We start from the raw sequence: 58,338 nt of genomic DNA, 5'->3' as shown, positions 1-58,338 counted from the left end.
CAGTTGTGGTAACTCTTTATGAAAGATTGAATTGGAAAAGTAGAGTTATAATATTACACTGAATCTAATATATTAACCCATCCTAAGAAAGGCCACATCTAATCCAGTTGAATATTTAAAAATTATGAAGAAGCGTGGTTCGCAAATCACACTACAAAGTATGCTTCCTGCAGAAAAATACTGTCATCAGTGTGTTTTTAAATGAGAGATAACAACATGACCTCACCAGCCAAAATCAGTTTTTCTCAGTTTGAGATTTCAGCATCATTGGAACACTCTGAGAATCCTTTTCGAAGGAATGAAGTAGTTCAGCCTGTGCGACAGCTTGTTGCCACCTATACAAATTTTTTGTTACCAGAAGAAAAAATATTGTTTGAGCATTTATTTAATGCAGCTTTTGTGATGAATCTTTTCATGCCCTTTGAACATAACTTCCTTTAGCAGATTGTGCCCTTTTGCTATTAATATTGCTGCCACAAAATTTTGGAAGCCCACACAGTATTGGACAGACGTCAGGACTTGAAGAAAATTTTGATCTGGGTTGGAGGCAAATTGTGCTTTTTGCTGCGAAGGCCCTAATGTCTCTGCCAGCGTGCAGCTAGCTAACTGTGAGCTGACTGAACTGAAACCCACGAACGAACTCCCTTGGAGTATTGTTAACTCCATGTACGTGGGCTGGAAAGGGGAAGCAGTACTGAGAGTTTTCTTTGCCTGTGGAACATTCACATGGTCTGAATCCTTCGGAAGCCAAATACTGATGCGTACATGGTTCCTTTTTATTATGCCTCTCATAGTAGAAATTGGAGGAGAAAGAATAGAAATTTCTTAGAGTTTAAAATATGAATGGCGCAGTTCTCTATTTTGAGTCTCTAGGGCAATCATCTTTATTCTCTCATAAAACTTGAATCAAACGTTTGGGGGGTTTTTTCCCTTCTTCTGCTCATCTGTTATTACAGGTGTGAGTCAGAATCCTTCAACCAACTAAAGGAAGACTACCTCTTCTGATTTCTGCTCAAGATTAATCTCTTCTTCACAGTGAAACTGTTTTTTTCTTACCTGTCGAGTGTTCCAGTAATTGCGATGTCTTTTTCTACCACTTCCAGATTTGCATGGTATTGGATCTGCAGCCTGGAGCCTTAAGCCTTCCTCATGCATGTAGGTTGGAAAATTGGTCATGACAATACTTCGTTCAGGTAGATTTCACTTTCTAGCTGATTAATACTGTTTGGAAGCAGAATGTGCTCTTTTATTCATGGTTTTGTGTAAACCAGGTAAGCGCAAGTACCGTTACCAAAAAACAGTACAACAGGTTACTGGAAATCAAGAGACAAGAGTGTTTTGAAGTTGCTTATGTTTTCCATTCTGTGTTAGGTTTCTAGTCAGGAGACTCTGTTTTCTTTTGAATTGTACGATTTAAGATTTGAATATGCAAAACTTTAAAGCTGCCTGGGTGGAAATGACACAGGTTGGGTTTGGATTTTTTTCCCTAATGTTTTTCTGACGTGTGGAACTCTCTTGGGATCTCTTTGGGAGGGAGGCCTTTCCCTAGGGCTTATGCTCTGGCATGTCAGTCATTCAAATATTTCTCCATACTGCTTCCCTTGTATGTGTATACAAAGAAAAAGTTTGTTTCCTTAACTAGTTAAGATATACATGTATGAATGGATGTTCAGCTTTATGCAAGAAATTGCTGATGCTTTTTATTAGGACGGCATCTAAACTGTCTGCTGTGACCAGTATATTAATATATGAAGTTGCTGTGTTTGAACAGTTAGTACTCTCAGGGGAATACTTGAAGACTGCAAGGTTATTATCACTTCACCAATTGCTGTCATGTTGCTGTCTTTGGAGAGAAATTACAACTGCAGTGCTCCTTGCAAAAAAAGCCCAAACACCTGGGAAGCGCAAACTCTCCATCTAAATGAAGAAAAACCAAAAACAACAACAACAAAAAAGAATTCAGTTAGTTTTACTCTAATTATGTGCGCTGGAATCCATCTTGTGCGGCTAGAATGTGTCAGTAACTCCACTGTCTAAGATGTCTGCTTTAGCAACTGGCTACATATATATATATATGTTTGTCGAGGACAATCTGAAAGTAATCGCTAACATTTTTGTCTGCAAGTCAAAAGTGTAGTTGAGCAAGCGGATTTAGAAAGTGGTTCATCTTGATAAATGTCTGTTAAGGGTGGTTTAAAAGTACATTTTATTTCTCTGGGGATTAGCACAGAAAGGGAACAGAGCTGCAGTTCTTCCCTGCTTCAGAGTGTGAATGGCCTTAAAATATAAAAAACTAAATGTTTGTTGTGACAGGTAGGTAATACAGACAGTGACTTCAATTTGGCACAACACTGTATGTGGACAAGGTATCTTAAGCAGCATTTAAAGTCATCTTTTTTGTCTGTTTTGGTAAGTCTGATGCAGACAGTAAAACTTTTCTTTGACTCTTGCTGATCTAGGTACTAGCCTTTGAACATGTAGCTTCTGTTTTTTGAGAATACTATATTATTGTTTGAATCACAGAAAACACAGCTTTATCAACAAACACCTACACTGTTTTAACTTATTCATCTGTGGATGCTCAGAAGTCTTGTGTAAACAATGAGTATTCACTGCTATTCTTTAAGGTGGTGGTTTTCCATTTCCTTTGAGCTGAAGTTGCCAAATTCTTTTCTTTGAAGAAGGTGTGGGCAGATTAACTTGTCTGATAGCAGATCTCGTTGTATTCTTCAATTAGAGTTGCACAGAAATCAAGATTTTTTAGGTAATGACAACCAGATGGCACTAAAGTTTTGACTTCCTGTTAGGATTATACTGGAGAAAAACAAAAGCTTGAAATAGTTTCTGCTGTAATTAAATTTTTGCAGTTTCATATTGCGTGGTACAGTTTTAAACCATTAACTTCTACTTTGTGAAAGAAAGTGTGACAACTTTTCTATGGAAAAATTTTCCGTGGATTAGCATTGCATTATTGTGTGGTGTATCACTTGCAGCCCACAGTCAAGGTTTTGTGCTCCATTGAACCTACATGCTGCATAAATACCAAACAAGATCTTCTGCCTTAAGGAGAGGCATCAAAATTAAACTCTCTTTTTATATCCTGCTAAAAAGCTTGACAACTGCTGACATCTAATGGAAATGGGATTTAAGTTAATTGTAGCTGCTTTTGAATTGTAGAGTCTTTAAATATATTGTAGCAAGAAATAATTCTTCTGAAGCCTTCCAGGGTTTCTTATTGAATCTTTTGCCTTTTCGTCTTGGAACGAAGAAACATAATACCTAAACCAAAGCACTAAAGATACTTCTGATAGAAGAACCCACTAACTTCACTCTGGCTAAGAAATCTCAGAACTTCAGCTTGATCAGAGATGCTACTGAGAGCTCTCACAAAGAAATGTACTTCAGGCTCTAATGGGAATGGTTTGAACAGGTTTGCACAATGTGTGATATGATTACTGCACATTTTGCAGTAGGTATTTCATCGTTAAGGAGGAATGTGAATACCCTTTTTCAAGGTGTTTACAATCTACATATTCCATTATTAGGAATATGATTGAGATCTCCTTTCCCTTCTCCCAGCAGGCAGAGAGAATCTGCTGTAATGCTGAAGGAATGGCCCTAAAGTAAACTTGAGTATAAACTTCCTCATTTCTACTTAGAAGCCTGTCTGTTATAGCCCCATTGCAGTATATATGTTTCAGATGTTGCTTGAGAAGAATATTCAAATACTCTTTAGGCAATTTGTCTACAAATCTGTTGGGGAGAGACACTAACATGGTGAGTATGTTGCATTGCTAGTAGTATGCTAACAGTGCACAACTGTACCACCTTCTTGATGATGAACTTGGAGCAGCATAAAAATCTGACTAAAAAGCTATATTTAGTAAAACCAGAAGTGACTGTTTGGCTTTGGGTCAGTTTGAGGAACTGATGAAACCTGTGACCTTCAGTGATAAATATTTCTCCATCTCTTCCTTTGTCACTTGCATCCAGGACTGGTTTGTAGAAGATGGTCTCAATCCTGTGGTTTTCCATCCTTCTCTTTTTCCTAAGCTAGACTTACAATGTGCTGCTATGTTGAAGGAAAGGACTATCTAGAAGTTGACTGGCACATTTTATGTTTTGCTAAATGCCAAAGTGCTGGCCATATCATGTTGTCACTTTGCACTCTGCTTTGAGAGTTTCTTGGATTCTGTATTTAAATCATAGTTTTGAATTTCATTTTATAAGCCACGGTTGTCCAGAGAATTCTCAAAGCCTGTTCTCCAGCACATACTGATGCAGCAGCATCCAGTGCAGTCAGAGTTTTGGAGACAAATTCCTCGACAGTGTCTGTTGCAGCTGAGCAATCTCATAGACATTGTCTTTCTCAAGGAGTATTGCAAAATTTTTCTTCACTCAGACATTTCTTCCCTGTGTCTGACCTTTTTGGTGCTAAGTTCTGTAAATAAAAAATACGGAAGCTGTGTTCTTGTTCATGGACAGTTGTTTACCATGGCTAGTGAAACAGAGCTTCAAAACACATTACTTGTAAATCTGCACAAGTGATGTCCGGGGTTGGTGGTGAGGTCACTACATTTTTTGCAGGAGTGTTGTTGATGTATGCTCTTCATCTGGGTGTTTTTATTCACAGAGGGATTGATTTCAAGCGTCATTGCCTTGGAACATACTCTTTCTGCAGCAGTTTCATATCAGTCTCTTATTTAGATGAATGTTTTAAGTTGAGACTTCGGTGTATTGGTTCTTCCAGTTTAGAAGAACCAATAAACTTTGGTTTATTGGTTTTACCTTTCTAAGGTAAAACCTTAGAAATATTTACCTTTCTAAGATAAAGGTGTATAGCTTCTCTCTTGTAGCATGCATTGATTTTCTTTTTTCAGGAATATTGTGGCATTTGCTTTTATCTTGATTTATCCTTGGCTACATGCATCAAGATGAGGGAACTGTCATTAAGAGTGGAAGCTACTTGTTAGCCTTGATGTACAGGAGAAACGAATAATGTACTTCTCCCCTTGTGATAATTAAGCTAACTGGGCATCTTTTCTTCTGCATTTTCTATCTCAGGTCACAAATAAACGTGTAATGCACCTCATATATATATTATATAAAACTTAAATGTGCGATGCTGAAATCAGTTTCCTTTACTTTGAGTTCTCCAGCCGGATTAGTCCAGCCCAGCAGGGATTGAAGACCTGTACATGGCCTCCAGAGCCCTCTGCACTGTGATTTTTCAAGTTGCAGTCTTTGCTGTGATTATTTTTTTTTCTCTGTGTTTGTGTCAAGTTGTATAGACCTGGTGATTACAGAGTTCAGTACAGCAGAAGGCACAGATCAAGTCGGTAAATTGTAGAGAATATTAACCATCTGCAATATGTAGGTTGCTTTTATTTTTTAATATTACTGGTTTCATTGTTCCCTACCTTTGATACACGAGCTGTGGAGAAGGAAAACCTCTGGAAGGAATGGCACTAAAATTGCATTGAGTTTGAGCTCATTAATGTTAGTAAAATATTTTACAAATACACACCTGGTCAGTATCTTCTCTGGCAAACAGGATATAAATTGGCAGCAAAATCAAGACTGGACAGTGTTCTAGGAAATTTTGGAAACTATAAAAGGGTAGAAATGCATATGAAAAAGTAAGAATTGGAATTCAGCGTTCAGTGTCAGATCGATTTATTTTATTTTTTTTTTTTTCTGACTTTCTGTGATAAGACAAAGGTTTTGAAAATGGGATAATATTTAAAATGCTGCTTTTGGTGATCTTGGGAAAAGAATGTTCAGTAGCAATTAGGCACCATTTTTTGTCTTACACTGTTACCAACTGGGGTTTTATTGTTCACCTGGGGTGTTTTCTTGTGATGTCATTGTCACAGAGTTTGGTTTATTTTAAGAGCAGTTTTGCCTTTGGAAGCAGCAGCCTACCTGCAGCAGCATCACTGACATATTACCCTTGAACCTTATGCACACAGGGATTCCGTCCTGCACCCGGGATGCGTCTGAGCCAAGCTCTGAACAGTTAATGTGGAGCAGATAAGCCCTGTCACCAGAGAGGGAATGTCACAAAGATGCATGACTTCAGTGATGTTTCTCAGAAATCACCTTATAACTTCTCATAGACTAATTAACTTAATTTTTATCTAGTTGTTTGCCCTCATGAGTCCGTCCTCTTCCATTTTGCAGGTGGGCTGGGCGAATGCTACACTTAATTTGGGATGGTGGATGAATCGCATGTAATTTTGAACTGCCTATGGTGTAGATTCATGTGCTGGGGCATGGTGAATGTCCAAAGCAATGCTGTGGTCATGTATGCCTTGTGCTAAATCTTAAGAGTGCAGAACTGAGTTGTCATGGCAGGGGATTTTCCCAGTGCTACAGTTCTGTTTAAATGGCTTATGGAGAAAACAGACATTGGAGAGGAGTCTGCGTAAAACCTTCATCCCTATTAATCTCAGTGCTCCTTTATTTATACCAGGATTTAGGGCTGTTGTGTGCAGATCTTTCACAAGTAGGCCCTGATTATATTTTTTTTTGGTAACACCATACCTTACCATTACTTTATGGGTTTCTGTTTTACACCTGCATGGTATGACGTATACCTACAATACTTGCATTTATCTGTCTTCTCCACCCTCGTTTTCCCCCAGCTCTCTTGTTATTTTGTATGTTTGAGAATCCTTTCTCAACTTTAGCTTCCAGTGTGCATTGTTGTGTTTTGGGCCTGGGGCTCTTAACTCTATGGTTTCTATCCAGTGGAAAAAGCCACTGAATGCTTGCAAACACACGGCCATTCAATACTATAGTGAATAAAGACAATCAAACTAGCACCAGAAGGCTTTTAGGAGAAGCACTGTGAGATGGTGAACTGAGTTTTGCAAACTTCTGAGCTAGCAAGATCCTCGGATCACTGGAGCATGCTGCTGGGATGACGCGAGGGCCAGTAAACTTTTCTGAAAGGACTTTTGGGACATTACATGCTGCTTTTGGGCGATGCTAGTGCTGTGCTCCTGAGGAACACCTCCACACTATCCAGCATCGTTTGCAAAGAGAGGAGCTGCTCTGCAAAGGATTGCTGCTGCAATTGCGCTAATTGCCAGAGAACAACTTCTGCAGAAAGAACAGCTGGATGGCTCTGAGGCTGATGGTTGGCTGTGGCTGACATAACAGGCCATACAGTAATACTGAGAGGTGAGATCTTCTAGTGGTAACTGCCAGTCTACTGGCTGACTGAGGCCTTAATATTCATTGTTTGTTAAGAAATAGATGTTGGGAATTGAAGTCAGGGTATTCCCACACACATGTTGGCCTGTGGTTCATGATGCAGTCAAAAGCTAAACTTGCTTTTGCATAACCAGTAAATCTGGGGGCAAATGGTCACAGATGGTGTTGTGGTGATCTGAGTAAATCAATACCATGAGGAGATGGTGGGCTTCACTATGAGTGTGTTGATGCAGACAGACTGTAGGCTGTTGGCCTGAAGGACGGCTACTGGTGTTCCTGAGTGAGTAAAGGAAAGAAATTGCTATCTTTTTGTTTGAAGTACGCAGTGCAGTTGTATGGAAACAAGCTTACAACAACTCAGAAGAAAGGACTTGAGTTTTGTGTCAGCTGCTCAAGAGTTCACAGCAGCAATTTGTTTGGCACCAAACAGATGCTTTGTGCCATTGCAGTCTTCCGCACAGTAGCTGCTCAAAAAACACTGGTCCAAAAATAATTACTTCCAGCATGAGGGGGCCCCTTCTAAAAAACTAAATGCAATCATCTTTATGAGTAAGCCCAACATCTGCAATGATTTTGTTTCCTGCCTTGGCTTGCCTTGGCTCGGCTTGTTACAGCCTTGGGAAGCCATGATCCTGTGCCGTGAATACGGAGACCTTCACTGACTAGACTGTTACAGGGATGGTGTTTCCACCTTCCAGGTGCTTCCAACTTCCAGGTGCTGCCTGTTCCTGCAAAGATTGCTCAGGTCTTTGGGACAACACTGCTCATTCACAATTTGGTCAGAAACAAAGGTGAGATTGCTTTGAAGTTCAGGGGTTAGAAATAGCTGCAGAAAAAACGGTCTGTTTGACGTCACAACATGGTGAAGTAAAACATAGTGAAGAGCTTTACCTGAGCTCTGACAGCAGCGGTGGCTCCGGGCACTGCACAGGGGCTCATGCTCGCCCAGAGGTCACTTGAAGAGTGACTTGTGCTTGCTTGGAAAAGCCATGCTATGGGCACAGCCCTCCACAAAAGAAATTGAGAAATCTCTGGCTTGGCAGCTGTCAGAGCTGAGAAGATACAGCTTTCTGCTGCTTGGCACAGTGCTCACAGCTGCAGCCCAGAGCATTTCTAAACATGGGTAGATGATACTCTGCTTTATAATGAATGCTCCAGAGAGGAGAGCACAGTGGCTTTTAAAAATACTGTTTCTAAGCCTTATGTTTTTGTAACTAGCTACTGTTCCTAAGGTGTGTTATTTGAAAACAGCCTTTGTAATTGTTTTTATTTGACCACAGGTTGCACAGCCAATCATGGAGACTCAATAGATGCAGGGATACGTAGGACTGGCCTAACTTTTCCCTTGAGCGTGGATTCATGGTGTTTTCAAAAGTTGACCTTATTTCTACTGTTTCTTACTCTCAGGCCTGGAAATTAGAAATGGAAAACCATTACTTGAGCTGACGGACATTCAGTGCTCACTCTCTGAGAACCAAATGAGGATGGGTTTTATGTAGAGATGTATCAATATGTATATATACATACATGTTGTCAGGTATTTCGTTTAGAGTTTTTAAAATAATACAAAGTATTTTTTTACAATTTCTGTTCTTTGTGTAAAGTTATGGATGATACATACGTGCTTTGGGAAATCCAGTAAAATATTTTCCTTGAACTTTCAGGTTTTTTCCTCTATCTTGTATTTTCCATACTCCCAGCTTTTCACTTCACCACTTGCTTTTAGCTGCTTATTTTCCATGATTGCCATAAGACAAAAAGACTGATTCTGCTGGGTACAAGCTGGCATTTTTAAGAGCAACCCTTGTTAATCCAGCAGAACAACTAGGGAGAAAACAATAAAACCCTGAGCAATAAACACCTGCAGGGAACCTGCCATGTGCCTTATGCCAATTGAACTTAATGCTGTATCATTAAGAGTTGCTTTGTAGGTAACACTTAGTATAGCCATAGAAAGTGTCTATAGTGCCCATTTTATTGGAATAGCAAAACCAAGAATGGTGCTTGACCCTAATGCACAAAATAAAAATTACCCTAAGAACGTTTAACCAAAAGCTTAGTGCTAAAAAAAATAATTACTAGCTTTGGGAAGCCTATAGATGACCTATATAGTGCAGAGGCTGATGGTAGGTGTAATTGCCTACTGTAAAAATGCTGAAAGTCATCTCAAAAGGACAAAATACAAAATGTCTCAAATTCTGGGTCTTTGTAATGTTTGTATGTTACCAAAAAAAAAAAAATAGAGAAAAGAGTTGCTTGTGATAAGGGACTTAATGAGATGGGCCTTCACTTGCCACTCACCAGCCAGTACAGTTAGCTGAGAAGGCATTAGTGCATAAATATGGACCATATCCTCATGTGTGTTCAGTGTTGACCTAAATCTGCCTGTCCTTGAGATTGACAGCACAGCTTTCACTGCCGTTACTTGAATAGCCATTCTCAAATATTCCAGATCAGACCTGCTTTCAAAAATGGATTTACTTGCTTGGTATTTGCCTATGCACAGACGCATGTGCTTGTTCTCTGGCAGCCTGCTTCCCATCTCCCACCAAAGCTGCCTTCCCTCCAAGATGAGCATTGCCCCCAGCCAAGGTGCTGGGTTTTCGTGGTGGAGGCGAGTCTGCACTCACATTCCAGCAGAGGCTGACTATCCTCTCCCTCCTTTGTGCACCCTTGCTTAGAGTAACTATCTATCTATCTCCCTCAAAAGCCCCTGGCCTACATGATGGTCTCCCTGTAATGGTGCTCACTTGTGCTTACCCTGTCTGGGCATAGCTCCCAGTGAGACATGTCCCTTCTCTCAGCAACGAAGCTGCTCTGGAGCACAAGTCTTATGAGGCTGAGGGAACTGGGGGTGTTTAGTCTGGAGAAGAGAAGGCTCAGGGGGGACCTTATTGCTCTCAACAACTACCTGAAAGGAGGATGGAGCAAGGAGATGGCTGGTCTCTTCTCTCAAGTAACAAGCGATAGGACAAGAGGAGACAGCCTCAAGCTGCGCCAGGGGAGGTTTAGATTGGATGTTAGGAAAAATGTCTTCACAGAGAAGGTGATCAGGCATTGGAACAGGCTGCCCAGGGAAGTGGTGGAATCACTGTCCCTGGACGTGTTAAGAAACCGTGTAGATGAGGCCCTTAGTGACATGGTTTAGTGGTGGACTTGGCAGTGCTGGGGTAATGGTTGGACTTGATCTTAAAGGTCTTTTCCAACCTAGTTGATTCTATGATTCTCCACCCTGCTCATTTCTGCACCCAAGCTTTAGTGGTTGCACCTGAGCTGCTGCGAGCAGGCTGGTCAGCTGGGGCACCCCAGAAGGGAGAATGCAGCCCTGTCTGTGGGGCTCTTTGCCACTGTATCATCAAAACAGAACTTCTTATTGCTGAAGCCAACGGAAGAACAGTTCAACCAGTTGCAGCTTTGAAGCTGGCAGAGCCCCACTCCCCAATTTCCATCTCCTGCTCCATGGATCATGCTTATATGAAATTTCATGGTATGCAAAAAGAAAAAGCTTTTGCTCTGAGCTAGAGCTACCAGTCTGTCCTGGGGGACCCCGCAGGGTGCTTTATCCTTGAGACTGATCTCCACAGTCTCCCCGTGCATCGCTTCACCTTCCCCTGGAGTGGCGCTGTGCCTGCAGCAGGAGTAAAGAAAAACCAGAGATGTTTTATAGCTTGTCAGAGTTTCTCCTCGAGCTATTTTGGCAAAGGGGATGAACACTCACTAGTAACTTCTTCAAGGTCTAATTAGCTGTACACGGGTAATAAGGGCTCTTATGGTAAGTAATAACACAGGTGAGCACATAAGGGTTCTCGGGGCCTCTCCAGCTTAGTCAGTGTGGTCGCATCTCCCTCTTCTGGCTGCTACAGGACACCAGCAGCCTGCAGGCAGCGATTTTTAGTGCTTTGCTGCGGTTCAGCAGCAAAGTGTGGACTGGGTGCATTGCTGTGGATGGGGTATGAATGCGGTTGGAAAGGATAGCCCCGAGGAATTGTTCCCGGGGGAGACAGTTACGGGTGGCTGTGGGCTTTTTGCATGCGTCACAGAAACGTGGATAGAGGGAAGGGAAGGAAAGGATTTTAAAGATGAAGCTGAATCAGCAGTAGGTGAGTGCCTACTCCCATTGCTTCCTCGGGTCATTAGTGGGAAACGGTGAAGCAAGAGCCCACCCAAGCCGGAGGGTCACTGTGCAGGCAGCGGCTCTCTGTTCTCCCTCCCCAAGCAGACACACTTTGTCAGTGAAAATCTCCCTGTGACAGACACTCGTTAGCCTTTGTTTGAAAACCAGCTGCTGTATCGTGGGCACTGCTAGAATGTGAATGGAATTACAACCATACCCTCCGCAGCACAACAAGTGAAACCCTCACTTCTTAAGAATTCACACTCTATTTCCATTACGCTTCAGGCTTTAGAGTAACGCCAGCATTCCCCCCTTCCCAGCAGGTGTGCTGCCTTCTCCATACCAGTGCTTCTATGACCTGGAAGGAGGGAAGGCCATTTGAGTCTCTCCTTCCTTCTCTGCCAGGCTGCTGCTTTCCAAGGCCCTCGCGGCAGTGTGGGGCTGTGATTCAGCTCACCCAGCTGTGACAGGGGTCACATGCAGCTGGGATATGTCCCATGGGCAGGGACACCCTCTACTGGACCAGGTTGCTCAAGGCCTCATCCAGCCTGGCCTGACCAACCTGGTCATGCTGGTTCACATTTCACAAGAGCCAGTGTAAAACAGAGCTCTGCAGTTCCTGCTTCCTTGCAGATTTATGGCAAACACTAGAGCGAAAATATTGCTCCAAATACTGGGTCCAGTCCAGTTCAACATCATTAATGATCAGATTGTGGATTCTCCCTCCTTGGAGATACTCAAAAGCCATCTGGACATGGTCCTGGGCAAGCAGCTCTTCATGGCTCCCCCAGGGTTTTGTTCCAGCAGGATGTCTTTACTAAACCTGTATCTATGTCCCCTAATTGTTTACCTATGGCCAGAAGAATTTGCTAACCCCTTCCCTGTGCCAGGCCACCGTTTCCTTTTCCAGCAGCATCAGTTCTGCCTACCCAATGCATTACGTAAGCTCTGAGGTAGTTATTGCCTTCAGGAACAGCTCCATCCTGTCCTTCATCATGCCACCAGTAGCACTGCTCGGATGCTGTACCTTTGAGTCTGGCACCCGTAGGCTTTGGGATGTGTCTCATCAGCCTCCAACGCCTCCTTCCTGATCCTTCTGACAACGAGGAGCAGACTGGCCCTGAGGCACTGGGGTGAGGTTTAAACCAGAACATTGGTTAGAGGGGGCTGCTCAGCTTCGCAGGGATGCAGCAGGAGGAGTATGCCCTTTTGCTGCAGTGTGATTCTTTTCACAACAAAAGGCAAGAAATTCCTAGGGTAATACTTCAGAGCAGAAGTTATCAGAGGTCTCTAGGGATATAAAGGGGTAACTTTATATGTTTATTTAAAAATGGATCCAGTAAATTTGGTTTTGGGGTTGTAAAATATACAAACCTCCAGAAATTAACACAGTTAGACATCACTGACCTCCCAGAGCCCTCCTGCCATGTGTCTCCCAATACCTCACTGCTCTTCACAGCCTTTCCACCCCATTGCTGCTTCTGCCAGGACAAGAGAACCCTTAACACAAAATGCTCTGTCATGCTCCATCAGGTGGAAAAGGGGCCACCAAGTCCTGGTCACAGGGAAAAGAAACCTCCTTGGGTTTATAGCCCTACTGCAGCGGAGCTGCAGACATCAGGGCCCAGCTCCTCACCAGCTTAAAACCCGCAGGGACTGAGGAGTCCCAAACAATGTGCTCCTCTTTCACCATGGGCAGGTTGCAGAGCTGAGATGTTTGGGGCAGTTTTGCCAGCAGAAGCACAGTGTAAAGGGACGCAGGTGGGTGTTTAACATGACGCTCTCCTCCCAGGCGATGGGCTGATGGGGGCTGGTTGTGCTCACTGCTCTTCTCCAGCATCACAGGTAGTACTGCTTGCCAGCGGTCCCTCCTGGGCTGCTTCCACCAGCACACACTCACCTGCTTGGCCACAGCACGCAGCTGCCTGGGAGGCTCTTGCCAAACAGCACAAGGGAGGCAGGAGAGAGTGTTGTTCATGCTGTCTACAAAAAAACCACCACTGTTTTTATATCTCCCAGACAGGGTCAGCTATCCTCACGGGGTGCTTGAAATGCTGGAATTCACCAGCTGTTTTCTTTGGACACTGGTGTGTTATATCTGGACAGAAACCGAGGCGTGCTGTTGGACTGAGCACATCCACCGGCCTGCTGTGCCAAGAAAACTTTGCCCACTGCTAAGACCTCTGCCTGCTTTGTAAACAGAAAGGCTGTTTGCCCTGACCTGTGGCCCTCTGGAGAAGAGAAGGCAGGCAGCTGGCCCAGGGTCAGGGGCAGGGCTGCGGCAGGGTGATTTCCCAGGCTCCAACCTGATGGCTTCACCTCTATCCCTCCCCTGGGAGGGTCTCTGGCAAGACCCTACCAGTTTTGAGCACAGGAATAAAACACACAGCATAAAATCCCAGCACCTGAGGCAAGTGATACACCTCACCCAGGCCAGAAAGAAAACACTCAGAACAACAGACACTGCACAGAGCACCCTTGAGGTGCTTAGCACACGGTGGCTGCACACAGGACCCAGGGCTGCTTTCACTCAGCTGCGGAGCAGTTCCTGGGAGCATCTGACAGCCTTGAACCCTTCTGGGATGTCGCTGTCCAGTTTGGAAATGATTTTGTAAATGGGTTTCTTCCAGGAGGGGTCAGCGTCCTTGCCCGCCTTGACGGCACTGAAGAATTCCTGCAGCGTCAGGCTGGCCACCTCCAGGAACCGGCCTGGCACCTGCGGCAAGACAGGCATCACCCCACAGCACCACCGGCTCCCCCTCACCCAGCAAACCCCACCACCCTGCCACCCCTTACCCCAGCTCCCCTCCTCACCTCAAAGTCATTCCCCTTGTTATAGTGCATGTTGAGGGCACGGAAAAGCTCCGAGTCCCGGCAGACCCGGAGGGTGCCAGCATCCACAACGCCCTCCAGCAGCGCCTGCCGGGCAAACTTCTCCACCTGGATGTAGTAAAACTCACGGAAGTTGCTGAACCACTTGATGAGCTGGGAGGTGATGCAGCGGCTGAACTGCCAGGGGAAGAGCCGGAGGAAGGACAGGTATTAAGCCAGTTTGGAGCCTCCTGACCCATGAGCCCAGCCACGCACTGCTGGCCTGGGCCCAAACCCAGCCCTGCCCCAGAGGACCATGACATGGGGGTCTCCACAGCGCCTCTCCGCACAGAGATCCAGATCCACTTTACCTGCACATCGAGGAAGTAGGTCTTCAGCAGAGTGGAGCTGGGGTAGCGGGTGAAGAAAAACATCAGCTTGGCCTTCTTCAGGTGGCCGGGAGTCAGTGCCTCCTGCATCTGCCTTGGGGTCAAGGAAAGCCTGCCCACAACAACCTGACTGGCTCAGCGTGTCCCTGAGCGCTGGAAAGCCTGGAGACAGATTGGACAAGGACAGTGCCACTGCCAGCAGTGACCCACGCTGGTCACTGCCTTGTGACCACACACATGCCTTGTGCCCACGATAACCCTCCCCAAGGCCTGGCACACACATGCCTTGTGCCCACGATAACCCTCCCCAAGGCCTGGCAGCAGGATGGAGGGGGTTCATCACTGGATGGGCAGCCACTCTATTTTCCCTTTGGCCTCCCCAGGGCAGCTGCTGCTGCTCCCCACGGCTCTTCCCAGGCTGGTGGGAGCAGAGATTTCCATGAGGCATCTGTTCCTGGCATAGGATGATGAGAGCACCAGGATGGCCCAGGAGCAGGCTTGGGAGCTCCTGACCTCTACCCCCAGCTATGCCAGCCAGCCAGCCCTGAGGAGCAGCAGTGCCCCTCCATGGCTCAGGACCCCTTTCCTGCCCACCCCATTTTAGCCCCCTGTGGAGCAGCAGGGACCCTGGCCCTGGGGAGTCCAGCAGCAGCTGTGCTGAGCTCTGGGTCCAGAGGACATGGGGAGCATGTCCAAGCCCAGGGACCTCTCCAGCTGCCCCCAAAGGATATATGTGTGGAGGTGAAGGGTGCCCTGTCCATCGCAGCCTGCAGCTCTCCGCAGCCATCCCTGCCAGCCGGCAGCAGTGCCAGGCCCATGCCAGCAGGGCTCAGGGGTTGCTGCTGCTGCTGCTGTCTCATGACCGATGACCTCAGTTTGACGGTTCCCCAGTGCAAGTTGAGGGGTTCCAGAGGACCCCTCTCCAGAGAAGAGGGGGTCCCGCAAGAGCTGCTGCCCCAGAGGCTGTGCTGGCTGTAGCCCAGCAGCTGGCTCAGCAGCTGGCTGTCCTGGATGGGGGCAGCCAAACCCAGCGGATAGCTCATGCTGGGGGCCTGAGAGTTTTTTCTGACCCCTTTTGAACTGAAGGAGCCAGCATGAGAGCCTGGGCTCCTTGCTGGAGCTCCTGACAGGGCCTCAGCCTGGGGTGAACCCAGCGAGCCCAGTGTGTTCCTGGGAGATGGCTTTGAAAGTGGCTTTCTGCACTTCCCAGCAGCAAAATGCTCTCTCCTGGCATCTGGCCCTGGCGCTGGGAGTCTGCGGTGCTGCTGCAGGAAGTGGCTGGCTGCCTTCGGCCAGGCAGTCTTCAGAACAGAGTCCACCACCCGGGACATCGCCTCAGCCAGCTCATGCTTCAGTGCCTGCGAGAGGGCCCTCGCTGCCGAGGACAGGCCACCTGTGTCATCTCTGTCCTCCTCCTCCTCTGGCCCTTGCACCTCCAGGATGCTCCTCCAAAGAGGCACTTTGCGTGGGTCACTGCTGGCAGTGGCACTGTCCTTGTCCAATCTGTCTCCAGGCTTTCCAGGCAATGGATGTGCTTTCTCGGAACCTTCCTGGGTTTGGGCAGTGTCCACAGAGTTGCAGACCTGGGAGAACTTCTCCTGAAGCCGTCTCAGCTGCTGCTCCAAGAAGCAGAGCTGCTCCTTCACCTGCCGGCAGCCCTCGGCATGGGGGGTGCCCTCCGAGGGGGCCACCTGCTTGGCTGCCCCTGCGCCCTGCTGGGGCACCCTCGGCTTCCTCTTGCTCTCCCAGGGCATCTCACGACCCCTCTCCCTCTCATGCCCAAAAGCTGCCTCCAGGCTAGTGCCAAATGCCTGAGGGGTTGGTGGGAGGCTCATGCCTTGGATGATGCTCTCCACCCTGGCCCGCTTGGCTTGTAGGTGCTGGTCGGAGAGCTGATCCCATAGGTGCTGGTCAGAGAGCTGGTCCCTGTCGCCAGCACAGGGCACGGGAGCCGGGGCACAGGTCCTGGAGAAAGCCAGGGCTTGTGCTCCTTCTCCAGGAGATGCACCACACTCATATTCCTGAGGCAGGGCCACTGCCTGAGAGGAGGGGAAAAGGACGGTGGGATCCAGGCTCCTGCCAACCACTGGGTGGCTGAGAAGCTGCGATATCAGGGGTGCGCTGGGGGAAGGCAAGAGAGAGTCGCTCTGGAAGCAGGGCTCCAACTTCAGCCGCTGGCCATGTCCTGAAGTGGCACAGTCTCTGTCCTGCTCAGGGCCAGTCCTACTACTCATCGTCTCTTCTTCCTGCCAGGACACCAGAGAGCTGACCCTCGGCTAGTTGAGGATCATTTCCAGTGACAGACTGGCAGCGTCCCCAGGTGTCTGATGTTTCAGCCCACTAGCAGCATGGAGCTGGAGAAAGAGCAAGAAACATCAATGGGCAGGACCTTACATCACAGCTGTCTATGCACATGGCCAGAGATTTTTAGCGCCAGATTTCCAGGGCATCCCTGTTCCCCTGCAAAACCCATTTAACCAGAGAATGACCCAGGTACTGCAAAACCCAGGAGCAGGCTAGCGGGTGATACATGACAGCAGCAACTGTCACAGTTGGCCACTGTCACAGCTGGCCACTGTCACAGCTCCCACCTACCAGCCAGGCAATCCTGGTGCCTGGAGTACATTTCACATGGTTTGTACCCTGGATGTGCCCAGCAGCGTGGACTTCCCACACTGCCACTGCGCCTGCACTGGAGGCACCTGGGGAAACTCCCCTGTGGGCTGTGGACTCAGGTACAAGGGTGGTGAGCACCCGACGGAGCCCTCTGCCACGCACACCTGGGCAAAGGTGGCTTTGGGTGCTCCTTGTACTGACAGAACATAGGGGCAGCAGCAACACCCCTGGTGAGGCACTCATGGCACACAGCAGCTAGGCCAGGGCATGGCTGCTGCCTGCTTCTGCTGGCACCCAGCACCCGCCACGAGGGCCCCAAGGGCATGGTGATGGGCTATGGGTCTGGGGCAGCACAAACAGGCTGGTGGAAAGGGGCACAGCGAGGATGAAAGTGGGATGTGACCTGCTGTGAGCAGGACACACCGGGATGTTCAGTCTAACACAGCAAGGGGCTCCTAGGCACTGTGCAAAACAAGTAAATAAAATAATAATAAACCTGAATAGAAGGGATGGGGATTACCGAGGAAGAGAAAAAACTACTGAGCCAGCATCCCCAGGCTTAAAATTGTCACGCTGACCCTAGGCAGCGATCCACCCCCTCCACGTGTTGGCTCACTCAAACAGCTTTGCACAAGAAGGTGCAAAAGCTCATATCCTGGGCAATTACGGGATAACCGTCCCTGTGGGATGCTTCTTACTCATCCACATTAATTAGCAGTAGCTTTGCATCCCTGAAGGAGGACAGTTTATGTCTTTTCCAGACACTTTTAAAGTGTCTGAGATTCTTTTGCTATACCCAGAAATGTCTGATCATTTTCTACACCGTCAGTATCCTGTCCCTGTGACTGTCTGCTCCACGGCGAGTCCTCCAGACTAACGAGCAGTGTAGGAAATGAGTTTCTTCTCACTGGTTTTTAGCAGGTTGCCTTTCTTTGAACAGCGCAGTATTCTGGGCAGGCATCTGGGAGAGCTCTACCTTTTGCAGAGCTCTAGCCTTGACAAACCAAGTGTTTTCTGGGTTGTCCTACACCACTTGTTGCTCTCCTGTGTTGTCTCCCCACCCTTCCCAACCATTAGGGCTTTATTTTCCTAACAGTCTACCATAGTTTACCTATGGCCAGGGTTAGGTCAGTGTGCCAGCAGCTCTCAGCATCACCCCTGCCCTTGTATAACAAGCGTTACCATTGCCTGCGGCCACCTCTTTGCCTGCGGTCACCTCTTTGCCTGCCAGCTGCTTCCAACAAAGCTGCACGGCAAACGCAATGCAGTCATAGATTTCATCCACCCTTAAGCCTTTCCGCATGGCATGGGCATGAGGCAGCCGGTCCTGCCACCTCACTCGGTTTGTTACAGAAACACCTTCTTTTTGGCACTTGGTCACAATTTCTCACCTCCTCTGTTTTTGACAGCAAGGCCAGACATCTTACCTGTCCCCTGTGCTGAGGATTCCCAGCCCCAAAAACTCTGGGCGATACATCCCTCATAAGCAGATTGGGTCAGAGCTGGCAAGAAGCCCTCCACTTGTCTAAAGCTTCCAGCACCAACATCTTTCTGCCAAACATTGGAGGGAGGGAGCAGAGCCTGTGGTGTCAGGCTGTGGCCTTGGCTCTCTCCCCACCATCCACAGCCTCCCCAGTGCTGCAGGATCAGGAGGTGCTGCCCCAAGCAAACTGCTCCTGCTGATGCAGCCCCTTCCCCACTGAGTTAGCAGATGCATGCTTTGGTTCCTACCCTTACTACTGGCCTGCACCATTATCACCTTCCAAAACACCAAAAAGCAGCTGAGGCTCCTCTTACCTGATGAAAAAGACCGAGGAATGAAATGAAGATGCTCAGAAGAGAAGGTAAGCGTGTCCTCTCCAAAATGGGAGTCATCCCCCCCTGGCTCCCCAGGTGCTCCTTGGTGGGAGAGCTGTGCATGGAGCAGCCTGCCACCCCCCCAGCACTGCAATCCCCCCTGAGCCTTCCCCAGCTGCTGCATCCCTCTGTCTTCAGCAAGTGGTCCCATCCTGAACCGCTCACACCTCCCCACTCCACTCACATCGGCTCCAGGGCTGCAAGGAGCACAGTGCCCCGAGGACAGGCATCTGGGGCTGTGGGATGCACAGAGGCAGCACCTGTGTGTCCTCCCGCTGTGCTCAGGTCCTTTAAAGAGGGAGTGAGGAGGCAAGAGGCAGCCAACTGGCTGGGAATGACTTCTGAATATGCAGATGAATGTCCAGGAGGTCAGGTCCAGTGCCTGCACGCAGCCACCTTCCCTGCTGCTTGGCCATCTCCCAGGCTTATAGCCCCCTGGCTCACAGTCACATGAGCAGAGGGCCAGGCGAGCAATTCCCCCCTACAATTTGGCCTGGAACCCCCATCCAGGAGCCAGTATGGTGAATCAGTGGTGAGATGATGCAAATACACCTGTGCTAGAGGCAACCAGTGCCACAGGCAAGGAAGGAGCTGGCCTGGTGCTGCCCAGCTCCCACAGAAAGCACCCTGGCACTTCCAACATTCCCTGCCATGTGGACATGGAGGCATTTTGGCTGACCTGGAGGTCTGCGGTGCAGGACATGGCCAGCAAATTGAACAACACAGGAAAAGCAGCAACACCAAGCCCTTGCTTATCACAGGGTGCTTTAGAGACACTGTGTTAGCCAGCAGCGCCAGCACCGCTTTCAGCCGAGCACGCCCCGACCCCAGCCTCAGGACAAACCTACCTGCCCCAGGGGCACACGTGGTTGTGAGACGCTTCGTGCAGGAGCTGTGGGGTGGCTGTGTTGTCCCAAAACTAGGGTCCGTCGCCCGATGTGCAATAGCCAAATCCCATGGACAGAGCCAAGGTATTTGTTTATTCCCAGTTTGTGCAAAAAGGGGTGCTGGGTGGCATCCCACAGAGCTAGCACACCCCCCATACAGAATTCACATATTTATACAGTTCAGTTCAGGTTGGTGACTCCCCGTAACCCTCCCACCACATACCGATTGGTCACTTAATTTACATGAGGTTACATCACTGACTTCTCACCACGCATGCTCAGGGAAGGGTCTTTAACCTGGGCAGGGGTCTTTTGACCTCTGGACATGATTTTTAATATTATAATGAGGATAGTTCATCTAAAGGACAGCCTAATCATGTCTTGCTGACACATCGGAGCCATATCTTGCAGATGTCAATGGGTTTTCAGGATGCACCAGTCTTCAAGGATAGCCTTTTCCAGTAAGAGATTCCTTAGCCCCTGAAGGACACTCTAATCATATCCTGCTGACACACTGAAGCCATATCTTGATGATGTCGATGGGTTTTCAGGATGCGCCAGTCTTCAAGGATAGTCTTTCCTGATAAGGGATTCCTTAGCCCTGTTTCTTAATCTGCCTACACGAGGCCTCCTCCTGAGTTATCAATTCTCTTCATTAGTCAGTGTTGTTCCCAGGTCATTCTGACCTTTTAGGAGGCCCTTGTATCTGTCCAGGCTTTTCCATAGTAACAGAAGTTTCCATTTTTAATTATGTGCCTGCGTAAGTTCCCGTTTTTCTTAACTATATGCCTACACCACCACTTGGCCATCTCTCAGGCTCACAGCCCGTGGGCTCAGACAGGCAGGGGCTGGTGCCGAGCCGCTGGCTGCCCAGGTGGGCAGAGGGCCAGGCAAGCAATTCCCCCCTACAACTTGGTGAGATGATGCAAATATACCCACGCTAGGGGCAAGGAAGGAGCCAGCCCAAAGTTCCAGGTGTTGCCTAGCTCCCACAGAAAGCACCCAGGCATTTCCAGCATTCCCTGCCACAGGGATATGGAGGCATTTTGGCTGGTCTGGATGCCTGCGGTGCAGGATATGGCCAGGAAACGGAACAACACAGGAAAAGCAGCAACACTGAGTCCCTTGCTTATCACAAGGTGCTTTAGAGACACTGTCGCAGGAGCTGTGGGGCAGGTGGGCAAAGCCTAGCCACGTGTGCCACTCCTGGGGCCTCATCTGCTTTGCCTCCAGATGCTTACTGAGCATGGTGATGTTTGACATATTCAGTTGGTAGGCAGAAGGCTGTGCTTAAAAGCAGTTGACATCAGGTGGTCTTGTTCCAGGATATTAGCCTTCGAAAGGCAGATCACGGAGAAGTCGCTGGCAGAGGGCCTTGCTGGCATCGTTGCCTTTCATTAAAGCAGTCAGCACATTCCCAAAGCCTCAGTCTATCCCCTGTTGGGTTTTATTCAACTTCTTTTCTTTTCTTTGAAATTGATCCCGAGGATGTTTGTTGTGAATTTGTATTAGGAGGCTATTTTGAAGGTTGCAGTTTACGATTCATGTATTATTAAGCAATGGCTAAATTAAGGACGCGTGCATAACCTGGACTTGGCTCCTTCAGACACATTCGCTGCCAGACAGCCTTTTATGACTATCCCAAGCTGATTCTAAGGTTCTGCAAATGGGCTCCTTGGGTTTTCTTCCAGCAGTGGTTCCCCACAGATAAACAGGCAGAAAATGGAAACTAGCTGGACGATTCTCAAGCAGTTTCAACATACAGACCACACCTGAGCAACGACGTTTGCCTGGGGACCTATTTGCCTGTTTGCCGTGGTGAGATGACCTCCTTGCTCGTTTCTAACCATGCCGCATCCCACCGGCTAACGCTTGCAGCAGCATCGTCCTACACGAGCCCCTTCCCTGTCACGGTGAGCAGGAAAACCGCTGGAACTGCTGCCCCGCAGCAATCCCAACCCGGTTCAATGAAACATGTCATGGAACGGCACCGCCTGGTAGGACATAGCTGAGCCGCCTGCCTGCCGCCAGCCCCGCTCGGGGTCGCGGGAGACACCTGAGGTATGGTTCCACAGGCGGCTCCGGAGGCACCGCAACCTGCCCCTGCCCCTGCCCCTGCCCCTGCCCCGCAGCCCCCCCCCGCCCGCGATAGTGCCGCCCCTCCGGCCCCGCTCCCCCCGCTCCAGAGAGGTTGGTCCAGCCCTGCGCACTTCCGGCTCGCGCCGGGCCTGCTTCCGGTGTCCGCCCTCCGGCCGCTCCCGCCGCCGCGATGCTGCTGCTGTGGCGGTCCCGCTGCCTCGGCCGGGCGCTGGGCCGCTCGCTGCGCGCCCTCCGGCAGGTACTGCCCTCCGCGGGGACCCGCACCGGCCGCGGGGAGGGAGGAAGGAGAGAGGGCGGCGGTTGGGCGGGCGGGGACGGCGGCGCCAAGGACACCGGGACGCGTCCCCCGCTTCCCCCCCCGCCCGCGGGGCACCGCCGCCCCGGGGACACACACACGCACAGAGGGAGGGGCGGCCTGGGCCGGGCGGCGGGGCTGACCCCCGCGGGGGGCCGGGGCGAGCGGCAGTGCCCCTCCCGGGCTCCGCCGGGGTGTGTGCCGCTACCCCTGCCGCCCCGCCCGGGCACGGCCCCGCCGCGAAGGGCGGCGGCTCGCCTGCGGCACCGGGCAGAGCTGACCGGCGGCGGAGCTGCTCAGAACCGCCGCTCTCGGGCTCCGCCGTCACCGCCTGTCGCTGGGCTGAAGGTGTCTGCTTGCTGGTTGAATTCTCTGCTCGGTTTGCGAAGCAGGCGTTGAACCGATGCAAATGGCAGTAACCTGTGCTGGTGGAAGCTTGGGCTTGCAGAGTCTAATGGCCACAGCCTGCTCCTCAAATCAGCACTGGCCTTCCTGCCCTTGCTGATAGTTGGCCACTTCCCTCGAAATACTAAACATACATAGCTCTGTGTACATAGGTATGCAAATGCATGTGTATACATACACCTATCCACATACCTGCAGGAGGAAGAATATTAATTCTCTTCCAGCTGACAGCTGAAGCCTTAGAGCATGAGGTTTCATTTTGCCTATTGTGTAAATGTAGGTGAGCAAGTGTTGACAGCTAATTGTAATGTTGAACATTTAAGTATGTCATGCTATTCATAGAACTGTTCCATGTTAAATGCTTGTCTCTGGGCTCTACAGACAGATTTGTCTTTATAAATGTGTATATATATATAAAACTGCCCTATAAACCATTTTTATAGTTATATTTTGTTATATATATACACATACAAATTTTTTATAGTGCAGTTTAAAGTAAGCTTATTTAAGCATAATTGTAACAATATTTAACTTCATTAGCTCACAGTGGTGCTGTGTAATTATAAAGAATGGGGGGGAAAAAGACAGATGGGGTATTCAAATCTTTTACAAAACTTGTCTGCAAATCGGGAAGTTACAGCTGAGTACTAGGAAAGGGAGATAATTTTTGTTAATCTGTTAGATGTAGTGGAAAAGTTGAGAAGTCAAGATGGTGGTAGTAGTTTGATTTCCATTTGAGTAGGGGTAGGGGATATAAGTTTTGCTGAAGGGGATAATACAGGCTTTCTGGAGAGACAGAAAGAAACACCAGAACTTGGCAAACAAAACGAAAATAAGGGTTGAATGGGAGGATAGTGGAGTCAGCAAGAAACACAAGGGGTAGGGAAGTGTTGGCTGGATTTTTATGATCTTGCAAAAGAGAACAAGGTCCTGGATTCATATATGAAGTAGAAACCATGAATGTGCATCAACAGCCTGCATGAAAGTGTGCAAAACTTGGGGTGGGTGGGGCAGCTGTTGAAGGATAACCCCAAAAATTCCGAAGAACTAGCCTGAAAAGGGATGGTTTGATCAGGAGCTGCACTCAGTGCTTTGCAAATCAAGTCATTCTTTTTATCTGGGAAAGAGTTTGTAAAGAACTTTTTCCTCCCTGCTTGATCCTCCCCACATGCTGGAGGAGTTCTCAGCCTGTTGTCTTAGTAACAGTATCCTTTACCACTCAGCATTGTTATCTCCATCCCATCTTAGCATCTGCCCTGCCAGGCTATATATAATTGCGTTAAAAATCCATGAAGAATGTGCAGTGGGTTTGTGTGTGCAGCAGTGGTTTGTGCTCATCCTTGTTGCTAAAAGCAGGAGCTGCTTTGCTTTGAAGAAGCCTGGGTGGGAGAACCAATTGGTGCTTTGCCTGTCACCAGAGCCGCTCAGCACTGGCCTTCTGGTTCAAATTAACTCCTGTTCTGTTAGTGTCCTTACCTGAAGTGGTTCCTGTTCCCACTGTTGGAGAACAAATCTGTAGGTACACAGGCTGCTGCTTTAGCTGATGTGTTACATAATTTATTTCAGTGTGTAGTGAAGTACTGGAAGGTGACGTCTCCTTGAAAGGTGTGGCCTGGGGTGCTGTGAGCCAGGGTCACTTTGACATCAGTTGTAAAAACAATTCTGAGAAGTCATGTGAAACATGGAGGGAAAGTTAATCACTTGGTACATGAGTCACTAGCTAGTTAGGCCAAGACTTAATTCTCCAAGTGAAGGCTGTCTGTTTAAAGTGACCCAAAGTGCAAATGCCAGCTAGAAAATGTGTCCATTTTCACCGAAGAAGTGCCAAGATCAGGCAGAGGGCAAATTTAGCCAGATGATACCAGGAACAGGTTCAACCACAGCGATTCCTTCAGGGAAACAGGGAACAGGAAACAGCTCTGTCAGCCATCTCCCAGAGCTGCACAGTGCATCTTCAAGGTACGATAGTTAAGACATGGGCACACAGCAGGTCTGCAGAACAGAAGACACAGGAATCTCAGTATCTTTTATTAGTGGCTGCTTCCTCACGTTAGAGCTCTTGCCCTCATTTCTTAACCTAAAAGACAGAAGGGTAGAGTGATAGCAATTTTTTCCTTAATTTTGCAGCAGTTGTGGAACGCAGACTTGGCACCTCTCATGGAACAGAGCTGCAGATGTGTTTTCTCACAATAATTTATTTTGGGACAGGCCTTCTAAACTTTTTTAACCTTACAGTGAACTGGTCCTGAGCAAATAAAATTGTCCATTTCTGCTTCACTTTGAGGCTGATCCTCTTTGTTAACAAGTTATTGTCTGGGATGCTAGGAATACCTTTAACCACTTTTTTATAAAACACCCAGGAAAACATTAATGGGCAAAGAGGAGCTCAGGTCACTTGATGTTTTATCTGTGATTGACTTCATATTATCTGGGGCACTGTGGAAAGTAGGAAGAATTCAATGAATACAGGAACTAACATATGTGCTGAGGATTGTGGTGCTTTAGACACTTGGCCAAGCAGAGTTAAGTTGAAGTTTGTCTTACTGATCCCAGCTCAGGGCTGACTCTACGCAGACCAGACCAGATCAGAGTTAGAAGGGGGCCGGTGCTGCACCAAGATAAAGTGTTTAAGATGACTCTGCAGTGCTCCCTGCTTTCCCTTCCCCAGCCAGACCTGGGGCAGGGGATCCAGTGGGCCCTGCCAGAAGCCAGCTTTTCAGGACTGTCTGTCCAGGATTGTTGGTCCCTGCTGTGCTGGAGCTCCTGAGCTCTGCCAGACCTTGGCTGGTGTAGCAGCAAGTCAGCTTGGCTGCCTGCATCCTGAGCACAGCTGATCATAACCCTGTTGAACTGCTCATCTATCATTGAGTTGACCGTGCATTAAAATTCCAGAAGCCAAATCCATCAGTAAGTTTGGATAATTAAACTGCCAAGGGGTCAATTCCAGGCCTGCCAGTAGTTTTGATGGTATGTGGTGTTCGTTAATGTATTTTTGCATTCTACATGCGCACTGTCTACAGCACTCAGTCCTGTAGACAGTGTGACTAGCTGAAGTGTTGTCTTTGATTCTTGATCTCTGTGTTGTCTTATCACACACAGCTCCACAAATTATTTTGATATTTAAGATCAGTTATATCCCATCCTGCTTGCTCTGGTTAAGCTGAAATCAGGGCTCACATGCAGACTTCCTTCCAGACACTGCAGATACAATGTTTTTACCTCTTCCCTTAGCTACTGGGAAAGGGTGCTTTGAGCTGTTGAGTAGCTGCTGTTCCAAGCTGTTGTTCCAAACTGTCAATTGCATTTTAGTCATGGTTACTGTGATATTTTCCTATAGCTTTTAAAGAGTTCTTGGGTTCTCCAGATCTGCCAGTTCGATGCCAAAGAAATGTACGATAACAATAGGGAAAGTAACTGGAATATCTTGAAATGTCTTTTGAGGAACGTTATGCTTAGCTAGGAGTGCAGTCAATGATCTCATGGGTATGAAGTGAAACATTGCCAGAAGGTGGAATTCCTGGCTCACTGAAAGCAGTATAAATTTTGCCTTTGAGAGCAGTTCTGACCTTCTGGAGTTCAAAGGCTCCATAGCTTTAAAACAAACACGCAAAAAACAGATGCTGCATTTATGACTGTAGGAGCAAACATCATGGCATGTTTTATCATCCTATCCAGTAGCTACCCTTGACCCTCTCATTCATAGCAAATGTTAGTGAATTGGTCTTTAGAAATCTGTTCCTTCTTAAAGAGGAAAATGTGTATGAGAAGGTCAAAACAGCTGGAGCTGCTGAAACAGCTGAAAACCAAGTGCATCAGGTTTAACATCACTCTGCAGGAAAGAATCCTGGAAGGGAGACAAAGCAAAGAGAAGGGTGTAGATTCTCTCACATCTCCCACTCTTACACTCTATGATGTAGTAGCATGTCTGCAGTCTGGAGTATGGGAATGGTGGGACCTGTCTCTCATCCGGGTCTTGTGGGAAAACCAAAGTTGTTCTAGGGTGGGTCTGTCTTTTTCAGCACTGACAGTTCCTCTTCTCTCTGACAGGGGAACTGCACTCTGGCAAGATGCTCTCTGTCTGGTGAGTCTTAACGCTTTTATTTTGTTTCAAACTGCCTGAACTGAGCTGATGATGGAAACTGGTAATAGGTTTGATTAGGGGTTATTTCTGTCCATCATGTAATGAAGAAACGGTGAAATGAGCTGTGTTTCCATGCGAGTGCCTCCCTTGCTGAATGTACATGCTGCCTAATCCGTTCGGCTCTGGTGAAGATTTCACAGCAGCAGCACAGCGTGTTTCAAGCATGGCAGTGCTTGAAACACATACTGGTGCAGAGCCTAGCTCTCAAATAAGCTCCTTTGAAAATGATGGCTGAATGTGAAGTGGCATGTCACATCTAGTATGCCTGTGAACTCCTCTTCAGTGCTTAAACTGGATTTTCCTAGAGCTCTGCTTTTTTTTTCCTAGCTGTACTGTGTTTATATAACATGACATCTCTCACTTCTGATTGCACTTTGAGAAACCAGTTTCATCTGCTTACCTTTTCCGGTTTCTAGAGCTCCAGTATCAGCTTTTTAGCAGGGGAGGGTGTCAAAATTGTGTAGCTTTTTTAAAAAAATCAAGTGGGGAAATGGTTCTTCCTTCTGGCATTGTGCGATTGGGATAATTGTGTTCTCCACTTGCTGTGCTAACTCACTTTAAGGTCAGTCTGGAAAACTGCCCAGTGCCCTGAAAGAGGCGAAGGACAGGAGATCAGTTTGTAATAAAAATTGCAGTGTCAGGGCACGTGAGCAGTGTGGGAAAGGGCAGTGGCATGTGTGAAACCAAGAAGTTATGCCTGCAAGTACCTGCTATGAGTTTTGGAAAAGAAGTTCTTGGGACAGGGGTGGGCAGAGAAGAGGGATGGTGGTGGCTTGCTGCTCTGCCCTAAACCCTGTGTTAATTCTTTTTTCCCTCCTTACTCCTGTCCATGCGACCGTGAGGCTTCCTGAGGGTGCTTCTTAGGTGACTGATGCCTTGTTCCTATTAGGAACCCCTTTGTAACAGTGAGGATTACTCAGCAGCAACTGCGGTTTTACCAGTCCTTTGTAGCTGTTTTCTGGGTTGGTTGGACTGGGGTAGCTGCTGCTTTGTTTGCCCTTTTCAAAGTTATCCTTATTAGCTTTGAGATCAAGATATAACTGGTTTTCCCATCTCTGTAAGTCTAGATGAAGGCAACACTACTGTTCTTGGCAAGCTCCGGGCAGTTTTGAAGGCGCTGAGGTGGCTGTATTGCCCACTTAGTCACAAGCTTCTTTCAGGGTGGACAGTGGTGTTCTCTGCACTGTTGTACCTGATAAGAACACTCGTGGGCTGGATAACATTCCTGTGGGGTAACACCATTTTCATTCACAGGTGTGGCTGGGAGCCAGGGACTGGCTTACACGAACAGCAGGAAGCTTGTGTAAGTATCCCCAGGAAAGCTGCGATGAGGAGAGGCTGGGGCTGCTCTAGCCCTGATAAGATCTGGGGGCTGGGAGGCAGAATATGGTTGGCTTTCATAATATCCCCGTGCACATTATAGGAGCTTGGAGCTAGCCCTAACGAAGTTTAGGGTTTTTCAGGTCAGGATCTCGGTATGCTTAAAGAAAATAATCTTTGTTTGGAACCAGATACTGATGCAAGGAAGGGACAGGAATGAGGAGACTTGTGATAAATGGGTCTTTACCCTTTGGTTATCTGACTAGAAGTTTTGTTTGCTCTATGGTAGCCTCCTGGTAGGATTTCTGTCAGGAGAAGTAGGGTTGTCCAAGGAGCTGTTGTTCGTATGGCAAGGTTTGCATTGCTGAGGTGATCTTGTAAAAATATATTTGGGGAAATAACTTTAAAGCATATCCATAAAAGCTTGAACAGCTGGTCTGTTTGCAACAAGTACCCTGTGTTAGAGGAAATGCTGAAGCACATTTGCTTCAGGTTTCCAAACGTGGTGTCAGTAGGTATAAAAAACATCCTTTGAAACGCTTGGGATTGCCAGCTCCCTGTGAAGGACATGGTGGAAAGAAATAGCTGTCTCTTTGATGTGTTACCATTGGCAGTGTATGGTGCTTTCTCTTTTTTTGGAGCAATCTAGCAACTTCTGTAGAGATGACAGTCCTGATGTGGAGGTAGAAAATTATTATTGTGCTAGTCTTGGGCATAGGGTGGGCTGGCTAGGTCAGTATTTAAACCACATGGGTTCTGTTGAGTTCTCTCCCCTAAATTCAAATTCCATAAATGTCAGTTCTCACAGAGTTTCAGAGAGCACTAGTGACGGTAAGCTGTAACGTTTCCTTTCTTAATGGGATTGTTGCAACTTGAACAATAAGTAGGAGTCCCTTGGAACAAACAGATCAGAACTGCTGAGCAGCCTTTCAGATCAGTTAAGCAAATATAAATTCTGAGCTTGAGCTTGGTGCTGCAGCTTGCAAAGGAGCGTACTTCTGTATTCACATCTTTCTCTTTTTCTGCAGAGTAAACAGCTCCAGTGTCTTCACTGTCCGTTACTTCAGAACCACTGCAGTACGTAGTAAGTAAAAAGTCAGGAGTCAGTGGGATGGCTCTTGTGCTACCTGTTGCTGTCCTGACAACAGCAGAAGCTCTTCCATCCTCGATCTAGGCCCACTGCTGTCCTTCCTTGATGAATGGATGAGGGTTTATGTCCCAGGGCCCTAAAGATTTTTGTCTGGTGTTCCTGTCACAGTGTGCCTTTCAGTTAGATGGGGGTTCTTCTCTTGTGTTTAAATATCATTCAGTGTGGAAGCAAGGAGAAGGTCTCTTGACCTACCCCCTCTGCTAGAGTCCTGATGACAAGAATGAAGCAATGGCATAAGTTTTGAGCTCTGAGTGCGTTCAAGTCTGTCTGTCTCTCTCACAGGGGATGACGTGGTTACGGTGAACACGCCAGCCTTTGCAGAGTCAGTCACAGAAGGAGATGTCAGGTGGGAGAAAGGTAAGCAGTTGCCCCTTCTTTGAAATACTGAGCACTGGTGCTGCTGCACTGGACAGATTGGGTTCACTGGCTGACAGCCTGCTTTGTGCCTTTCAGTCTGTGACAAAAGGGGCAGTTAATTGCAGTTCTCCGAAGGGATAAGGATTGCAGTTACTGCCGTGGTACCTCTCTGTCGTGGGCGATGTTTCATGAAGGGTGATGCCTCAACTGGAATTGGACTCTGTGCAGTCTTGATTGTTTGAGCTAAACTTTTCTTTAGAAGTCATGGGGAACTGGGGTGAGAAAATTCTGGTTTAGTGGAGGAGATAGCTGTGGGTTAAGAGGGGTGGCCAGAGCATGTCTTCCTCCTCACACTGGTCTTCATATCTATCATTCAGCCGTCGGAGACACAGTGGCAGAAGATGAAGTGGTGTGTGAGATTGAAACAGACAAGGTAAGAGTGTTTCACAGAGTCATAGAATGGTTTGGGTTGGAATCTAGTTCTATCTCCCCTCCTATGGGCAGGGACATCTTCCACTAGACCAGGTTGTTCAGAGCTCCAGCTTTTGGACCTAGCCTTTTTATAGATCTATAATGGGTACCTTGAGTAGTTCCTCTCCTGCTAAGAGCTCCTAGAGCCTGCAAGCCCTGGGGGTGTCTCCTGCTCCCTCAATGGAGAAAAGCTTTTCTCGTTTAGTGTGAAAGCTGACTGTGCCTTAAGTGAGAATTCTTTGATAACTCTTCCTTCCTCACACATTTGATTAAGCATCAGTGGTACTGATGTTTGTTGGAGCTGCAGTTCCACTGGTCCTTCCAGTTTTGGTGCTCTAAGCTTCGATACCTGTTTGTGTTTAAACAAAGGAGAAATCTTCAGACATAGGATGTCTTCGCATTGCTGTAAATTTAGCCTTTAAATTTACTCACTCCTTAAAGGAATCTTAAGCTTTGAAGTTCTTGCTGAAACTCCCTGCCAAGTTCTGCTTCCGGTGTTGCTGTCAGGAAGATGCTGACAGCGGGTCAATTCTTGATTTTACCCTGAAGCAGGAAGATCAGGCTGTACATTACACTGCCGCCATCTCCTAAAACTTCTATGTATTGGCACAAAATTCTGGTGGAGGGTGTGAAAACTGGTGCAGACGGTGCAAGACAGAGCCACTGTCTGTGCCACATAAAATGTGCATCTGCACATATTGTCATCTGCTCTTGGGCACTTGTTCTCCATCCAGTGTTTGGGGAAATTTCACTGGTTTTCCTTTTTGCAGACATCAGTGCAAGTTCCAGCCCCAGCAGCTGGTGTGATTGAAGCCCTTCTGGTACCTGATGGTGGCAAAGTAGAAGGGGGGACACCTCTGTTCAAACTCAGGAAAACTGGAGGTAAGTCATGCAAGTTATTGCACAGGTCTTCCTGTTTCCACCAGTCTTTTTCTGAAGATAGAAACAAGGCATTTAGGGGGATCCTGAGAGACATTAAATGTTTTCTCCTTTTGCTTCTGTAGTTGGAAGAAAATACTCCTGTTGTCCATTAGAAAAGCATAATTTTAGTCCTTCTGAGGGAGAACTTTCCTTTTGCTCCCTCTGTAGGAGACTGCAGCTCTAAGCTAAAATTAGTTGAGAATTCCCCTTATATAACTCCCTTCTCCACCCTCTTCTCTTTAGCATCCAGTCTCCTGCACAGTGAGGAGATCTAGGATGTCGATGAGTAAAACACTTTCACCATGGGATCCTCTTGTGTTGGCTCCTATCAATTCAGTAGTGCTGAGAACTTAAAGGCACTCTGCCGGAGGGTTAACTTTTATCAGGTTGGTTGGACTTGGAGGTCCCTGACAGTGGAAGCTGTCCTTGCCCTTACCATGGTTCTTCGTTGTCTTTCAGCTGCTCCTGCCAAGGCCAAACCAGCAGCATCCCCTCCTCCTCCTCCTGCAGCCCCTGAACCTGTAGCTGCAGCTGCTCCTCCCCCTGCTGCAGCACCAATTCCCACTACAATGCCACCAGTGCCGCCTACGTCAGCTCAGCCCATCGACAGCAAACCAGGTGAGGCAACGGCTGTTTTCTCTTATTTTCAAGCCTCTCTTCCTTGGGGAGAGGGTGTAAGGTTAAAGACAGCAAACAGTCTGACGTTTATGGTGAAGGCCCCCCCACACTATTGCTCTGCATGCTCCACACTGGAGAGCTCAGCTATGCCTGGAACCTGCCCAGCCCAATTCAAGGCTGCTTCCACACTATGTTGCTTGAGCAAGGAGCTCAAATGGGCTTTTTACCTCAGGGCATTTTGTGATCAAGCCCTGGCTTCCCTTTTTGACTGATGTGTTCTTTACCCTCAGTGTCTGCGGTGAAGCCGGCTGCAGCCCCCGCGGCAGCCCCTCCAGGGGAGGCAGCGCCCAGCAAAGGTGCCAGATCAGAGCATAGGGTAAGCTGTGGGAGTAGTGGCCTGGCCAGCGATTCTGGTGCTGGGTGACAGTCTGTTCTGGCATAAGCCTTGAGCTTCCCAGATGTGTCCATATCTACCTGTTCACACGCAGCTCAGTGGGGCTATGACAGATGGGGAAGTTCTCTACATGAGGGCACCACTTAGTGGGGTGGAGGAAGAGCCAGGTCCAGTCTGACGTGGGCAAAAGTCTTGTCTCAAGCTCTCCTGACTGAGCACAAAAGGCTCAGTGTGATCTGGTTGGTCTGTCCACAAGCGCGCAGCAAAGGGCTGAGGCTGCTGCACCTGCCTTGTGCGTGGTTAAGAGAACATGGCTGGGCAGCCTGCTTTCTTAGCAGTCTTGCTCTTTTCACATTATCCTCATGCTGGAAACCTATGCGTGCTTGGAGGTCCTGAGGAACACATAGGTCGGAAGTAGTTACACTGTGATGCATTTCAGCACTGCTTTTCAAATGAACTGTGAGTTGAGCTGGGCAGCTCCATAGTGAAATCAACTCCTCAGCCTGTCATGCTTCTCATGGAGACCTGGAGTGAAAGCCTTGGCCCTAGGCATCTATTACTAGTCAACTAGATGGCAAGAAGAGCCTTTTGAATTTCTTGTGCATTTTCCCCTTTGGATGAGCTTGAGGCAGCTTCTGCTTATATCTTTTTAATTTTCAGGTGAAAATGAATAGGATGCGCCAGCGTATCGCTCAGCGGCTGAAGGAGGCTCAGAATACTTGTGCCATGCTGACCACTTTCAATGAGATCGATATGAGGTGAGGGGCAGACCTCTTTCCCTTTACAAGTAGAACTAGCTGTAGGCAGTCATCTTTACCTAGCAGTCAAGACCTTGCTGATTCTCTTTGGAAAGATCGACAATATGTCTTTTGGGACCTCTTTCTTAGGTGTGTACCAGTCTGCACAGCTTCATCAGGGCTATGCTGGGGTTGCAGTATGAGGGATGCGTAGCTTCCTAATGGCCTTTCATTCCTTGGGAGTCGTCTGCTGCTTGTGAAAGGGGCAGTCTGGTTCCTTGTCTATGTGCTTCTTCATTAAGGACTGGTGAATCTTGAGCAGAAGAGCAGGAGTGACTGGTATCACTTGTGTAGTGACTGTTGGAAGACAGCAAGATGTAGCATCTGCTTTCTGCCGCCCCACCAGATTACTGCTTTTGGAGGTGGGCATATTTAGGTTTCAATAAGGTGGTTCCCCAGGGCTCATCAGCCTTTCAGGTGAGCATTACATAGGTGTGAGGCCTTTGATGTCGGACTTGCAGGTTTCCAGAGGCAGACTAGCATCCTTCCCCATCCCCTCTGGGCAGGTGGGGGTCTCCTGACTCAAGTGCTTGCATGGACTGAGCTCACTAATGGCTTTGGAGGGTGGGCAGCTTATGTTACAGTGCATTAAGGGGAAATTGTGCCCAAATCAAATTGCCATGTGAAATCCTATTCTGCTCCTTAAGGCAAAACATGTAAATATTTGGGTCTCAGAACAATAAGGCAGGCAAAATAGTCTTGATTGGAGGGGAAGTGCTGCAGCTTTATCTCCTCTCAGAGGCTCATTGAGGTGTCGCTTTACGCTGGCCTCAGGCTCTCATTGCATCTGGTAATCTGGTTTGGATTGATTGCTGTGAGGTTGACTCGTGGGGACCTGTGCTGGGGCGTCCTGCTTCCCGCCGGGGTCAGTGTCTGAAAGGAGGAAGCCATAATGAGCTAGTTTCATAGCAAACCTCATCCCCATTGCTGCAGTCCTTGTGTCTTGGGAGGCACTAATGTCTTTGGGTGGTAATCCTAGCCGTAAACAAGGTTAGGCGCAGGAAAACAAACACTCTAAACCATGGAGAACCCTGCACCTAGCTGAAACTGTCTCTTCAAAGACTCACAGTCTCTAGAGGGGAGAGGGACCATCCAATTCCACAGCATCTGGTAGTAACCTGGAATAGACAGAGCTTGTAGCCATAGATTGGTTGACTTTCTGTAAATGGCCTCAGTTCTGATAAATAAAACAGTGGAGAAACACGATTAGTCTGGTTGAGGGCTATGGGTGGGCTGGCACCCATTGCCATAGCAGCTGGGAAGATTTCTTTCATGTTCACTCAACTCCCAAAGCCAGAAGGTTGGGTATGGGTATGGAGGCATTATTGTGCTGGCTGGTGCTGGACTTGCAAGATGATTGAAGTCTTTTCCCTTGATCATGATGTGTGTCTTCTCTGCTCGTGGCATTTCCTGGTTTGTCACCCTTCTGGGGCTGGCCCAGCCACAGCTGCAGTTGCTGTCTGTGATGCCACCCTGGTGTCAGCACTGGTGTCTCCAGAGAATTGGTGGCGATATCAGGCCTAAGCAGGAAATAGGCCATGCCCCATCTTGCTTTTGTGCCCAGCAATGTGGGCCATGCAGGGTTAACCCTGTCCTGTTGAGTTTATGGTCCAGGTCCAGTTCCTGTTAGATCCTTTGGCAGGGGCCTTAGAGCCACCTTCAGCCCACTTCAGCTATGATACTTGAAGGATTTTTCAGCAGCCTGAGGGTTTGCTGGTTGGTGCAGGTTTGCAGTCCTTGGGGATGGCACTGAAATCTATCACAGAGCAAGGGAACAGTGTTTTCTTGGATTCCCTGCTGACCAGCATTACCACGTGTTTTGCAGCAACATCCGGGAGATGAGAGCGATACACAAGGATCCCTTCCTGAAAAAGCACAACCTGAAGCTAGGTTTCATGTCAGCTTTTGTGAAAGCTGCAGCTTTTGCTCTGCAGGACCAGCCCGTTGTGAATGCAGGTGAGTTGCATGTCTCACCAGTGAACATGGCAGAGTGGGGGAAAGCAGGTGGCCAAGTCCATGGCAAGGCAAATAGCTTGGACAAGCAAGCCAGATAGACAGGAAAAAGGAGAACAGTCCTCCTTGCTGCAGCTGATTTTGCTAAAGCCGCTTATGTAGGGGGAGCACAGCTTGCCAAGAGGGGCTCTGTTAGATAGGGATTGCCTGGAGTGGGGCTGGGGCCATGCATAGGTAGCCTGCGGAAGGCAGAGCCAGCAGAGCCTGCTGGTTGGTGCAGAGGTACCTGCTGTAGGTGCAGTGCAGTCCCTGGGAGGTGTCGAGGGACTTGCTCAACCCAGAAGAGGAATAACCAAGGGGATGTCTGAGGGAGACTTGAGGGTGCAGAGCACTGGAACAGGCTGCCCAGGAGGATCTTGGAGTCTCCCTCTCTGGAGACATTCAAAACCCACCTGGATGCATTCCTGTGTAACCTGCTCTCGGTGACCCTGCCTTGGCAGGGGGGTTGGACAGGATGATCTCCAGAGGTCCCTTCCAACCCTAACAATTCTGTGATTCTGTGACTGTGTTTCTTTTCTGTCTGTCCTGATGCTTCTCCCACAGGCAGTGAGGGCTTGTTCTTCTCTGGAGTTATGTTGAGCTACAGCTAACTAGAGCTGGAGATGAGTTATGGTTTCGTGGCTACTTCTGGCCTGCTGAGCCCTTGATCTTGGGTTCTGCATGTGTAACACATCTTTTTTCTCCTTCTAGTGATTGATGACACAACCAAAGAGATTGTGTACAGGGACTATGTGGACATCAGTGTCGCTGTAGCAACTCCCCGGGTAGGTACCCTGGCTGCTTTGGTCATGCTTCCTGCAGCCTCGGGCCTGGGTCGGTCATATAGTTTGGGTCAATTCAGTTTTGAGCTCTGATGCAGCAGAAACTTACTGATGAGGCTGATCTTCTAAATGATACATCTGATACATTGTGGACTGCTGAGCTGGGTTTTGGGAGAAGATGGAGGGGCAAGAATACTCTCCCACTGTAGTAGGAGATACAGTAACAAGGTCAATAAAGATCTCAGTGGCTAATGAGTAGGGCCAAGTTAGGGAAACTGGGTTTTTTTTCATGGACCCATGAGGATATGGCATAGACAGTAAAAGCTTTGCGTGTCCTGTCCAAAGGCTAGTGCTGCTGTGCTGTTCCACCTTTTCTGTAAATGAAATTGCTGATTCACAGATGTTCCTGTCCAGGTGGAGTATGGGATGGAGATGCAGATACTGAATTAATTGGTTCTGTTGTGAGGCAGAGGTTTGGCCAGGACTGAAACTGTCACTTCTCCTGAAGTCTAGGGAAGTTCCAGCATAAAGGGATTCCACTCTTCTCACAGAGAAAGAGGTGGCAGCTGAATTCTTCCCAAAGCCTCACCTGCCTTTATGGACTGGAGCTGGATCCAGACAGACCTGGTTGATTTTATGGGACAGGCTTACAAGGCGAAGATGAGGTCTCATTTATGGAGTCAGCCCTTGGTGTGTGTCATGCCCGGTTTCCTCGCCAGCTGCCAGGGTGCAAGGCAGCTCTGCCAACTACCTGCTGTGTGCTGAGGAGGAGGCAGGAATGCTGCTAGGCTGAGGCCAGGCTCCTGCCCAGAGCAGTTTTCTCTGTGGCACCGCAGTGAATTAGCTGATCATGCACTTTGCTTCTCCCTAGGGTCTTGTGGTCCCTGTCGTTAGGAATGTAGAAAACATGAACTATGCTGACATTGAGCGTGCTATCTACGAGTTGGGGGAGAAGGTAAGGAAAGTTGGAGCTTTTTCTGAAAAGGGTTGAGAGGAATGGGAAGAATTGGGGGTGCTGGATAGGCGTGAGTTGATTCGGTCCCTCCGTTGTCGTCATCTCTGACCTCTGACACACTGACTTGTGCTGTGGGGAGTGATCCAGTTACATCTGTAGCTGTGTCCGTGCCCTACAGAACGGGTCTATTTACTTGTTGCCTTTCCAGAAGACCGCAAACTATGCATTAGTGTCTTCACCTCTGTCTTTAGAGGCCACGGCTGAACTGCCCTGCAGTAGAAGTCCCTGCGTCAGTCTCCTGCAAAAGCAGGAGTTGGAAGGAGCGAATCTTTCCCCAAAGCCAGTAAATATCGAGACCTAACAACAGGATGCATTTTCAAGTAATTCATTCTAGTTTTCAGCTGAATAAGTGAAGCTCTTGCCATCAGCATTTATTCCTGGAGAGAGTGAATGTCCAAACCTTCATGCTTTGGCTTCTGTGATCTGGCTAAGACCTTACTTTTTCTCATAGGCACGGAAGAATGAACTGGCCATTGAAGACATGGATGGTGGCACTTTCACAATCAGCAACGGAGGGGTTTTTGGGTCACTCTTTGGGACACCTATCATTAACCCACCCCAGTCTGCCATATTAGGCATGCATGCCATCTTCGACAGGCCTGTGGCTGTGGGAGGCAAGGTAGGTGGAGCTGCATGGGAGGTGTCAGTGAACAGAGGAGAAGGCTCAGTGGGATAAGGACTGTAACCCACATGCTTTTTCTAGGGGGTTGGTGTCAACTTCTAAAAGGCTTTACTGTGAAGGAGAAGCAGAGACTAATGGATGTAGGACAGCTTTGCTGGCACCAGTACTTGCTTAGGTGCACAGGATGTGTTTGTCCTGCCTGTGATGGGGAGAACTGGATAATCTGCTTAGGAGTGAGGAGGAGGCTGTAGCCTTTGTGACAAGAGAACATCTCCAGAAAGGGTCCTAGTCTTGTGTGCTGTGGACCCAACCTGGGTGATGGTTAGTGCCTGGGTGAGTGAGTAGGTAGGTAATCCTGGCAGGCAGGACGCATCTGGGAGGGTCTGAGCCTGTGGAGGGCATCATGTCCGCAGTAGGGCTGAGCTCACTGATGCCTAATTCCTCCCTTTCAGATCGAGGTGCGGCCCATGATGTACGTGGCGCTGACGTACGATCACCGGCTGATTGACGGCAGAGAGGCAGTGACTTTCCTGCGCAAGATCAAGGCAGCGGTGGAGGATCCCCGCGTGCTGCTGCTCGACCTGTAGAGCAGCCTCACCCCCACGCAACCCACCCAGGGCAGGGCTGCAGCACCAGCAGGGCCAATGCAGGGCATTCAGGAACTGGCAGGGGTCATTCCAAGTCTGTCTCCCTCCCTCCGCTGTGATCGGAGCTGTCCCAGAGGGAATTGTGGGGATAGCTCCTACCTCCCTTCCTATTTTGTTTAACAAAGGTTTGTTTTCTCACGAGGATTGCTATGCAGTAGGCCGACCACTGAATGGCACTGCCTTTCCAGAGCTGTCTATGTGGCATCCTCTCCCTCACAGCACCAAACTCTCACCTCTAGCTTGTCCTATACCACTGGAAACTGCTTGCTGCTGCTGTGCTAGGGTACTCTTCCCCTGCCACTCCAAGGTGGGTTCAGCTTTATTTCCTAGCACTGAGGTTCCTGGGAGGGAGAGGAAAGGCTATTCTTATGTCCCTGTTTTGCTTGAAAATATTTCACACTCATCTGCCTTGCAAGGGCAGTCTGGGGACCTGCAGGCCGCTTGCAGCAGAGGTTTTGATCAGAGCCAGGCTTGAGGTAGGTGTCGTGCCTCTGGCAGTGCCCTCTGCAGACAGGCACGCAGTGGTGGCAGCTTCCCTGCTTTCCCTTGGAGATTGATTGTCTCTCTCCAGCCCAGTCACTGTGGCGTGAATGTTCATGTCCAAGTGGGCAGAGCCCATGACCTCTGTGGAGGTAGCACTGGTCCCTGGGAGGGACAACCCTTTCACCATTACATGCCTGACATGGGGGTAAGAACGAGCCCCCAGCAGCTGTCCTTGAATCACAGCTCACTGATGGTGGATCCGACTGCTGGCTTCCTGCGTGTGAGGGCTTGGCCTGCTACCAGCACAGAGAGCGCTGGGGAGGGCCAGGGCTTTAACTGTAATGTATATCCCAGCCCAAGGATGCTGGTTTGGGGGGAGGGGGGCAGTCCTTAATCTGATAGCGCACACATGTATGGGGGAGTGAGGGGGTTGCTAGTGCCTGCAGAGTCTATTACTCGTACCCTCTACACAGAACTTGTAACTAAAATATTTAACACAGCGGATTTTAAATGAAATAAAACTGGGCAATGACTGCGAGGTGGGCTGTGTTTGGAGCAGGGAGGGAGGTGAGCAGCAGCTCCTGGGTGAGGACTTGGGCATCAGCAGCATCCCTAGTGTGATGTAAGAAGCCTGTTGCCTGGTGGTGTGAGAAAAGAGGAAATTGGAGCTGGGCCCATCACTAGTGGTACTAAATTGAGGCTTCTCTGGCTGCGAACCCTACTGTCCTCAAACCCTTTTTGGCACAGAATTGGCTCTTCCCAGCAAAGATGAGGTTTTCAGGGCTGGAAATCATCCTTTTGTTGGTCTAGCAACAGAACTGTTACAGATGGTGAGGAAATCTCAGTGTTTGCTAAATGGCACGGTGGCCAAGAGGGAAGACCTGGGACAGGCTCTTTCAAGTACAGGTGTGGAGCCAGGTTGCTGCAACAGGGAAGAGTTGTAAATCATGCAAGTGATGAAAAGGGCTGTTTGGGTTGCAGAGGGAGGAAGGAGGGAAGGTCAAAAAACCTGTAAAGCAAAAGCTGGCTGTGGTGCTGAGACCATTTCCCCAAGAAGCTGTCCCTGTTGAAACAGTATGAAATCGTTCCTGGATCATAGCAGGGTTTTTCCAGCTCTGACACGAACTTCAGAGAATGATTGCCCTTCCCGGCTACGGGTGAAGAAAGCAGCCCCTTGTAACAGAAATGATTGCACTCACAGCTGGCAGGCTGGCCAAAGGGAGAGCAGTGCCTAGGACTGGTTCCTGCTTCTTCCTGGCAGCTGTGGACAAACCAGTGCATGGAGCCAGCTTTCCTCTGATTGTCCCTGGTTGAAGTAGGAGGTTAGGAGGAGAGGAAGAACCCCTTCCCTGTGCTGAAAAGGAAGGGCAAAGAGTCTAGCTGCTCTTGCATGAATGAATGGAGTGAAAGAGAAGATTGTGATTAAGAACGCCACTAGCACCCAGCCCTTCATCCTGGTTTAGGATGCAGAGGGCCCATTTTGACTGCACATGAGCCTGAGGAAGGGCAATGCCTGTATTCTGTCTGGAGCGGCAATAAATGAGGTCTTTGAACTACCCAGGGAGTGAATGTACAGTCAAGCTCTTCAAATGGTGCAGCCTAGCAAACTGCTTTATTTACTCTGCAATGCTGGGGCTTGCCGTAGGAGGGTCATGCAGCTGCCATGCTTGGAGCTTCATTATTTTTGGCCTTCCTGGGTGGCACTGATGGCCCTGTGTTGCGAGAAACCAGGCTGTGGCTTTTCCTGCTGAACCTCCCCTGAATCACAGGACGAGGAGGCTGGTGGCCAAAGGTGCAGGTTTGCTGCTGGAGGGTTCAGCTAGCACTAGAGAGGGAAGGCCCCAGGCTTAGCTGCTCCTGCTGTAGCGGTAGTGGTCAGCTCCCTCTTGCTTCTGCACAGCCCTTGAGGTGTCCCCTGCCCCTGCTGGGGTGGAGATGAGTTTCTCCCGGGCTCTGCTTCCATCTGGTGGACAAGTGTTCCTGCTGCTGCCTGAGAGCCAGGCTGAGTCAGCCAGCAGCAGAGTGGTTCTGCTGGTGGTGGTGGCAAGCAGGTCCTGGAACCAGAAGAGTTTTGCGGGTGCCAGTAATTCCTTACTGTTACTAGTACCAGGGAATTACAGTATTCCTTACTACTTATTGGGGATGAGTGAGTGCTGGGAGGGCCAGAACTACATCACTGCCATTGCTAGCTCATCCTTCAGCCTACAGTTCTGACTTGCACTGATGAGCACAGTAGGCCCTGCTTTGGGCTGTTAGCAGACACCTTTTTTAGCTCATGCTGCTTTTTCTTCCATCCTGGTTTGTATTTACTCTTATCTTCCTTCCATCTGTGCTGGCTCTCATGTGTTCATCATCCCTTTAAGGCCTCACATGGATGACCATGCTGAAAGCACAGCAAGGAGGGCAGTGGGGCTGCTGTCCTGCCAGCAGAGGGGAGCACTTGGGCACAGGAGCCTGGAGCTAGAATGGGTGGTGATGACAGAAGTCAAGGCTGGAAGTCACAGGCACTCTGCACCTTTTTCCCAGCTCTGAGCTGCAGCCACATGGCTGTGCAGACCCCAGAGGCCATGGAGCAGGCAGGGGCACGAGGGGAGCTCGCCAGGCACCTGGTGCCATCTTCTGGGTTGTGGCTGAAGGATGCTGACAGCCGGTGGATGACACTAACCCGGGGCTCAAAGTAGGTTTGAGAACAGATTTGGGGCTCTCCCTCACTCAGCACACTTGGCCCAGGCCTGGCTGGTCCAGGTCAGAAACAAAAGGACACTTCTGCAAGTGATAACAAGTGTTTTATTTTTCTCAGAGGGCCCCGGGGGGAGGAGAGCAGAGGCTCCCACCTCACCCGCAGCACGCATTACCCACACACACATGCAGTGAGGGACAGGCAGGCCCTGGGCTCAGGCACCAGCCAGCAGGGCCCAGAGGTGATGCACTTGGAAGCCACAAAACATAACAGGGCAAGGGAGGGTCACTATGGTAGCAGCAGAGATAAAAACTGTAGTGAGGAGCCCTGGGGCACAGTGCTAAGCTGAGCAGGGGATGCCGCAGAAGGGGCACATGGCCTTTCTCCAGGGCTGAGCACCTGGGCTCCCTTTCCCACCGGGGAGGACCTAAAGGGGAAGACAGCCAGGCCCTGACTACAGCCTCCTCTCTTGGACACACCAACAAACACAGGCAGAGACAGAACATGTAAGGCTGCAAAACCTCATGTGTAAGCCCTCCCCAGGGCAGGCCCTGCAGGCAGAGCTCCCTGTGCCACCAGGGACAGTGGCTGCGCCCAGCTCCAGGCGGGAAGGACAGCCTGCCTAGCCCACCAGCTTGTTCCACAGGACGGTGCTGAAGAAGGAGTGGGACTTCAGCTTCGCCATGCCATCTCCTCCAGAGCCCAGGCGCTGCTTCGGGTTGTACTGCAGGAGCTGCAGAGAAAGAAGATGGGACAGCAGGATGAGGAGAGAGGGACTCTGGAAAAGCAACCCAGGCTGGACACCAGCTTGTAGCCCTGTCCTCCCTCCCAGCCATTCGAGACCCTCACCTCGGTGAGCAGCGATGTAGCAGCCAGGCTGAGCCCCTCCGGCACATGCAGCTGGGTGTGAGGTTGAATCCCTGAAGGGTGGTTTTGGGACAGTGGCTGCAGGAAGCAGAGGGTGATGGTGAGCAGAGGCGCTGAGGAGGGTAGGAGCACCCTCATGGCCACGCATCCCCAGTCCTACACAGCAGGATTTAAAACCCAGGGCTCTGAACACCCCGACACCATGCACAGGCACTTGGAATCACATGCCCGAGGCAACCTGGCACCCTCCCAGCACCTGCATGGCAGGAAGCCCTTGAGCTACAACATCACCTCCTTCTCCCCACTCCTTGCACAGCTCTTCTGCCTCTTACCACTCCTGTCAGCAGCTCATATAAGAGAGAGCCAAAGCTCCAGCAGTCAGCTGCTTCAGTGGGCTCTGCGATTCCCCCAACTTCTGCAGAAAGAGCCAGAGAGGCATTAGAGCTGGAGGCGGGGAAGCACCAGTGGCTGTACGGTGCAGGGCACCTCCTGCAGCCTGCAGAAGCCTCTCTCCTGTGGACAGCAGCGCAGGGGGCAGGATGGGGCAGGGGACACATCCCCTACCTGGGGCACTGTACAGCTGTTCCTGGGCCTGGCTGCAGCACTGGGGCTCCACCTCTGTCCACTGGCCAAAGAAGGTGAGACGGATGTGACCTGCAAAGAAGCACCAAAGGCAAAAGCAGGGCGGTTAGCACAAAGCTTGGGACTTCGCTTGGAGCACAAAGTCAAGCCCTATCCCAGCAACTGGGAACAGCCAGGGTGCTAGGCCCCTGCTGCACCCTGAACGCAGAGGCACTGTGCATCCCCTGGACCCCCAGTGCTTGCCCAAGATACCCAGCAGGCACTCACAACTGGTGAGACTGGTTAGATGGGCTTCAAGCTCACAGACCTCAGTGCAGGCCGTAGCGAGGAAAGAATCATCTCTTAAGGGGGTGAAGAGGTAACTTGCCCCTTGCAAAGCTTCCTGCATTTTTCTTTTCCTAAGCAATTTGTGCCTCTGCAGTTTGCCCCAGATGTTACCAGCTGAGCAGGAACTTGCTCTGATAGTGAAGGGATGAGACAGCTCCAGAACACTTCAGTGTAACTACAAGCAGGGGAGAATTGCAGCCCCACTAACCTCGGGCACAGTTCAGCTGATCTCATCTTCCCCATGCTGGGATTTCCCAGGCAGCCAGCTCCTGTGTGGGTGCAGGGGCAATGCATTCCTGTGGCTACAGCCCCTGACTCTCCCGCTGCAGAGCCAAGTCTTGTAATAACTGCTTGGAAATCCCAACCAAGACCATTCTTCCAGGCTCAGAAACACTCAAACCTCCCCAGGCTCCCCCCTCCCCCAAAGCAAACTTAAGGAAGCCCATGTCCTCTGGATGGAAACAGAGCAAATGGATGGCAGTCTCACAGCGGAGAGGCCAACCTCCTCCTCATGGCAGCAGCCAGGGCACTACCTACCAGCCGCATCCAGCAGCAGGTTCCTGGGGTTGAGATCCCGGCACAGCACGCCCTGCTGATGAAGTCCCTCTAGGGCCAGGAGAATTTCTGCTGCCCACAGCTGCACCTGCTCCTCCCGCACGGCCCATGCCCTGCGCCCATGCCCACAGGAACCCAAAGCCCCACACTGTTCTGACGGTGGCTGCTGGCCGAGCCCTCCATAGGCTTCCCGCGAGGGCTCCCGCACCACCGGGACAGGCCCACAGGGCTGGGCAGAGCTGGACGGAGCGACTCCTGCACGAAGCTGCCTCTGACCCGAGGTCAGGAGGGACCGAGCCCCAGGGAGCTCAGACGCTTGCCGAGGCAGCAGCTGGGCCCCTCTCATAGTGTTCAGTATGGGGGCAGGCGTCTGGGGAAGCCTGTGGTCTGGCTGGGAGGCTGCTCTCTCCAACACACAGCCTGTGCTGCTGGTTAGGGCATCCCAGGGGTAGACGACCAGGCCCTGGCTGATGAGGTGGCCGGGGCCTTTGGCTGGTGCTGCTGGAACACGGTCCATGGCGGTGGGAGCCTGCTCCCCAGGGGGCGAGGCGTCAGTGTTTCCCAGTACTCGGTGGGTTGTAGAACCTGGGAAGCCACTGCCTGTCGGAGCAGCGAGGATGGAGACTTGGCTGCTGCCCTGGGAGCTTCCCACGCAGTCCTCTCTGCCAAGGTCACTCAGGGCTTGAACAGTGTTTGAATCTGCAGAGCCCTGTTGGACACAGTACTTGGAGCGGAGGTGAGACCACAGTGTCTCTCCTGGAAAGCAGAGAGAAGAACAAGTAACAGGCAGAAAGCATCCCTGGTTCCCCCACTGCAGACACAGCCCATTCAGGGACAGGCCAAGGCCCACATACTGGGGATACGATCAAGCATCTTTAATCTTCCCTGCAGCAAAGCTCAAGTCCATGCAGAACACATGAGCACACCTTGCCCAACCTTCTGCGGGACCTAGCACACCATTACCCTCTCCTGTAGCAGCCCTGCTCCCCATTCTGCACAGTCTCCTTGATCTCAGCTCTACCACTTCCACATGTTCATACATGCCCTTGACCGCACTGCCATCCCCACTTTCCTCCTGTGCGATAGAGATGCCAGAGAGCTCCCACCGCGCGGCACAGAGCCCATGGGTCAGTGATGAGCCAGAGCAGCGAGCCCTGAGCCCACAGTGCAGTGCCGGGGCTTCCCGGCCTCACTACACTCAGCTGCTGGCTGCTTTCTGCAAATCCATCCTATAGCAATGCACAAGGATTGAGCCTGTTCTCCAACACATCAGCCTGCATTTGTCATTGCGGGACTCCAGCTGCTGCTCCCTCCACATCCATTCAAACAGCAGAGAGCAAAGAAGCTCCTTGGGACAAACCTCCACATTGACAAACTTCTTCAGGATCTGGAAAAAGCCTCAAGTTTACTGCCTCATTGTACCAGAACCCCTTTATGCCCCAGTTCTCCATCTCTGGTGTGAACTCAAAATCCACAGTGACCTCTTCTTTTATAAAAAAACAAAAAAGTTTTCTAAAGCTCTTAGCAAAAGACTGTTTTGTTCTACAGCATCCAGGTGAATCACCTCACTTGGTTCTCCTCTATCACCCTCCTGTCATGGTCAAACAATGCCAGTAAAATTAAGAGGTTTTTCTTTTCAAGATTCTGGTCCCCATCAACCCCTTTACCTCAAGGCATGACCATTCCCTTCCATGGGAGTCAATTGTCCTTAAGGCTCGTTTCCATATAATACACACACCCTCTTTCTCCTTGTAGGTCTCTACAGGAGACCTGCCTCACATTTCTAGTTTACATCCCCCGCCAGCTCTTACCAAACACCCAGAATGCAGCTCCTTCCACAAAGTCTCCAAGCCCTGGTACCCCCCACCCATCTATGAAGAAGACAGCTTGTGCTGTCACTATAAAAACCAGTCCCAAAGCAGCAGGAGAAATATATTTGGGATTTTAAAGAAAGGGAGGTTGGGGATAAGAGCAGGATGCTCCATGGATGGAAAGCAATGCTGTCCCCACTCACCCTGCACATGCTCCAGGTGGAGGAAGATGGAGTCCTCACTCACAGAGTAGCACAGCAGCTTGACCATGAAGGGGACCCCATGAGGGATGATGGTCTGTCGCTCACGAGTCTCGACATGGGATTTGGGGAGGCTCTGAGGAGGTACAAGTAGATGGGCGTTACAGCATGGTAGGGACTTCCTGCAGCCTAGCACCTGGTAGGGCAGGAGGCCAGCCAAAAAGGTAGCACACCATCTACCAAGCCCCATGGCTGCTCCCCAGCACCACCTGCAACGCAGCTCCCCGTGCGGAAGCCTGCAGCTCATGCTGAGAGGTCTCTCAGCCCCCTCTGTGACACGGCAGGGCTTTGCAAAGCTCTGCCAAGGCAGAGCACTCCCCATCTGCACTGAAGGACCCAGAGGACACCGCTGGTCCAGAGCAGTGGCATCCCCCACAACTGCCCCTACTCCCTTCAGACAGAAACCTGCCATCCCAGCCCTCGCTCCTCTCCCCTCTGGAACTGAAGCTCACGCCAAAGGCTCCTTGCCCAATTATTGAAGTCCTTTATTCTAGTTCCAAGGGCACTGGAAAATGCCTGAAGACTTGTACAAGTACCTCACCCATGATCTGTTTCAGGGGTGGACCCAGATTCACGTGGTCATAAGGCTTGGCTGGCAGCCTTACAAGGCAGAGAAACAGATGACCCAGGACACCAAGGAAAATCACTTCCCTTATGGAAGCTTTATGAACATGATCTTCTTCCAACACCTCTCTGAGCTGCTATTTTTCAGTCCTCTCACCTGCCCCAGCCATCTGCTTGGGCAATGAGGCTCTGGCAGGACAGGGAGAAGCATGCAGATGAAACTGAAAGCACCCACCTTAAGTATAAAGGTCGCACCAGTGGCCGGATCCTGGACGATCTGCACCTGGGAATGGTATATACAGTGCTGGTCAGAAGCAGTGACTGCTCCCACCCCAACACACAGCTTAGAGGCATGACCCAAGGGACTCAGCTCTGGAACTGAAACAAACTCCTGCCCAACTAGAGGAGTTTGGGGTGCTCAAACCCCTACTCTTGAAAGACAAACCACAGGTTGTTAGCAATGAGGCAGCCAAGCAGCCAAGGAGCAGAAAGTTAATAAAAGCAAGAGGTGGCTCCCACACCACTTTTGCTTCATTCACAAAGGAGGGTTTCATGCTGCTCCTGCTGGGCTCTGGGTGGGGTGTGCTGGGCCACCCACCCGGGCCTGGGCAAGACAGGAGGACCACATCAGCCCTCACAAGCAGAGATGAGTGAATGCAGAGGAGAGCAGTGTGCCGGTGTGTGTATGGAGACAGTAAGCCTGGCATCTTTGCTCCAAGATCATGAGCTACTAATTAGTTTATTCATGCAGATAGCTTGTCTTCTGCTGAAGTCTAGATAATCCGTAGGAGTCCACCATTGTGGTACCTAGCCATCAAGCACAATTCCATGCATGGGAAAGAACTGGATGCATCAATCTCCTTGTAAATATCTGGGGAACTCTGATAAGCAAAAGTAATGGGGACATTAAGAGATTTCCCAGCTAACTCCTAAAGGGTCTTGCATCCTTGCCTGCCAATTTTCCTTAGTGGGAATGGTGTGGATGTATACCCTTGGTGTGGACATTCCTTGGCGGATGTGCTGGGTCCCAGCACACCCATCCCAGCTACCAGGGCTGTCCAGCTCGCACTTTGGTCCAGCCCCAGCCTCACCCCCGCAGTTCCAGGTCGAGTCATTACCTTATCGATCACTCCCACAACCTTACACCGTCTCAGGTTCTCCACTGCCGAGCTCAGCGTCCTGATGGGCCGGAAGCGCAGGCTGCTGTAACCCTGCAAGGCAGAGAGAGAAGAGGATGAGGGACCTAGAAATGCTATTGTCCATGACAGTGGGTAGGAAAAGTCCCTGCATTTTCCAGAGGAGGCAGCAACACTGCCAGGCTGGTCAACATACAGAGAGAATGCTCCCAAGGCCATGGTTGATTCCTAACATCAGCTGGACTGTTTTCCTGGCCAGCTCCTGGATTTCTGAAGTTTCCAGGGAAAGCTTGCACCTGCAGCAGATGTAAAATCACTCAAAAATTTGGACCTGGACTGCTTCAGCACTAAGGAGGTCTGTATGGATATGGAAGGAAGTTGCCTTTCTCCCCTCATCCTTGTCACCAGGTCCCAACTCTACCTGCCTCACTGCCCTCTCACTTCATTAATCACCTCCTCCCACAATGCAGCAAGCAGCCGTCTTTGGTTTCCATCCAGAAGGGAACAATGATGGGGAAGACAATATTTTTAACACGTTACAATGTGGTTCCCCCCAGCGGCTCCAGTCCCACCAAAAATGGCCATTTTCACTATGGTGGCAGCAAGCTAAATGTACACACCTCAGGGGATGGAGGGTCCTGGGAGTGCTCCAGGCAAGCTGGGCCCACCTCACCTCTTTGACCTAGGCAGGGTGAACAGCTGCCAGCTCCCTCACAGCCACCAGCATGCCAGGACACTGCAGCTGGTGTGTCTGCCATTTTCTCTACAACACCTTGAGGTGGCATCTGGCAGAGGCAGTTGAAGAGGCTCACTGGGGCTGCTTTTTGTGTGTCTGTCCCAGGTTTCCCAGTGCCACATACCCGCTGCCATCCCACCCAATGTCACCCCACACCAGCCCCTCACCGTGGCAGTGGGGTTGCCGCTCCCTGCAGCCCGCTGGAGGTGGCAGTTGAAGATTTCTTCTGCACGCCTCAGGTACTGTGTGATCTTCCGCTTCACAGCCTCCCGGCGCTCCTTGTTGGGGTCAACTGTGGTCAATGCAGAGGGCGGGCATGACAGGCTGCCATGCTCTCCAGAGGTATGCCCTGGTCCCCTGGCCACATACCCCAGAGGGATGCCCCAGTCACACTTCCAGTAGGGATGCCCTGGCCACACTCGCCTGAGGGATGCCCTAGTCCCATTGCCATGCTCCCAGGACGAATGCCCTGGTCCCCTCACCCTTCTCCCAGTAGGGATGCACTGGCCCCCTGGCTGCAACCCCTGGAGAGATGCCCCGGTCCCCTTGCTGCTCTCCCCAGGGGGATGCCCCTGTCCCCTTGTCATTCTCCGTGGAGGGACATCCCGGTCCCCTCGCTGGTCTCCCCGGATGGATGCCCCGGTTCCCCTCCGGGGAGGCCGCACGCACCCTGCACGCCGCGGAGCAGCACGTCCACGCCGTTCTGGTAGTGGTTGAAGGCCTCCTCGTAGTCCTCGCTGACGTCCCGCTCCAGCGCCAGCCGCAGCTGCCGCGCCGCCTCCACCAGGTAATCCCGCCGCGCGCCGCCCTCGGGGCCCGCCGGCGAGACGCGGCTCCGCAGCTGCCCCAGATAGATGCGGGCCTGCGCCAGCGCCCGGGAGCAGGGCTCGGCCTCCGCCCGGCTCATGGCCCCGCACCGGAGACAGGGACCAGCAGCATCCTCCGGCGGGCGGGGAGGGAGGGAGGGGCGGGGCCGCGCCCCCGGGGCGGTGCTGATTCGCTGCGGATGAGGTCATCACCCCCCACCCCCCCGGTGCAGCACCGGGCGTCCCGGACCGGGGGGGTCCCGCTGCCGCCGCCCCAAGGCCGGTTCCTCACCGGTCTGTTAAGGCGCGGTGAGCGGCGCCGCCGCTCCGCTTGCTCCATTGCCATCGTTACTTACCGTTAATTGTCCTTAATTAATAAAGCTCCCGTCGCTCATTCAGCACTGCCTTTGCCACCGTGTTTCCTTCCTCCTGTAACATGTAATTAGCTGTGTTTTAAATAGCCCTTGCCTTTACCTGGTGCGCCTGTTACAGCAGCTCCCTGCTGACCCAACCCGAACTTTCCCATCCCCGAGGCACCGGTGGTTCTTTCTGACCCATATCCTGCAAGTGGGTGTCGTTGACCCAAAGGCCTGGGCTGTCAGCTGGCCCTTATACCAACTCCTGCAGGCGCATTCGGTTTTACAAACTTATTTCGGATCTATAGAGTGGGGAGTGTCAGCACAAATGCATTAATGTCTAAGTGGAGATCAGTGACAAGTGGTGTTCCTCAAGGGTCGGTACTGGGACTGGCGCTGGTTGTCGGCAACACAGACAGTGGCATCGAGTGCACCACTGGCAAGTTTTCCAATGACACTGAGCTGTGGTGCAGTTGACATGCTGGAGGGAACGGATGCTAAAGAGAAGGCTTTGACAGGCTGGAGAGGTGTGCCCATGTGAACCTCCTGAAGTTCAACAAGGCCAAGTGCGAGGTCCTGCACCTGGGACTGAGAATGGATTGAGAGCAGCCCTGAGGAGGAGTACTTGGGGGTATTGGTTCATGAGAAACTCAACTCAACCTTGCAATGTGCGCTTGCAGCCCAGAAAGCCACCTGCATGCTGGGTTGCATCAAAAGAAGTGTGACCAGCAGGTCAAGGGAGGTGATTCTCCCCCTCTCTAGCACCACAGAGCAGGGACAGTCAGACAGTTGCTGGTCCCCTCAGGAGGGTGAATGGGTGGTGGCCACAAACCTCAAGGCCAGGAGCCCCATTCTCCTCCTCAGGGCAGCAGGCCCCCATCCTGACCCTCATGTCACCAATGGTTGCAATGTCCTGCTGGAAGTCCCTGGGATAAGGAGGGTGCCAGGACTCTCCCCTCTGTCAGTGACATGCAGAGGCAGGGAAGGGAGCCTTCACTTGCCACTGAAGCCTCAGTGAAACACCCTGTGGAACTGGAGGGAGCTCTGACGCCTGGAGATGCAGTTCCCAAAACTCCCATGCTGGAGGTACCTTCCCCTGCTCCTGCCCTGCCCGAGCTGATCCTTTCATCACTGCTGCAGCAGGACAAACACATCCCTCCCAGGCATCCAGGTCCCTTGCTGTCCACCCCGACACCCCATGCCTGAAAATGCTCAGTGCCAAGCAGCAGCCAAAGAGGTGATGCCAGACACCAGGAGCTGCTGGGAAAAGCTGCTGGGCAGGAGTTCATTTCAATTATTTTTTAACCTTAATCACTACTCTTGACAAAGTTACTTTTATTAGTTAACATCCTCGGGTTTACGTAACTTCCCTTTTAAATGTTTAATACTACTGTGGTGAAACTTTTACTGTTAAAAACAACGCAGAAACCATCACATACATCCCTTGAGTACTGCGTACACTTCTCCTTAGCCTCAAAGCACAACCAGCCAGGCTGAAACAGCACATGGGGATGGGGAGATCCTACACGGACCAGGACAGGCCACTGGGGCAGGGTGCCACATGGCCCACACAGCTCCTGAGTGGTGTGGGAAGCGAAGCAGTAAGTTCCCCTCATCCATGAAGCAGCCAAGGAGAAGCTTCCTGGAGGATATGCCCAGCTGCATGGGCACAACTCTGCCAGTCTGTGCACGATGGCAGCACAGAGGTTCATATCACCTCAACACTCACCCTTTTCCTCTCAGGAACACTCACCTGCCCACAGGCCCAGTGTCCCTGTGCCAGCCCCAAGCAGCACCAGCATTACAGCTCTGAGGGAGCCTGCCCTGGCTATAGGCTGCTATGTCAGACATGGGGAGGAGCTGCCTTGGACCCCACCACCTGCTGCATCAGGCTCCCCTGTTGTTCCTCAGTGCAGGATAGACCACAGGTCACCTCATCTGATGGTAATGCTGAAGCCTTTGCACATCTTGCCCTCCTGGCTTTTGCTTGAAGCTTTTGAGAGTTTGAGAGCCTTGAGAAGCTTTTGAGAGCCTTGATTTTGTTTTAACCCCGTGCTAGGGGTGCCCCACAAGCATGCTGGTGTCCAGCTCACCCTTAGAGTTTCCAGCTATGTGCACTGCTCCAGGTACAGCTTGCAAGGAGCAGCACAGGATGCATTTGGTAACCAGCCCCAGCACCCCTGCAGCAGGGACATGAAAGGGAAGAAGAGGGGCCCCAGGAGCACTGCTTGAGGCACACAGAAACAAGGGCTGGCCTGCCCCCCAGACCTGGGCAGAGCGGGGAAAGCAGGAAACAGCAGCAGCCACAGCCGCCTCAGTGAGGGCCACCAGTCCCCTGCACACCCCAGAATGATCCCTGCCACCAGGCCAAGTAAATGAGCCCTGGTGGGATGTTTTTTGGATGGGAAGGCCCACAGGCAGCCTGTACCCCCTACCCTAACTTTGCATCAGCCCAGCCAGGGAGAAGGAAAGCCACAGAACAGTGAGCAAGACATTTTGACTGGGGTAAGAACAGGCTAGGGATGGTGAATAAGAAGTACCAGCCCCATGCTAGGGTCTGGTGGAGAAGGGCATTTCCCCCAAGGGTCTCCTAGCACCCACCTGAGCTCCAGCACACCGGTAGCCCCCAACCCGGAAAGCAGCCTGGTCCTGACCCACTGGTTGCCCATCTCCAGCATCACACCAAGGAGAGCCCCTTGGATGCTGCAGGAGTTGCTGCTGGGGCAAGCCCTGGCCTGTGGCAGGACTGCCCTCCTCCAGTCTGGGCCAGAGCCCATGGGAAGAGCCCTGCCTGCAGTTGCTGGGGGGCAGACAGGAGAGCTCACACTGCCAGTGCCTGCGTCCAACCACCAGGTTTTATTGAGCAGGGCAAGGCTGGGATGTGGCTGCAATTATGTGAGGAGCCCTGGCAACCCCAATTCCCACCCCTTCCCTCCAGGAAGGCTTCCCAGACACCCTCCTGGGCTGCCCCGTGCCAAGGCTCAGACGGACGCAGCCCTGCAGCCTTGCCTGCCCCGGGTTTCCTTCCTCTGCAGCTGCAGGGCACTGGCAGGACAGAGCAGTTTTGCAGCTGCAACCCTCCAACTGCCTCCACCCATCCCCATGATGCTGTCCCCAGCCAGCTCCAGCAACACATCCACCAGCTCCGCTCCTCATTGCCCCCAGGATGTCCTCAAACACCAAGATGCTGCTTGAGCTCCTCATCTTCAGCCCTGGGCCTGGTCACAGGTCCTTTTGTCCGGCTGCCGATGGTGCAGATGGGGGAAGCGAGTCTTCAGTTGCAGGCTGCATTCCAGCCAGGGCCAGGCAAGAGTCCAGTCAGCTTTTCCCTGCTGGAGTCCTGCTCCCACCGCTGCTTGGAGGGACACAGCTCCACAAGTTCCTCATGCCAGGGCAAGACACTGCTGGCTCAAACCCAGGCAGCAGGAGCAAGGCTGGGGGCAGAGCAGAGGCTACCTGCGTGGTGTGCCACATCTGCAAAGACAGCATGGCATGGGTGAGCACTGCTGGGATTGAGGGACACCAGGACCTCCAGGCTCACCCGCTATGCCCCAGGTTCCCCCTCTCTGTGCCAGGCACCTCCTGCTCTGAACCGAAGTGGTAGGGACCATAAGCAGCCTCTTCACAGGGAGGAATGAGGGCAATGGGGCTGTAGGTGCTGGCTGAGCCCTAAGCAGCAGGCTTCAGACAAAACAGGGAAATGCAACATGGAAGTGCCAGCCACAGGCACTATACCCCAAAAGTGTATGCAGTGAGAGTCCAGCCTGTGCTGTTACAGCAAGCAGTTTGAGAGAGTCAGCTAAATGTAAGGAGGGAAAGGGTAGAGTAACCCAAACAATAACCAGCCAAGGACATCAGGAAGGACACAGCTGACAGCAGGATGAGGCTAAAACTAGAAATTCATGGATCCAGGAAATCTAGTGTGGTCTGTGATAGTGATAGAGCCACACACCATCAGGTAACCCAGTCCATCCATCCCCACCCTGGATGGGACTGGCCAGCTTTGAGCAGCTAAGCCTGGAAACTACTGAGCCTTCAGTAAAAGGCCCACTTCCCCACAGCAACTCACTGTCCCTGCTGTCCTGCTTTCCTCTGTGCCTGCTCTGCACAAACTCCTCACTGCTCACAGTGTCAATAAAGACCTAAAGGCTTAACGAAGCTGTTCATCCCAAAGAAATGAACCCACAAGACACCACCCATACCTGCCCATGCTCACTTACAGTTCACAGCCTTTACGTCTCATCTTGTCTTGTCTTCTCTTACCTCGGCCCTTAGGCCTTCTCCTTTGAAAAGAAAGGACCACAAGAAAGGCTGATGTGTGGGAGATGAGACACACAACCCCAGCCCGTAACACTGCCCCTGACATCACTTACCTTCCCAACCTCATGAGGTCCTGCCGGGGCCTGCGGGATAGGAAAAGGACAGTGAAGCAGTTACTTGGGCAATGCTGTCTGTTGAACTGCTGCAGGTGGTTTACTGAGATGCCTCAGTGTGCAGCACAATCTACCTGTTATCATTCATGCTTAAAACAGACCAAATACGGCTTCTTTTCACGTTTTCATCTCCTCAGCCAGGAGCTGACTGCAGTAGGCAGAAAGACAGAGACAGCAAAGGGGCAGGGGGACTGTCAGCTTTGGCAGCTCCCCCAGGGAAGTGACATTTTGCCCATGAGGTTGGGAAGCACAGGTTCAGCTTCAGCTGCTCTCAGAGACAGCTTTCATAGCTCAGCTGGTTAAACAACATGCAACATCCTGAGCAACACGTGGGATTTGCTGCAAAGCCTGAGTAGTGGTTCTCAGACAACAGCCACAACATACTTGGCTTAAGCATCCAATACAGGTGCCAAGGCCAGGACATCCACCACACCCACACTACACTTCAAAGAGAAGCGATGTAAAGGCACGGAAGGCAGCTTAGGGAGAAGCCAAAAGTGCTGCAGAAGCAAGAAGTTTACACAGATTCAAAGGCAGCCTGCACGAGTGCTTGTAGGAGATCCCCTGGGAGCTACCCTAGGGAGGAAAACCACAACAGGCTCAGGAAATTCCCTGCATGGAAAATAGCTGGAAGCAGAGCAAGAGGGGGGAAGTAACACATGTGCTTCTTCCCACTCCCCCTTCTGCATCTACCTAACAGATGCTTCAGAGACAGAGTGGAGCTGGACAGGCCTTGGGTCTGCTCCAGCACAGCCGCTTTTACAGCTGCAGGGGAATACCAGCCCGGGGATCCTCAGGCTCTTCTTCCAGGCAAGGATCTCGTGCCTAATGGCTGCCCAGCAGGAAACTCAATCCCCAGTTTTCGCAATACTGGATCACCCTGGGGTCATGATGGAGAACAAGTGCCAGGACCTCCCATGCAGGCGGGGCTGAAGGGTATCTGTGGCAGGGATGGGCTGTGGGCAGCCCTGGAGCTGCTCCCAGCTCCCACGCACTGCTGACCCCAGGCAGGGACCCACTGTCCTGCCCAAGCTCTCACCACTTCTGAGACACAGTGAGCACCCCAAGTGGTTAAGTATGTGCCTGGAGTCTGTCGCAGGTTGGTGCTGCACATCCATCCCAGGTCAATGCTGCATATCCATACCACGTTGGCACTGCACATTTTAAGCTTTCATTTGTTGGCTTGGATGTAAGGCCCTCCTCCACCTCCCTGGATGGATGGGGCAGCCTCCCTTAAATGGAGGCCCAAGGCCCAGCCCTTCAGCCTTTTCTTTGGGCCACAGTCATGCTCAGGTATGCCAAGCCATGGAGGTCTCTGCTGAGCCAACACCACACTGTCCCACATCAGACACCTGCCTCAGAGCCACCAGCCTTGCTCTGTTACCCACTGGCCAGAGGAGTACATGCCAAGCATGTCAAGGCAGCCGTGGGGTTGGAGGGCACAGACACTGCTGCTCACAGAGCCAGGGTGCACCAGCAGCTCCAGCCCTGCAGACAGTGCATGCTGCAGGGAGGCTGCTGCAGAAGCACAGTGCAGCCTGCACCTGAGCAAGGGCCATGAGCACTGGCAAACAGAGGCAGCAGGGAGAAGGGGGCTCCAGCAGAGGCAGGGTGCCCCCCAAGGCATCCTCATAGCTCACACAGGGTGAGCTGGCAGGGTCGCTCTCGCTGGAGGGGCACAGGGGTGAAAAACAAGCCAGAGGGGTCCCTACCTGCACTCGCACTGCTTGTGCTCGGTGAACGCCATCTCCACGTAGGGAGCCTCCCCATTTGGCTTTATCTTCAGGAGCTGAAAGAGGAGCAAAGGTTACTTCCCAGCCGGCAGCAGGAGGGGGCTGGAAGGGCTCCCACAGCGCTGCCTCGCCACCCCAGCCTCTCGGCAGACCCATGTCTAACCTGTTCCCCGGCACCTCCGGCAGCAGAGGCTCCACCTCTGCACAGAGGCAGCACCAGCCAGGCCCAGCCACCCCGGCAGCTTGGGAGGCTCTGCTGGTGTTGCCCCGTGCCTTCAGGGCTGTAATTCAAGCCCCATGTTTTTGGGATTTCCCAGCCTTAGAGGAGATTTCTGTGTCTCTGCCTTTGTGGAGAGCTTTCATGTATTTGACCACTTTGCACATCTCCCTTCTCCAACGGGAACATTCGTGCTTTCCAGACCATTCCCATTGCTGCTCCCTCCTCCTGCCCCTCCTTCCGTCAGCACTGAGCCTGGAGTCATTATGACAGTGCCTCTCCAGCCCAAGGCTGCAGGGTTTGCCCTGTTATGTGTCAGTCCACAGCCCAGCCCAGAGTTTGGGTTGGACATCTAGGGGCTTCATGGAGTATACTCATCATTGCTGTGATCCGTACTCATCCACCTGGCCTTGCCATCCCTCACACAGCCATCTCCATAGATGGAGACCTGTGCATGGGGAGCTGCCTCCTGTTCATGTCAGGCTCTTGCTCCACCTCAGTCGAGACTTTTTGGAGACTCCAACCCTGCCTTCAAACATACTTTCAACCTCTGAGGAACCAAAATCACTGGTGATTTATTGCAGGCACTCTCTAGTCCACTATCCATGGGCAGAGCAGAGCTTTGCTCTGCTACCTGAAGCAGCAGTGGGTTGATCTCTGGCAGCGCAGCACAAGGACTGAAGTGTGAGGACAACGGCTGCCAGGCACACTGGGAAAAGGCGCCTGGCAGCATGTTTGCAGCCCCGGATCTCCCACCCCACTTCACACAGCTCCCACAGTGGGGGCTGTAAATGCGGCTGGTGCAGCCCTTCATGCTCACCATGCCCCCAGCACACACTCGCTGTCAGCACCACCACAGGCATCTCCTGACACACAGAGCCTCGCTTCTCTCTGCAATTCAGGGGCAGCATCTGCTTTACCCCACCAGGCAGAGTCATGGGCACCTGGGACACCCCAGCCCCACCGCAGGATAGGGAAGGTCAGAAAGGTGACAGCAGTCAGCAAGAGGGACCACACCGAGGGCAGGGAAGCAGGAAGTGAGGCCAGTGCCACCAGGGATGTCACCTGGCCTCAGGGACAAGCCCAAAGAGGAGGCGGTGGGACCCTCCTGGTTTGGCATGTTGTGACTAAGCCGTCGCCCCTGCTATCCATGCTGCTACGATGCCTGAAGGATGTGCAGCTGCAAGTTCACTCTCCCAGCCCTTGGCCAGGAGGCTGCCACCTCCCCGGCGCAGCCACGGCCCCGCAGCAGCAGCATTTACCTGCATGGTGACCGTGCTTGTTTCCACAGGGACACAGCGGAGACCCTCGTCCGCACAGCAGCCTCCGCAGCGCTGCAGGGAGACGCAGGAGGGTCTGAAAATGTACTCCACCTCGTTGGGGAACTCGGTGATGACGTCCACCAGCTGCTCCAGGGGCCGGCAGAAACTGCGGTTCCAGATCTCCCGAAAGGTCAGAACTGCAAGAGACCGGGGTGAGGGGCTGTAAGGAGGCGCCCAGAGAGGCTGAGCCCAGCCGGCCGCGGTGGGGTCCTGCTTCCATCACGGTGACCCAGGGATGCAGAGGACCTCCTTGTGCTCCCAGAAAGTCCATCACCGCACCGGCGGGGACACAGCCACCGCGATGGACTCTTTCTTCACCTGCCCACCAGCTGTCTCCTCCTTCTCCGCTCTCCCCGCCTCACCCCGCCGCGGCGGGGCTCCCCCGCCTCCCTGCCCCACAGCGCGGCAGAGAACCGTCCCCTCGGCTTTCCAGAGGGGAGAGCAGAGGGGAGCCGAAGCGCAGCGCAGCCCTGACCCAGACCTGCCGCCCCTCCGGCGCCCGGGGTGCTTTCCCGGGCAGGAACACTCCACTTCGGCTCCCGCGGCGGTGCCCGGTGCCGCAAGCGCCCGGAGCGGGCTGGAGGGAACGGGCTGCTCCGAGCCTCGGCAGAGCTGCCCGCTGCCCGCCCAGGCACCGCCGCGGGGCTCCACGAGGAATAATAGCCCCGGGTGGCACCGAGACCCGCCCCAGTCCTGCGCGCAGCCCCTTCTCGCTGCCGGGGTACCGGCGGACGTCCGCTGCAAACTCACCGGGCGGCTCCGCGCTGGCGGTCCCCCGCGCCTCCGGGGCCTGCAGGGAGGGAAAGGCGGGCGCTGGCAGGGCGGCACGGGGGCTCCCGCCGCCGTCCCCCCACCCAGCGCCGGGAGGATCTGCACCGGCGACCACCGCCACCCCGGGCAGCGGCTCCGGCGGGGCCGGGCTGCCACCACCGCGACCCCGCTCCCGTCCCCCGGCTCTCACTGGGGCAGGCGGCGCCCCCAGCGTCCCGGCCACCAGCAGCCGCAGGAAGGCGCCGAGCAGCCGCATCGCCGCTCCGGCACTGACTCCGCGCCGCCGCTACCGCCCAGCCGCCCCCGGCATGCCGCCCCGCCGCCGCCGGGCCACCGGCCCCGCCGTGCCGCCTCCGCCGCCGCCGGGCCATGGGAGCGCGCCCCGCTCCACCGCCCTATTTCACCGCCGCCGCCCCGCCCCCGCCCGCCCCGGCCCCGCCGCGGGGCGGGAGCAGGTGCCCGGCCCCGGGAACGGCCGGTGGCCCCGGGGACGGCCGGTGCCCCCGGGCGCGGTGGAGCCCCGCTGCCGGTGCCCCGCACCGGACATTGCCCCATCGGGCTGCCCCGCGGCTTCTATGGACCGGCCTGTGACCGGGGCATCCCCGGAGGGCGGGAAGCACCAGAGCTCTGCCGGGGCTTCTCTGCTCGCTGGGCCCCCCCACCCTGTCCGCGTCTCCCAGGCTCAGCGTGCTATACCCCATGCCCGTCCGGCCACCCCGTGCCCACCCAACAGCGCCATGACCCTCCAGCCACCGCATTCCCCCCAAGGTGCCCGGC

At 51.5% G+C, this 58,338-nt stretch overlaps 4 protein-coding genes across 5 annotated transcripts; 1 reads left to right on the top strand and 3 right to left on the bottom strand.

The window, feature by feature from the left end:
* Positions 1–13,865: 13,865 nt before the first annotated feature.
* Positions 13,866–16,826, bottom strand: PROX2 (prospero homeobox 2). Its single transcript, XM_030483810.1, is given in 4 exon segments — positions 13,866–14,051; positions 14,150–14,344; positions 14,518–14,622; positions 15,264–16,826. Coding segments are annotated over 4 exon segments (2,049 nt in total).
* Positions 16,827–22,113: 5,287 nt separating this feature from the next.
* Positions 22,114–39,961, top strand: DLST (dihydrolipoamide S-succinyltransferase). Of its 2 annotated transcripts, none has more exons than XM_030483807.2 (15): positions 22,114–22,233; positions 26,743–26,776; positions 28,091–28,139; positions 29,185–29,240; positions 29,589–29,663; positions 30,041–30,096; positions 30,905–31,016; positions 31,515–31,673; positions 31,964–32,049; positions 32,728–32,825; positions 34,690–34,820; positions 35,568–35,641; positions 36,510–36,593; positions 37,105–37,272; positions 37,728–39,961. In XM_030483807.2, the coding sequence occupies exons 1-15, from the start codon at positions 22,165–22,167 to the stop codon at positions 37,860–37,862; spliced, it is 1,386 nt and encodes a 461-aa protein (XP_030339667.1). In that variant the 5' UTR covers positions 22,114–22,164; the 3' UTR covers positions 37,863–39,961. The 2 variants fall into 2 exon arrangements, with proteins under 2 accessions (XP_030339667.1, XP_030339669.1); XM_030483809.1 differs by lacking the exon at positions 22,114–22,233 and adding an exon at positions 22,542–22,971.
* Positions 39,962–41,174: 1,213 nt separating this feature from the next.
* RPS6KL1 (ribosomal protein S6 kinase like 1) lies at positions 41,175–48,908 on the bottom strand. Its single transcript, XM_030481220.1, has 10 exons — positions 48,593–48,908; positions 48,091–48,215; positions 47,170–47,262; positions 46,287–46,334; positions 45,431–45,563; positions 43,399–44,172; positions 42,517–42,606; positions 42,285–42,367; positions 41,935–42,030; positions 41,175–41,818 (listed from the first exon to the last, which is right to left on the bottom strand). The coding sequence occupies exons 1-10, from the start codon at positions 48,828–48,830 to the stop codon at positions 41,708–41,710; spliced, it is 1,791 nt and encodes a 596-aa protein (XP_030337080.1). The 5' UTR covers positions 48,831–48,908; the 3' UTR covers positions 41,175–41,707.
* A 1,495-nt stretch (positions 48,909–50,403) lies between these two features.
* Positions 50,404–57,972, bottom strand: PGF (placental growth factor). Its single transcript, XM_030481218.1, has 7 exons — positions 57,752–57,972; positions 57,541–57,580; positions 56,731–56,927; positions 55,231–55,307; positions 53,459–53,488; positions 53,306–53,368; positions 50,404–52,559 (listed from the first exon to the last, which is right to left on the bottom strand). The coding sequence occupies exons 1-7, from the start codon at positions 57,815–57,817 to the stop codon at positions 52,538–52,540; spliced, it is 495 nt and encodes a 164-aa protein (XP_030337078.1). The 5' UTR covers positions 57,818–57,972; the 3' UTR covers positions 50,404–52,537.
* Between the last annotated feature and the right edge of the window lie 366 nt (positions 57,973–58,338).

This window comes from Strigops habroptila, chromosome 4 (assembly GCF_004027225.2).
Source record: "Strigops habroptila isolate Jane chromosome 4, bStrHab1.2.pri, whole genome shotgun sequence".
In the NCBI taxonomy this organism is placed as follows: domain Eukaryota; kingdom Metazoa; phylum Chordata; class Aves; order Psittaciformes; family Psittacidae; genus Strigops; species Strigops habroptila.
Note: the sequence above shows the minus strand (reverse complement) of the source record. Positions and strands in the feature narration are given on the sequence as shown.

Excerpts from the sequence above, each read along its gene's own strand:
- RPS6KL1 (XM_030481220.1), bottom strand. The coding sequence starts at position 48,830 with ATGAGCCGGGCGGAGGCCGAGCCCTGCTCCCGGGCGCTGGCGCAGGCC. Across the intron at positions 44,173-45,430 it reads CCACCTGGAGCATGTGCAGG|GAGAGACACTGTGGTCTCAC; the intron begins GTGAGTGGGGAC and ends TCTGCTTTCCAG. Across the intron at positions 42,031-42,284 it reads ATGAGCTGCTGACAGGAGTG|CCACTGTCCCAAAACCACCC; the intron begins GTAAGAGGCAGA and ends TGCTTCCTGCAG.
- PGF (XM_030481218.1), bottom strand. The coding sequence starts at position 57,817 with ATGCGGCTGCTCGGCGCCTTCCTGCGGCTGCTGGTGGCCGGGACGCTG. Across the intron at positions 57,581-57,751 it reads TGGGGGCGCCGCCTGCCCCA|GCCCCGGAGGCGCGGGGGAC; the intron begins GTGAGAGCCGGG and ends CCCTCCCTGCAG. Across the intron at positions 53,489-55,230 it reads CACAAGCAGTGCGAGTGCAG|GCCCCGGCAGGACCTCATGA; the intron begins GTAGGGACCCCT and ends CCTATCCCGCAG.
- DLST (XM_030483807.2), top strand. The coding sequence starts at position 22,165 with ATGCTGCTGCTGTGGCGGTCCCGCTGCCTCGGCCGGGCGCTGGGCCGC. Across the intron at positions 31,017-31,514 it reads CAAACTCAGGAAAACTGGAG|CTGCTCCTGCCAAGGCCAAA; the intron begins GTAAGTCATGCA and ends GTTGTCTTTCAG. Across the intron at positions 35,642-36,509 it reads TCGCTGTAGCAACTCCCCGG|GGTCTTGTGGTCCCTGTCGT; the intron begins GTAGGTACCCTG and ends GCTTCTCCCTAG.